The sequence below is a fragment of the Syngnathus typhle genome, linkage group LG4 (assembly GCF_033458585.1).
Source record: "Syngnathus typhle isolate RoL2023-S1 ecotype Sweden linkage group LG4, RoL_Styp_1.0, whole genome shotgun sequence".
Taxonomy (NCBI): domain Eukaryota; kingdom Metazoa; phylum Chordata; class Actinopteri; order Syngnathiformes; family Syngnathidae; genus Syngnathus; species Syngnathus typhle.
In genome coordinates this window covers 2,754,172-2,826,260 of record NC_083741.1, presented here as the reverse complement: position 1 = coordinate 2,826,260, position 72,089 = coordinate 2,754,172, and the positions used below count along the sequence as shown (strand labels likewise).

At 41.0% G+C, this 72,089-nt stretch overlaps 1 protein-coding gene across 2 annotated transcripts; it reads right to left on the bottom strand.

The window, feature by feature from the left end:
* Positions 1-12,088: 12,088 nt before the first annotated feature.
* fah (fumarylacetoacetate hydrolase (fumarylacetoacetase)) lies at positions 12,089-53,372 on the bottom strand. 2 transcript variants are annotated; one of them, XM_061277346.1, is made up of 15 exons: positions 53,215-53,365; positions 52,266-52,409; positions 51,976-52,086; positions 51,184-51,305; positions 48,921-48,970; positions 47,373-47,463; positions 46,469-46,566; positions 46,142-46,194; positions 45,912-46,011; positions 38,804-38,934; positions 30,353-30,428; positions 14,721-14,767; positions 14,239-14,340; positions 12,808-12,925; positions 12,089-12,491 (listed from the first exon to the last, which is right to left on the bottom strand). In XM_061277346.1, exons 2-15 carry the CDS (start codon positions 52,344-52,346, stop codon positions 12,415-12,417), a joined length of 1,257 nt encoding a protein of 418 aa, XP_061133330.1. In that variant the 5' UTR covers positions 52,347-52,409; positions 53,215-53,365; the 3' UTR covers positions 12,089-12,414. The 2 variants fall into 2 exon arrangements, with proteins under 2 accessions (XP_061133330.1, XP_061133331.1); XM_061277347.1 differs by lacking the exon at positions 52,266-52,409 and having other exon boundaries at positions 53,215-53,372.
* Between the last annotated feature and the right edge of the window lie 18,717 nt (positions 53,373-72,089).

Genomic DNA, 72,089 nt, shown 5'->3' with positions numbered 1-72,089 from the left:
TCCCTTCTCAAGGTTTCTCATTTCCCCCCGGTAGTTTTTTTTTTAGTTTTTCCTTGCCCTTTTGGGAGCTTAAGATCAGGGGATGCTTTGAGAATAATTGTTAATTTTTGTCTATGTGAAGCCCTTTGAGACTGCTTGTGATTTAGGGCTATACAAATAAACTTGACTTGACTTGAAAGAAGCTGCAAAGTCTAAAAGAATAAGAATAGCATAATACCCAGTGTCAGTGGCTAAAAAAAAATCTGTTCAAAAAGGGGCAAATTCAATATACACTCAGCATAAGTGTATACGTCATCATGGTTATGAAACCTGGAATTCCAGAAGTACACAACAAAATGGAAATACGATTCCTTGCGTGTGACACAACACTCGAGAAGGTAGACACAAACAGTAGCAGTGTGCAAATGAGCAGTAGATGCACTTGTGTGGCTTTTCTGTGCTCTGTAGGGCTGACCAGAAGGCAACAGTTTAAACAGGTTACTGCTGGGGTGAGAGTTGTCCATGACAATGTTTGTTGCTCTGCTGAGGTAGCAAGGGCTGGCAATAGCCTCTAAATTGGGCAGAGAGCAGCCCATGATCTTCTGGGCTGTCTTTATAACTCTCTGCAGTGTTTTCATGTCAGCAGTCGCGCATCCAGAATACCACAATGACACATTAGGGTTGACTCAGCAGCAACTCTGCTAAAGTCCAAGATGAGCTATTTTTCTCTGTGCTGTTCAGTGTGAGGTTGTTCACTGTATAATATGCCGTCAGAGTCCGTACCTCATTTTGGTCTGCTAACTCATCTCTGTTTGACTTGAGTCAAACTAGCATGGTGCCATTAGTTAATTTTATGTAGGTGTTGGAGGGATAGGGGGAGCAGTCATATGTGTACAGTTTGCAGAGGAGGGACTTATTTTTTTATAGGGGGGCTGTTATGGTGATGGAGAAGTGGGCGGCAGAGCTGGTCACAAAACCTAATGACGCTTTGGGCTTGTATAGGTTAAATGAAACACCAAAATTATTTTTGAAAAAAAAAAATCAATTTATATTCCCAACAGAGTGAAATGAACACTGTCACTGCTACTGACCATGGTTATTTATTTGGGCAAGCTTGAATTCCATCTTGCCGTAGTCATACTCCCTCTCATGAACCTCTCATAAAAAGAAAGATTATTATGTGGCACTTTTTGTAAAATTGTTATTTTGGTGGATAAAGAAAATCTAATGAGGTTCTCTTTTCTGTGTAATGTGAGATTTGTGTGTGTGGGGGGGGGTTATGTCATAATTATAATTATTATTTGCTGTTGCTGTACAATATTTTAATTAGTTTACAATTCAATATACAGTGGAGCCTCGGTTTATGAATGTCCCGGTTCTTTCTTTGCTTCAGATGTCGGACGAAATTTGGTTGTCGAACCTCGCGAGATGAGCCGAGGGGACCCGCATGCCAACTGACTCCATTCGTTATTACGTTCTCGTTACTCTGAGGATTGCATCAACTCTAATCATGCCTCCAAAGAAAGGAAGTGGGAGCAGTAAAGCTACCCTAAAACACAAAGACGCTCCTAAAGCAATACGACAGTGAGCGCCCGGCGCGCTGCGGTTGCGCGATCGGATCAAATTAATCTCCCTGCGCACTGAGGTCCACTTAAATTTTGGAAAGTTGTGGTGAATGGTCTTTGTTGTTTCGCTGGTCTCCAAAAAAACACTCAGTGGACGATGGCTGGTCCGGGTAAGAAAGCACTTCGGTGACACACGGCTGATTGGGAAAAGATTTATTCAACCGATGTTAAAGTGATGTCTCTCCAAAAGTTAGGGTGGCCCAAAGAGCAAAGATGTTTCAGCTCGTGACAGCACAGATGTTCGCCCCAAAAAGGCCCTCACGCGTCTTGCTCTTGCCCCTTGCGCCCCTGCGCCTTGCGCGCCCCTTGCCCTTCGCGCTGTTCCTCCTTTCTATCTGTTCTCCCCCATCATTTGTACCTCGTAAGACAACAGCTGCGGTCCGAGTCTCACTCTACTGGTTACTTCCGATGCCCTTAAAAGTGCATGGACAAAGGTCTTCCTGGTCACGGACGAATGGCCCTTCCATATTCTAAGTACCTACACATTACTGAAACTAGAGCTTCTCTGTACCGCAAAAATAGCTTAGGGTCTTCTCACTGCTGCAAGGTCGCCATTTAAGGTGACATACAGTGACGCATAGAATTCAAAATTTACCTCAAAGTCCATTAGGACTTTAAAAATATTTTCTAAATTTTAGCGATCGCTCTGTCACAATAATGCGACCAGGGCGGTGCAGTTGCACGGTCGGGGGTGCGCTACGATTGCGCGTTCGGCGGTGCACTGCAGTTGCGCGATCGGACAAAAATGCGCCAATAAAAAAATGCTTAGAAAAGGCGGGTTTTGTTTTGTTTGGAATGGATTTTTTTTTTCCATTATTTGTAATGGGAAAACATGATTCAGAATTCGAACGATTCACTTCTCGAACAGCCTTCTGGAACGGATTGTGGTCGAAAACCAAGGCTCCATTGTATTTCAACGTGTTTGTGTGTGCATGTGTTGTGGTCGAGGCACCAAATGGGGATCTCGCACATGGTGCCATTCAAAGTAGGTCCACCAGGCCATTAGCGCGCCGGAGGAATTGACATACCCAGGCGTCCATTTCTGCCACTGGGCCACGTTGCTATTGTCTTCAGTCACAGGCTTTGAGTATGGTTTATTTTGGTGTTAAAACTCAATTGATTTACTGACTCTGCTCAATGTCCAAGATTACTTGAAAAGGAAGATCAACCCTGCAAATCTTTTTTTAAAAGCTTTTAACCATGTTAAAATGCGAATTCCTTACCAAAAACACTCTCAAAGTGGGTGTTTTCCTCCCTTCTCACATCTTGGAGCATTCCTGCTCATTCCTCCGTTGTAAGCATCACCCTTGCCCGATCCAAGGAAACGACTGAATCCTCACTTTGTGCAGCTATCCCTGCAGCTTGAACACTACACGTGCCTGTGACACCTGCCATTCAACCACGCCCTCCTAATCAAGTAATCAGCAATACCTGTCACTGGCTCTTCAGTCTCCCTATTTAAACCCCGCAATCCAGTCACTTCCTTGTCAGCCTGTCCCGTGATTCCAGCCGTTCATTCACTGAACTGAAGTCTGTCTGACTCCTGTTACCGACCCGGCCTGTGTACTGACCTGTCTAGCCCTGCTTGCCGCCCGTCCGGACCACCTGCCTGTTACCGACCACGTCTTGCTCACCGCCTTTCCTGACCGCCCGCTTGCCCCCGACCACGCTTCTCCGCTACGCTCTGCCCTGCTGCCCGCCCGCTCTGCTGACTTTCCCACCAGGTGGTGTCCAGCCCTCCCCAGGCGGTAAAAGACGCGCTCAAACGCTACACCGCCAGTCACGTCCGCCAACCACATCTAGGCGATGCCAGCGCTCGAGCCCGACCACCGCTCTCGTGCTCCACCTTCCCCTTCCCTTTTATCAATAGTCTGTGTCACTCTGCATTTGTTTGTCTAGTCTGAGCCGTCATAGCTTTTGGTGTGTCAAATAAATTATAACTTATTTCCACGTAATCTCAGCGATGTACTCAAGTACCAGTCATTGCTGATTGGTGCATTATATTTTATTGTATGTAATTTCCACTACTTGCGAGTGGTCAAGAACGCACTTTGAGTCTAGCGACAAATGTGTCTGAGTCCAGCGGCGGCGAGGGTTTTAGTGAACAAGGCATCTTTAAAAAATAGCCACCAAAATAATTGTGGAAAGTTTGAAATGGAATGATAAAGTTCCCCTAAGAATAAAAAATGGCGATTCAAAAAAGGATTCATTATAGGGGAATTATGTTATGAATGTAAGATAAAATGCTTATGGAGGTGGAGATGAGGACTAACCTCAATTCTCTTCACCTTCAATATTTGCAAGACTGGAACATGCTTGAAAATGTCTATTTTCTTTTAATATGTAGAGGAAGCAGTCTAATTGACAAAAAGTCCAAAGAAAGCAAGGTGACTCAACCTTGAGTTTAGGAAATCTATCCACATATCCATTCTCTTCTGCTTATCCAAGGCCGGGTAATGGGGGCAGCATCTTAAGTAGGTAATTCCAGACATCAGGAGCCATGTTGTCCAGCTTCTCCTGGAGATCTTTTTCAATTAAGCCAAGAGGCATGATTTCTCTGGTGTGTCCTGGATCGCACCCCGGGTCACCTCCCAGTGGGATGAGAAATGTATAATTAAAACCCATTTTATTGTCATGCCTGTGGTTGTTATACAACTATGTAAAATTGGAAAGTTTATATACTTGAGTCACTCAATAAAAAGTTGACTCCCATTAAAAGTTATGCGATTAGAATGACTCCACAGTCAAGCCCTCATAGGTTGCAAGGGGAAAAGATGCATCTATGCAGCCATCTTCTATACCCCTTGTCCCCACGGGGATCACACTATCCCAGTGTGGTGAATTCTCTTCGATGGTCAGCTGGTCTTCCAAACAAGATGGTGAAGAAGTGGCTGGCTTGGGGAAGGAAAACTTCAGTCACACGTGGCTGATTGGGGAACGATTTTATTCAACCGATGTCAGAGAGAAGTGTCTCGCGCCCTAGCCAAGATGTCGACTTCCCTTGTCTACTCTCGCCCTAAACCTTATACTCTTGCGCTTCCCTCCACGCGGGAGCTCGCACATGGGGCTGTTGGCTGACCTATGACCCCGCAGTCGCCTCCCTATCTCTACATCGTCGTATCTTAGCAATTGTTAATGGAAGCCAGATGTGTCTGGCGCCAATGAGTCTACCTTCCTGGACCAAGCCCCAAACAATCCCACACGAACCTGACCCGAACATGACCCGGTCACACTTAGGCTTACTAGTGAGATAAACATTGCATGATACCAGAATAAAAATACACCACACCAGCAATCATCGGGCAGTAGGCGGGGGACACCCTGAACTGCTTGCCAGCCAATTACAGGGCACACAGAGACGAACAACTATTTGCATTCGCACTCACACCTAGGGGCAATTTTGGAGTGCTCAATCGGCCTACCAAGCATGTTTTTGGGATGTGGGAGGAAACTTGAATGCTCGGAAAAAACCCACACGGGCCTGGGGAGAACATGGAAACTCCACACAGGGAGGGCCGGAGGTGGACTCGAACCCGCACCCTCCTAACTGTGAGGGGGTCGTGCTAACCAGTGCCCCACCAAGCCACCTGGGGAAAACATTGTTTTTATATTTTGACTGCAAATTGTATAAAATTGTGAATAGTTTTGTAGTGAATTTTCTTCGGTGATCAGCTGGTCTTCAAAAGCTAGCGGTGAAAGGTGACTGGTTCTGGGAAGTAAAACTCCAGTGAAACACGGTTGATTGGGAAAAGATTTTATTCAACCGATGTCAGGATAAAGTGTATCACGGCCAGAAAAATTGTCGAGTCCCCCCCGAGTCTTCCAGCTCTCGAGCTTTGTATCCCATGCCTCCTCCTTCTGGGGGTCCGCACGAATGCTGCTGACAGTCTACCTATTGTTCCTTCCTGATTGCCACCAGCTGTATCTGTATCTTCTAGCACCAGTAAATCTGCATTCCTGAAGCCAGAGTCCAATATCCCGCACGAACTTGCCCCGTGCCTGACCTTGATTACAACCTAGGTCTAAAAGGGAAATATTCATGGAATAAGAGCAGAATAAAAATATACTTCAGTTTCATCTGTTATTTTTGTTACCAAGTCACCATGATATAAGTAATGTAAATCCCTCAGAAGTGTACACTAATGGATTTGGGAACTGTCCTCTGATGCACGTTTGTTCTTCCGTCCGCATCTTCCATTAATCCAGTGCTTCTCAATTATTTTCTGTTACGCCCCCCCCTAGCAAGAAGAAAACTATTCGCGCCCCCCCTTCCCCACCGTGACTATCCTAACTTGTCTTGTAAGTCGTAAAATGTTGCACTGTCGCAAACGTCACAGAAGTAACAATGAGAGCGCCACTGCCCCCTGCTGTGAAGATTCGCAATTACACTTTATTCTAGTACTGCCAAAAAAAAGCCTGTTCCCCAGGGTCACACGCGCCCCCCCAGGAATAGCACCGCGACCCCCAAGGGGGGCGCGCCCCACTATTTGAGAAGCACTGCATTAATCCATGATAATTTTACACCTCATCGAGCATTGACCATGAGGTCTAATTTGGCTGGGAAGGGAAAGTTTGGGTCTGGAAAGTATGGAATGTTGAAATTTCAGAAGGAGGGACCCCTGATAGAGTAACTGTGATTTTAGAACCAAATCGTCACATCAATAACATAAGTGCGTAGCAAAATTTGTAGTTACCGTTTCTTTCCGTGTATAGTGCGCAAAATTTAACTAATTTATTGTCCTAAAATCTGGGGTGCGCATTATACATGGGTACAAAATTTTTTTTAATTTTCTTTTTTTTTTTTTTTTTTTTTTTTTAAGTCCCAATGATCGTCACACACGTAGGGAGGCAATGGGTCCCATTTTTATAGTCTTTGGTATGGTCTTAACTAGGCTGGATGTATTTTTTTTTGTTGGCGTTGATTTCTCCGACTGCCCGTAAACGCACCACCGCGCTCCGTGCGCGCACGGGACAGCAAACGAGCAGGTGATCAAGCAAGCGTCTGATACGAGAGCATTGCGGTCGCATGGAGCGTGTTTGAAGTGAACAGCAGAGAAGAAAGGCAAAGTGTTGTGAAATAAAATGCACAGAACGGATGCGCAAGACACGTCAGCTATATAAAGAGCGAGAGTTGTTTTCTTCCTATTACTTTCAATTCACAGTTTAATTAGCAGTTTCAATCAGCAAATAACAAAATGCGTATTACAGGTAATATTTTATTTCACAACACTTTGCCTTGTTCCTTTGGTCTCTGCTGTTCATCCTAAAACACAAAGGCGCTCTTTAAGCAATGCGACAGTGAGCGCCCGGCGCGCTGCGGTTGCGCGACCGCACCAAATTAAGCTCCCTGCGCAGTGCGCACTGAGGTCCACTTAAATTTTAGAAAGTACATCAGGACTTTAAAAATATCTTCTAAATTTCAGCGACGGCTCTGTCACAATAATCAACCAGCGCGGTGCAGTTGGGCGGTCGGCGGCGCGCTACGGTTGAGCGTTCTCTCGCGCGCTCTCTCTCTCGCTCTCTCTCGCTCTCGCACACACGCAAACGGGATATCATACGGAGGCCGCCATTACAGATGCGCAGAACGGATGCGCAAGACACGTCAGCTATATAAAGAGCGAGAGTTCAGTTCTCTACCTAAATCCGTATTACAGGTAATATTTTATTTCACAACACTTTGCCTTGTTCGTATCAGACGCTTGCTCGATCACCTGCTCGTTTGCTGTCCCGTGCGCGCACGGAGCGCGGTGGTGCGTTTACGGGCAGTCGGAGAAATCAACGCCAACAAAAAAAATTACATCCAGCCCAGTTAAGACCATACCAAAGACTATAAAAATGGGACCCATTGCCTCCCTGCGTGTGTGACGATCATTGGGACTTAAAAAAAAAAAAAAAAAAAAAATTTTTTTTTAAAAAAAATTCATAAAAATTGGGTGCGTATTATACATGGGTACAAGCTTTTTTCCAGCATCAACATGCCATTTTTAGGGGTGCGTACTATACATGGGGGCGCACTATACACGGAAAAAAACGGTATATTAATTTTATTAAAATAAAAATTTTGCCAGTCAGGTTTTTGCAGGAAATTACTCTATTTTTATATAAATAATTTAAAATGGTTACATTTACTGTGATGTAATTGAAGAACATTGATTGTGCAGACCTTAAACGACCACAGGTAATAACCAGTCACAGCTCACCAGTTTACTGGGTTTCGTCATGTGACATTCGCAAGCTTAGCACTTGCATCTAATTCACACTGATTGCGGAACGGATGCGTTGTGTTGTGGAAAGGTAAATATGCACTCCGTATGCCCTCCCCTCCGTATGCGTATGATTTCAATTTTGTATTGTAGACAGACTCAGATAAAAGAGAGTGATTCTTTTAGAATTACAGTAATCCCTCGTTTATCGTGGATAATTGGTGCCAAAAAACACCTGCAATAAGTGAAATCCGTGAAGTACGGTCACCCTCTTACCTGTACATTTTCTGTGTGTCAATAAACGTATATGAAACCATTTATGTGTATATTTTATTATTATAACATTAAATATTTTTTTCAAACGTAAATAATACATTAATAATATAAATAACAGAACATTTTGTATAAATATTGAAAATATAAATATTATACGAGCGTGCCTGTAACATGTTAACAAGAAGTACTGGGCAGGCTAACGAGTTAGCGGAAAGATGCTAATTCGCGATCGTGCAAACACGCAAAAACGGACCTCTAAAGTAATGTAAACGAACATTTGGAGCAATACTACATTGTCCTTCTTGGATTTATGTTCTCCTGAGTGAATGTGTTGGTTTATCTTTTGTTGTGGAAAGATGTTCTTCTTAATTGTCGTTTTATTTTGGAGGTGATTTTGTTTTGGTGATCATGCAAGACTTCACTTCCTGTTCCGGGTTGTTATGTAGCGTGAACCGCATGCAAAATGCGATGTGCGTATATGTTTGCCCTCCTGGGTGTGTGCATTATTAAGAGAACATGGCCGAAGAAGAAGAAAACCCTTCGAGCTCAACAGTCCTAAAGGTTAGACACACGTGATTGATCATTTCTCTTGTTAGGAGACCCACTTACATCGTCAATGACTCCTGTACCTCTGTAACATGTACACGAACGTAAAACGGGAAGTGGTATCGCCAGAAAACGGCCTTCAAAATAAATCACCCTACCTCAAATCAAAGCACAGCTGAATAACATAAATAGCATGGAGAATTCTGTTTACATATTGTAAATATGTTTTTAGAACAACTTTTTCTTTTATATAACAAGGTACAAGTGTACATACTGTAAATATCTTTTTAGAACTCTTTTATTATTATAACAATTTTTCTATAACAAGGTACGACAAATATGTTTTTATAACTCTTGTTATAACATTTTTTTTATAAAAAGGTACAAGTGTACCCATTGCAAATGTGTGGGCACTCCTTGACTTCTGCTGGCGTGTGGGCAAGTTTTGTGCCATAATTCCTCAATTTAGAAGTTTTATTCTGACTTTTAAATTTTTCTTTAATTTGGAAAAAAAATCCGCAATGTAGTGAAACCAAGATGTAGCGAGTAGGGGTGTAACGATACATCGATACACATCGATTAATCGATATAATGCTCTACGATTTATTGGCATCGATGCTAAACGTAAACATCGATTTATATCGCCGTGTTTGACCTCGGACATTAGACGCGACTTTATTTTGAAATCCAGTTCATTGTTGCTTGCTTCCTCTTTCCGGTAGCAGTGCGCCCGGCGTTGTTGTGTTGTGAGCAGAGCAGGCACGTGAAAGGGGAGTCGACAACTAGTACGCGGCTCCTGGGCTGGTGCTATGGCTAGTGTCCAAAAAGACGAAGAAATTTGCTCCCCTTTAGGCTTCAAGTCATTCGTTTGGAAGCACTTTGGATTCCAAAGAAAATATGACTCAACGGACAAGACACGTGCAGTTTGTAAATCCTGCCATGCGGTGATCAAATATTCAGGGAGCACAAATCTCGCCGCACATTTAAAGAAAAAACACGACATCAAAGTTCGGTGTTAAAATAAGCACTTTGTATACTGCAATACTCTTGTAATTTCCTAAATAAAGAGTTTGCAGTACCTTGTTGATTTTGCGTATGAATTGTTATAAATCAGGATATTGTTCTATATTTTTTGACAATTCAGCACACTTTGACTTAGACTTAGACTCTCAATGACTTGAAGCCTAAAAGGGAGCAAATTTCTTCGTCTTTTTGGACACTAGCCATAGCACCAGCCCAGGAGCCGCGTACTCGTTGTGGACTCCCCTTTCACATGGCTGCTCTGCTCACAACACAACGCCGCGGCGCGCTCTGCTCCCTGCTCCCGGAAAGAGGAAGCAAGCAACAATGAACTGGATTTCAAAATAAAGTCGCGTCTAATGTCCGAGGTCAAACACGGCGATATAAATCGATGTTTACGTTTAGCATCGATGCCAATAAATCGTAGAGCATTATATCGATTAATCGATGTGTATCGATGTATCGTTACACCCCTAACATTTACGCCTCCCAACTCACCCGCAAGGCGACCACGATTGTGAGTGATATAAGTCACCCCGCTCACTCTTTGTTCGATCTTCTGCCCTCTGAGAAGAGGTACAGGAGCCTGCGCTCCCGCACCACCAGACTCACCAACAGCTTCATACTCCAGGCTGTTAGGATCCTGAACTCTCTCCCCCCTTCTGCGTAGCGTCCTGTACTTTTGCGCTATGTTCCGACTGTCTGCTGTATGCACACTTGCTCCGTTTTGCACCTCTTATTTATTGTGTTATTTGTTTATTTATTATTTATTCATCACTCTTATTATTAATTGTTTGTGCCTTCTTGTTTTTATTTTGTGTTGTTTACTTGTATGTATATCGTGTACTATGTCTCGTCACCGTGGGATAACGTAATTTCGATTTCTTTGTGTCTTGGCATGTGAAGAGATTGACAATTCAGCACACTTTGACTTAGACTCTCATCAGACCCCCATCTAAAACAAGAAGGCTTCTTCACAATACCTTCGTTTGCAGACCAAAGGAAGTGATCCCTTAATTTAGTAAGTATTATTATTATTGTCGGAGTATAGTACACATCTTATGTTTGCTTTTGTTTTTTTCCATTTTCTAAAAGCCTGCTGACATGGACTGCTGGTGAAGGACAATTGAACAACTGATGAGACTGTCTGCTCGGGTGCTGAGAGTTACAACTTCAGAATAAGAATGCACAGGTAATTAGGAATATCTGTCTTGATGCTGTCATTCATAATAAAGTTGCTTGTCCACAATTAATTGTGTTTCATTTGCCATTTTATTTCTGATATTGGGTTGCAAAAAATTCAGTCACGTCTTCTTGGCATCTTCACAAATGTACTGTGTTTAGCCATTGAACTGTAATCTCATCTAACGTCACATGTAATTGCATAACAATAAAAAACAACTATTGCTCTTCATTAGTGCACAACCCCAAGGTTAAGATACACAATCTTGGGTGCCTTGAAAGGCATTTTCCATCCATTATCTGAACGGCTTATTCTCACAAGGATCGTGTGTCACAAAACTGATCTGGTATTAGCAACTAGAGAAAGTTGGAGCAAGGCTGGTGAAGAGTACTGTTTATCACTCATTAAGCCCATTCCTCTAAGAATGTGAGTTGTTATAAAATCCCGAGGAAGTGCTACAAAGTACTAGTGATGTGCTTTTTTGCATTTCCCCCCCATGATTCAATGTTTTTTTTCCCTTAGAATTGAGCGATTCCATCAACCTTTGCTTGTTTGAAAACTGCTCCTGATTACGACTTTTTCTTCTTGGTTTCTTTTTGTTATTACTAAAACCAGAAAGTTCTTATTTGAAATGGTTAACTCAATGTAGGAATCACTACGCTTAAAGGGACGATAAAGCGAGGATGGTTCATTTTTCACTAACAAGTCCAGTTTATGTATCTTTTATCAGGAAAAGTTAGTTTTTATTTGATCAATTTTGGAGAAATAATGAAACAACAATTGCCTTTAAAAACGCCCAATTTTAATGAAGAATAGGGCCACACAATGCTTAATAATGCAGCGATACCATTATAATGCTGCAGTGATACCTCATTATTTATACTCATTTTATAACATAAAACCGATCATTTATCTATGGTCCTCAAAGGTAAACAGAGCAATTTATTCAATATCAGAGAATCAGATTTTATGCATAATTTTCCTTGTGGTAAATATAAAACAAAAAACTTGAAAACCAAGAAAAGCAACCTTGTTGCCAATATCTCTATATTTTCAAATCGATCATGAAGCAAACCTCATGTCAGTTATTAACTGATTCAAAGTAGCCTATAAAAAAAACTATTTATTTATAATCATATAATCATTTCATAAGCAACATAGTTGAAGTGGCCATTTAGAATGTGACAGTGATTTAAGAGAGCTTCAAATCTTATGGAAACATGAAAAAGGTAAAAGGAAGCAAAAAACAATCAATATAAAATGGATGCTTTTATTAGTATTCCAGAAATTCCACGCTGAAAATATCAATAATACTGATTCTGGTACCGTAGTAACACTCGACATGAGGTGAAATAATTCCTCTGTTGAATAAATATTGCAGAGGATTTCAGTAACATTGTCTATGTATGGGTGGATATATCTGTCTATGGATCTCAGAGAAATTAATGAATAATTAACTGAAGGTCTTATCACATCATTTGAGCAGCATGTGAATGTGTCATATTGTAAATGTGTGCATGTGTGTGGTGAATATTTATTCTCCACAAAGGAATGAGTTCTTACACACAACATTCTGTAGGTTTCAGTGTTGCAGGGCAGGTAGGATGACCCCAGTGCAGGACCCAAAGCCCACCCTGTAACCATCTCTTTCACAATGACCTAGACAGAGAAAATACATGTACGGTATGATGAAGCTGCTTCATGTTTCCCTCCAGTCATGTTCAGGTGCAATAAATGTTAAATTATTATGTCCTATACTGTATGCAGTATATGAAATGGAATCTATCCAGTGATCCGAAAATGCACTAGCTGTAATATATACATACGTGGGTGTAATTAAATGTAATTTAAAGGTTTATAGATCTTACTTTGTAGAACAGGATATAGCTGACCACACTCAACGGTGTCTTTATTTTGGCCATCTCATAGTGTATCCATTTGTTGTTTCCTAAACAGTGCGCTGATTTTTACTAACCTGTAATGGTGACTTCATCTCCATCCTGAAGGAAGGTTCTGGTTTCTCCTCCACCAAGATCAATGCTCTTGGATCCCCTCCATGATAGTTCTAGCATGGAGCCAAAACTCTCTCGATTCTTTTGGGATAGATTGCACTGATTAAATTGGTACCACAGATTTACTTCAAGAGCAGTTAATGGTAGTATACAGTACTTATAGGACACTATCTCTTCATCCATATATACCAGTTGTTCTCATTAGGCTCACGGGTGAGCTGAAGCTATTCCAGTTGGGTGAAAGGCGGAGACTACATCCTGGAGGAGTTGCGATACATAAATGATTTCTCCCCCGTTTGGCCGCCAATAGTTGTCTGATGGCAAAGTTTACAAAAGTGATGGACTAAGCACTAACAGAAGTGGATTACCAGTCTGTCACTGATGGAAACATACCCCAAATGTCTTGTGTGTTTGTTATGTAACAGGTTTGCTTGTGTAGACTGCATTGACACTATTTGTACAGGAGGTGACCGCATGCACCAAAGAGAGAATCACCAATTAGGATGGCTAGAACTACACTAACAACTTATTAATGAGCTAACAGGTAAGACAGTAGCTTTGAGCACGAGAGACTAGGGATGTTCCAATAAGTGTTTTAGGATGCTTATAACAATAACGTAGATGCAGTCTAAAATTTTCAAATTTAAAGCTACAACTACTAATTTTTTTTAAATAATCAATGACTCTGTTTGATTAATAATCAGATTTTTTTTTGAAACATTTGTTAAATTTGTATCTCTTATTCAAAAACAGGACTTGGACAAATTCAGCTACTATTTTGGTCTGTAACATGTCTGAAAATGGAGGGAAATGTGGCTCATTATTGTCCCAAAGTAAAAGCCGCTGATTGGTAAATGGAATGAAAATATTCATCACAGGGCAAATCAGAATGGAATTTCATTTGGGTTCAAAGGGGTGGGTAGGTGGGATGTTGGGTGGGAAATAAGAGTTTTTCAAGTTAACACCAGTTAAGTGTAGCTTCTCTACTGAACACTTTGGTGGCACCCACATAAACGTGAAGTCATGTAATGGTGTTCGGTTACACTGTATGCAAATATGTTAATAAATACCATATGAGACTGACTCTTGAGATGACTGCAGCGATCAAATGTGAATGTCAACAAGTCCAGAGAAGTCCAGAGAGAAACCACAGCGCATTCTCAAATTCTTTGCGGACATAGAAGGTTGTGAACTGCTCAGCTGAGACAGGAATTGCTGATGGTGTAGGGGTACACTTGACTGTCTTGTGTGCCGACACCGTTTATAAAACTAAAGACTTAAGGAAGGTTTAGCCTCACGAGGTCACAAACGTTCAAAATACTCCGTTACAAAGTAGACAGCTCCTATATTAAGAAAATACAAGTAAAATTGATACTTTGTTGTCAGACACTCACAGGCCCACTAATGGTACCAGATGCCAGCAGATCTCCAGGTCTGATGTTGCAGCCATTGACTGTATGATGAGCAAGCTGTTGCTTCATTGTCCAGTACATGTACTAAAGACATAGAAGAGATGAGCATTAATGAGCATTGCCCTAGCAGTTTCATCATACTGTAAGAGAAGGGTTTATTGATTGTGGATGCAAAGCATGTATTCAGAACTCTTTTGCCTGTCTTTGATAGGAGACATGGACTACTTGTCAAATAATCAATCAGTCATGCCTTTGTACTTGTTTATCTGACTGGCCTGTAATGCAAAGTGACGAACAGGCCATATTTAAGCAATGAGCATCTGTTACTGTGTTCGCTTTCTCTGTCTCTGTCGCTCTCTCTCACACAAAACTAGTACTGTACTCATTTTATTTTGGGAAAAAACGAACATAGTTTGTCATATGTCATATGTAACTATGTAATAGTTAAAGATGCAGCGTATTACCTTGAAGTTTGAAGTGCAGATGTTAGAAGATTTTTTCATAAGATGCCCTGAAGGAGAAATAAAGAATATGACGAAATTATTAACGGTACCGTTCGTCCCCACGAGGGTCGCGGGCATGCCGGAGCCTATCCCAGCAGTCACCGGGCAGTAGGTGGCGGACACCCTGAACTGGTTGCCAGCCAATTGCAGGGCACACAGAGACGAACAACCATCCGCACTCATACTTATGGGCAATTTGGAGTGCTCAATCGGCAATGTTTGTGGGATGTGGGAGGAAAATGGAGTCCACCGGGAAAACCCACGCAGCCATGGGGACAACATGCAAACTCCACACAGGGAGGGCAGGTGAAATCAACCCCACAACCTTTGTGTAAAATGTAAATGAAATGAACACATTAAAAATGCCCAACCTATATTCAACTGAATACACAAAGATAAGGTATTTTATGTTCAAACTGATGAACGTTATAGTTTTTTTTTTAATATTTTTAAATATGTTGAATTTGATGCCTTTAACATATTCCCAAGAACTGGAAACTGGCAGAACAAAAAACACCAGTTTGGAACATGTTAATTGGAAACAGGTGAGTGTCATGTTGGGGTATGAAAAAAAAAAAAAAGCCCCAACAAGCTCAGTTAGTTGTTCACAACCAAAGATGGACGATTTTGATCACTTTGTAAAAAACTGTGTGCGCAATTAGTCGTGTGCTCGAGGCCTAATGAAAAAGGAGCAGCTAGATTTTTATTCGCACAAAGTTCAAAAGACATTATCTGTGTTGGGTAACGTGCACATCTCTGATGGCACCAGTGATTCTAAAAGGTTCCTCCAGGTTTTGGACTAACATACACTGCCATCCAAGCAATGTCTTTTTCAGACATGTTCTTGTTTTTTTTCCATCAAGACAACACCTAGACACATTCTGCAAGTTACAACAGTACAGCTTTGTAGTAAAAAAGTCTGAAACCTTGACTGGCATGCCAGCAGTCCAGATGAGTGTCCCATTGAAAACCTTTGGTGCATTATTAAACGTAACATGACAATGAAGATCTTGGACTTTTGACCAACTGACAGCAAGCAAGAATTCCTCCAACCAAGTTTTAACAATTGCTGTCCTCATTTCACAACCGCTTATTGGGTGTTATTTAAAAAAAAGAAGATGTAGTAAAATGTAGTGTGTGTTGTGTATTTTGGGGTAACTCAAATTCCGTAGTAGGAAAACCCCGGAAGTGGGATGGGCATTCTGTGTTGTCGTGGTACGCCCTGTGAACGCACTGTGAGTAAGGAATAAAGCAGTTATCCTTCACGTTGTTGTCCAACCTATTCTTGCTATCTAAGAACCTGGAAAATAGTAAGGATATAACAAAATTGGCGACGAGGACGTCTGGACTGACGCGTGTTGTCCGCGCCGTGAAAGTTTCAGTTATTTCTCTTCTCTGCTGATGCCTCGCGCTGCTGCGGGTGGTGGGCAAGTAGTCGCTGTCACCACGTCGGGTGTGCTTGTTCCGGACGGCCAGCTTCGGCTCGAGGGGAGGAGTGGATTGGTGGACTGTCGGCAACGTCGTGAGTAGTGTGGTGAAGAGTGAAAGGGAGTAGCCTACTAGGGGGAGACGTCTGTGAAGGGAAAGCAGCGCCATACACACAGGACCTTAAAACGGCGGGAATAATTGGCTCAATTGGTCCCTTTGACGAAAGTATTGAACAATGGAGCTCATATACTGAGCGTTTTGATTACTTCGCCATGGATAATGATATAGAGGAGGAGAAGTTAGTACCCACTTTTTTGAGTGTAATAGGGCCGAAAACGTTTAACTTGCTACGTGATCTACTTCAACCAGCAAAGCCGGGCAGTAAAACATACCAAGAAATAGTGGATGTACTGGCAAACCATCTTTCACCGAAACCCCTGGTAATCGCAGAAAAATTCAGATTTCACAGACGCAGCCAGGAGGAGGGCGAGTCGGTCACCCAGTTTGTAGCAGCCCTACGCAAGCTGGCTGAACACTGTGAGTTCAAAGGTGTGTTAAATGACACTTTGAGAGACAGGCTGGTATGTGGACTCAGAAACGAAACAGCACAGAAGAGATTACTCACAGAAAGTAACTTGACTTTGGAAAAGGCCATTAACATCAGTGTAACAATGGAAATGGCAAAACGGGAGGCCCAGCAACTAAGTGCCACAGGAAGAGTGCACCAACTCAACAACGATAAACTAAACACGCAAGGGCCATGTTTTCGCTGTGGCAATCCTGGACACCTTGCATCAACATGCTGGTGTAAAGAGATGGACTATCGTAACTGTGGGAAAAGAGGCCACATAGAGCGGGCATGCAGAAGTAAACAAGGCACAGACAAAAGCTCAAGGGCTGGAAACAAATGTGACAATGTGAAATATAAGCAGAAAAGGCATGTTCGCACAATTCGCCATGATAATGAAAGAAATTGTGATTCTTCAGAGGAAGAAGTGCCTGTAAATACGATACGGGTGATGAGTGTAGGTGAGAGCTCAGATGGCTACTGGGCTGAACCCAAGTTGGAAGAACATGTGGTGAAAATGCAGATAGACAAAGGGTCAAAGGCATCACTAGTGTCACACAAGATCTATAGGAAACACATGAGGCACCTCCCACTACGTCCATCAGACACTGTGTTTAAGGCATATATGGGACATCGAGTGCACATGGAAGGGATGATAGATGTGACTGTTCAGTGCCACGGGCAAACCAAAAAGCTTCCCCTTTATGTGACTAAGGGAAATCATCCTGCTATAATGGGGCGTACATGGCTACAAGGAATCCAGCTGGACTGGCAAGCGATAAGGAAGCTGTCACACAGTTCCTCTCCGCTACAGGAAATACTGGAGAAACACAAAGAGGTTTTCCGTGATGAATTAGGCAGCATGAAAGATATAACCATTAAGTTACATGGCAAACCTGATAGCAAGCCTGTGTTCATGAAAGCTAGACCAGTGCCATACGGCATCCGATCCAAGGTGGAAGCTGATTTGGACGCCCTGGTCAAGAATGGGGTTTTGGAACCAGTGGCCACCAGTGAGTGGGCCACGCCCATCGTTCCAGTACCAAAGAAAGATGGGGGAATCCATACCTGTGGAGACTTCAAGGTAACGCTTAACCCTGTGTTAGCAGCAGAGCAATATCCACTTCCCCTAATTGATGACTTATTTGCTGGACTGAGTGGGGGACAAAAATTCAGTAAGATAGATCTCAGTCAGGCTTACCTACAAATGCATGTAGAAAAAGAGTCACGTGAAATGTTGACCATTAACACACACAAGATAATTCTACACGTGTAACAAATATTTACTATCAGATTCCCACGGTCCTATCATCCCACCGCGCTAACAAACATTTGAGAGGTGATGTCAGGCCTAGAGAACACAATCTTACTCGCATTTCGTATAAATATCCTTCGATAAATACGCACCCGGATCGACCAATTACACTTAAACTTGGTTTTATGAATATTAGATCGCTTCATACGAAAGCCATTCTCGTTAATGATCTCATCACAGAACATAATCTAAACGCTTTTGGTCTCTGCGAGACCTGGTTAAAACCTAATGAACTGATGCCGCTTAATGAGGCCTCGCCTCCAAATTTTGTGAGCTCGCATGTGGCGCGTCCTCGAAAAAAGGGTGGGGGTGTCGCCCTCATCTCGAATTCCGAGCTTAGTTTTAGGCCTCGTTCGATCAACGTATTTAAAACATTTGAGGTTCTCATTGTCCGATCCACCACTTTACCGTCATTTTATCTTGTTGTTATTTACCGTCCACCCGGGGCTTACTCTGGCTTCCTGGATGAATTTTCAGAATTTGTGGCTGATCTAGTAACCAATGCGGATAATATAATTATCATGGGCGATTTCAACATCCACATGAATTTACCGTCAGAGCCACTTACTTCGGCGTTTCAGACTTTAACTGATACCTTTGGTTTTACGCAAGCTGTACAGGCAGCAACGCATAAGAATGGAAATACCATAGATCTGGTATTATCCCGAGGACTTGCAACCTCAAATATAGCAGTACTGCCATACACTACTGTTTTGTCTGATCATTACTTAATAAAGTTTGAAATTCTAGTTCCTTGTCAAAGACAAGAGAGCAATCAGCATTATAGGAGCCGTCATTTCAACTCCATGACTGCAACTGCGCTATCTGAAATACTGTCGCCGGCAACCACTAATTTTCTCACATACGCCGGCTCTATTGATAATCTTACAAATGAATTCAATGCGACATTGTTAAATGCCATTGACTCTGTGGCGCCGTTACGTCTGAAAACTCGCCGTAGAGTGCCTACTCCGTGGTTCACAGATGAAACGCGTACGCTTAAGCAATTATGTAGAAAGCATGAGCGCAGATGGCGTCTAACCAAACTTGAGGTTTTCCATCAGGCATGGCAGGATAGCCTCCTGAAATATAAAGATGCGCTTATCTTAGCAAAAACTCGATATTTTTCGCAAGTTATTAATCTCAATAAAAACAATCCGAAACACCTATTTGATACAGTGGCAAAGCTGACTCTGCGCCAGCCGACCCCCGATAGTTCCTTCCACTCAGCTGACGAGTTCATGAAATTTTTTGCTCAAAAGATTGAATCCATTAGGGATGAGATCAAGAATACCATTCCAATCGCTTGGTCGAGCCCGCCGTTTACCAACGCTGATGATCATGCAACAACCCTCTCAACTTTTAAAAGCGTGTCTCTTGAAAGGCTTACACAATTGGTTAGTGCGGCTAAACAAACAACATGTTTACTCGACCCTCTTCCAGCCAAACTACTTAAAGAATTATTTCAAATTTTAGGACCGTCCGTCTTAAATATAATCAATCTGTCTGTCCCCTCTGGGATAGTGCCAACAGCCTTTAAAACCGCTATCATTAAACCGTTACTTAAGCGACCAAATCTTGACCCGGACTGTCTCAGTAATTATAGGCCAGTTTCAAACCTCCCATTCATAGCAAAACTTCTTGAAAAAGTAGTAGCGCAGCAGCTTATTGATTACATGGTCGCCAATAATCGATATGACACTTTTCAGTCTGGTTTTAGAGCTAATCATTCCACTGAGACAGCACTTGCTAAAGTGACTAATGATCTCCTCATAGCTATGGATTCAAACATTTCGTCTGTACTGTTACTACTCGATCTTAGTGCTGCCTTCGACACTGTAGACTTCGATATTTTATTAGGGCGTCTTAAAAGTTGTGTTGGTATTTCAGGGTCAGCACTAGGCTGGTTCCATTCCTATCTATCAAACAGGACGCACCGAGTGGTCCATGGCAATGCGTCCTCGGAGCTCTATAATGTTACATGTGGTGTCCCACAGGGATCGGTTCTCGGACCAATTCTTTTTAATATTTATATGATTCCGCATGGGGACATAATACGTAAATATACCGTATTTTCCGCCCTATAAGGCGCACCTAAAAACCTAAATTTTTATCAAAAGTCAACAGTGCGCCTTATAGCCCGGTGCGCCTTATATATGGATCAAGTGATGAATTTGTTGATCCATACTGGTTGTACACAGTGCTCTGCCAAAATGTTTTAGTACGTTTTAGTACGACTAGTAAATTACAAGGTCGCATCGCTTCCCAGCATTACGGTAACTGTAGTCAGGGGGCGTCACCGAATAGCTGTTGTACCCGCGAGGATATTTCATTTCAAAATAGGCTGCTCCGTTAATGTTTCGAGTAAATCTACGGATCGATATGGAAGGGAAACATAGGTAAGTAGTACCAATGCGTTAGATCGAACTTTAGTCAGTTCTGATCATTTTATAGGAGATCGTTTGAGAGACGCGATTGTTTACACTTTGCTGAGGCTCATGGGAGCTTGCGAGCTGAGGGTCATGTTTTTTTGCGGATGGCTAATGCTACAACGATAGCTGCTATACGCGCGAGGCTATTTCATGTCAAAATAGGCTGCTCTGTTAATGTTTCGAGTAAATCTACGGATCGATATGGAAGGGAAACATAGGTAAGTAGTACCAATGCGTTAGATCGAACTTTAGTCAGTTCTGATCCTTTTATAGGAGCTCGTTTGAGAGACGCGATTGTTTACACTTTGCTGACGCTCATGGGAGATTGCGAGCTGAGGCTCATAGGAAATTGCGGATGGCTAATGCTATAACGATAGCTGCTATACGCGCGAGACTATTTCATGTCAAAATAGGCCGCTCTGTTCATGTTTCGAGTAAATCTACGGATCGATATGGAAGGAAAACATAGGTAAGTAGTACCAATGCGTTAGATCGAACTTTAGTCAGTTCTGATCATCTTATAGCTCGTTTGAGAGACGCGATTGTTTACACTTTGCTGACGCAAATGAGAGATTGCGAGCTGAGGCTCATAGGAAATTGCGGATGGCTAATGCTATAACGATAGCTGCTATACGCGCGAGGCTATTTCATGTCAAAATAGGCCGCTCTGTTCATGTTTCGAGTAAATCTACGGATCGATATGGAAGGGAAACATAGGTAAGTAGTACCAATGCGTTAGATCGAACTTTAGTCAGTTCTGATTATTTTATAGCTCGTTTGAGAGACGCGATTGTTTACACTTTGCTGACGCTCATGGGAGATTGCGAGCTGAGGCTCATAGGAAATTGCTGATGGCTAATGCTATAACGATAGCTGCTATACGCGCGCGGCTATTTCATGTCAAAAGAGGCTGCTCTGTTCATGTTTCGAGTAAATCTACGGATCGATGTGGAAGGGAAACATAGGTAAGTAGTACCAATGCGTTAGATCGAACTTTAGTCAGTTCTGATCATTTTATAGGAGCTCGTTTGAGAGACGCGATTGTTTGTTTACACTTTGCTGAGGCTCATGGGAGACTGCGAGCTCAGGGTCATTGGTTTTTGCGGATGGCTAATGCTATAACGATAGCTGCTTTACGCGCGAGGCTATTTCATGTAGGGGTGTAACGATACATCGATACACATCGATTAATCGATATAATGCTCTACGATTTATTGGTATCGATGCTAAAGGTAAACATCGATTTATATCGCCGTGTTTGACCTCGGACATTAGACGCGACTTTATTTTGAAATCCAGTTCATTGTTGCTTGCTTCCTCTTTCCGGCGTTGTTGTGTTGTGAGCAGAGCACGCACGTGAAAGGGGAGGGGACAACTAGTCCGCGGCTCCTGGGCTGGTGCTATGGCTAGTGTCCAAAAAGACGAGGAAATTTGCTCCCCTTTAGGCTTCAAGTCATTCGTTTGGAAGCACTTTGGATTCCAAAGAAAAGATGGCTCAACGGCCAAGACACGTGCAGTTTGTAAATCCTGCCATGCGGTGATCAAATATTCAGGGAGCACAAATCTCGCCGCACATTTAAAGAAAAAACACGACATCAAAGTTCAGTGTTAAAGTAAGCAATTTGTATACTACAATACTCTTGTAATTTCCTAAATAAAGAGTTTGCAGTGCCTTGTTGATTTCGCGTATGAATTGTTATAAATCAGGATATTGTTATATATTTTTTACTAAAAAAAAAAAAAAAAAAAATCGATCGTAGAGCACTATATCGCGATATATCGTGAATGAATCGCAGCAGGCTTTAAGATATCGGCAAATATCGTATCGTAGTTCTTTATATCGATATTATATCGTATCGTGACAAAACCCGCGATTTACACCCCTAATTTCATGTCATAATAGGCCGCTCTGTTCATGTTTCGAGTAATTCTACGGATCGATATGGAAGGGAAACATAGGTAAGTAGTACCAATGCGTTAGATCAAACTTTGGTCAGTTCTGATCATTTTATAGGAGCTCGTTTGAGAGACGCGATTGTTTACACTTTGCTGAGGCTCATCGGAGATTGCGAGCTGAGGCTCATAGGAAATTGCGGATGGCTAATGCTATAACGATAGCTGCTATACGCGCGAGGCTATTTCATGTCAAAATAGGCCGCTCTGTTAATGTTTCGAGTAATTCTACGGATCGATATGGAAGGGAAACATAGGTAAGTAGTACCAATGCGTTAGATCGAACTTTAGTCAGTTCTGATCATTTTATAGGAGCTCGTTTGAGAGACGCGATTGTTTGTTTACACTTTGCTGAGGCTCATGGGAGATTGCGAGCTCAGGGTCATTGGTTTTTGCGGATGGCTAACGCTATAACGATAGCTGCTATACGCGCGAGGCTATTTCATATCAAAATAGGCTGCTCTGTTAATGTTTCGAGTAATTCTACGGATCGATATGGAAGGGAAACATAGGTAAGTAGTACCAATGCGTTAGATTGAACTTTAGTCAGTTCCAATCATTTTATAGGAGATTGTTTGAGAAACGCGATTCTTTACAGAGGGCTCGTTGGTTATTGGCTAGTGGGTGCATACCGCAACCCTAGTCAACCTCAGTTTGTTGCAGTAAAGCTTCTATTTTATGCGCCTTATAGGCCGGTGCGCCTTATATATGGACAAAGTTTTAAAATGGGCTGTTCATTGAAGGTGCGCCTTATACCCCGGTGCGCCTTATAGGGCGGAAAATACGGTAATATTAGTTTTCAATGCTATGCGGATGACACCCAATTATATATGCCGTTATCGATGACAGATCCGCGGGATTGTTGTAATCTTGAGAAGTGCCTTGCGGAGATCAAGCAATGGATGTCTCTCAACTTCCTTCGTCTTAACCCAGATAAAACTGAGATGTTGATAATTGGTCCAACTCGTTATCAACACTTATTCAAGGAAACCGCTATAACTATAGATAACCGTACTATCACTCAAAGCGATACTGTAACTAATCTCGGGGTAATATTTGACCAAACTCTCTCCTTTCAAAAGCACATTAAGAATATAACCAGAATTGCGTTTTTTCACCTTCGTAATATTGCAAAGATTCGTCCGATCCTCTCGACCGGTGATGCGGAAACTATTATACATGCGTTCGCCACGTCGCGCCTGGACTACTGTAATGTACTATTTTCGGGTCTTCCTAAGTCCCGCATCAAAAGTCTACAGTTAGTACAAAATGCCGCTGCAAGGCTGCTCTCTCGGACAAGAAAATTTGATCACATTACCCCAATACTAGCCAACTTACATTGGCTCCCGGTCCATTTAAGATGTGACTTCAAGGTTCTTCTATTAACCTATAAATCGCTGCATGGCTTAGCGCCTTCATATCTCGTCGACCTAGTTGTTCCTTATGTTCCGTCTCGTAACCTTCGTTCGCAAAACGCTACCCTTTTAGCGACACCGAGGGCCAAGAAAATGTCTGCAGGCTCTAGAGCATTTTCTATTCGGGCTCCAGAGCTTTGGAATGCCCTACCAATGGATATTAGGACTGCTACCTCAGTAGAAACATTTAAGACACGTTTAAAGACACATTTCTATGACATGGCCTTTAACTAACCTGTAGTGGCCGATTCGGCTGGAGTTTGTTTTCTCTCCCTCTCCACCCCCTCCCTCCCCCCTCCCCGGCCGGGGAGGTGGTTAGGTGGCACCCATGCTGACAGCGCCTATCTGGATTCTCGTGGGCCAATTCAGGATGGGGGAACTGCAGCTCAACCTCCTCGAAGACACTGCCAGGACAATTGAGGGCTCCTTCGGCAGCCCTCTGCTATGACATGGACATCCACTTTTTATTTAATTGATTTTCATGTTGTATCATTTGTGCCCTCTCTGCATCCATTTCAACCTGGTGATCCTGAAAGGGGGATCCTTCCATCTGTGGTCCCTTCTCAAGGTTTCTCATTTTCCCCTGCTAGGGGTTTTCAAGTTTTTCCTTGCCCTTTTGGGAGCTTAAGATCAGGGGATGCTTTGAGAATAATTGTCAATTTCTGTCTATGTGAAGCCCTTTGAGACTGCTTGTGATTTAGGGCTATACAAATAAACTTGACTTGACTTGACAAGGGTCTCTTTAGATACTGCAGACTGCCGTTCGGCATCACGTCAGCCCCGGCACTTTTTCAGCGAGCAATAGATCAGATCCTTAGCGGGTTGCCTGGGATACAGTGCTACCTTGACGATATCCTGTGCACTTAAATGCTACCCTTCAAAGGCTGAAGGAGGCTTGAGAGTCTGTAAGGACAATTGTGACTTCTTCCAACCATCTGTGGAATATCTGGGGCATGTCGATGCAGAAGGGCTGCACACTGCACCATCAAATGTGGCAGCTGTCGTGGCCCCCACCACAAGACATCAGCCAGCTACGATCCTTCTTAGGACTGTTGAACTACTACGGACGCTTCATCCCCAATCTGTCATCACTGCTTCAACCGCTGCACGAACTGCTACGCCAAGACAAAACGTGGAAGTGGACAGCTAGCTGTCAGGAGGCTTTTGAAAAGGCTAAAGGAGTGCTGACTACATCCAAGGTCCTCACTCACTTCAACCCATCACTTCCACTTCAGCTCACCTGTGACGCCTGTTAGGGTTTGCAGAATATCTTCATCGTATGATTATGTTGGAATATAACCTGTAATAATTTAACTAGTTTGTCCTGTCTAGACAAAAGTAGTTGACCAAAGTGCTAAGATCTTTTCAACTGATTGACCAGACGCAGAGGAAGCAATCAAAGTTGCTTTGTTTACAGAACGTCGTAAAAGGTCCCCTGCTATGCTTTGATCAGCAGGGGACCGTCTTCACCTTATCCTGTGTGTTCCCATACCCCCACTTTCAACCCCACTCTGTTTCTCTCAATAAATAAGCACCTGACGAGGCCAGAGTCAGACTTCATTCGACCATCGCTGTAAGCACAGCGACGAGTTAACTCTTCGCCTGCAGGTGTCTAAAATGACTTACTTGACTCCAGTGTGGTTCTTGCAAAATAAGTTAGAGTGAGCACCACCCTAACATTTTGGTGCCGAAACCCGGGACCCTCATACCCGCCATCTGGCTGACGGAGGAGGACGTGCTGCATTGTCGAAAAGCCAGCGTCCTTTAGGGGGACCTGGAAAAGAAAGTCCTGGGAAGAGAATTTCTTCGCTGGGCCAGCATCTTAGGTCAGCCTTCGTCTGCCAGAGGTGGATTGACGGGGTTCCGGCAATGCAACGGACCAGGGGTCAGGTAAGTTAAAAATTGTGTGGTTGTGAAACGCGTAAAAGTAAAACTGCACGGGAATAAAAATAGGCAAGACAGAAGATAAGAAGTCTTGTGGAAGGAGGGGGTGTTGTAGAGTCCCCCTCCGGATGAAGTGGCTCTTCTGGAGCAGTGGTCTTCAAACTGTTTTATATATTTTTGTAAAATCTCACGTACCTCCGTGTACCCTCATTTGACAACCACTGTTCTAAGGGGACAACTTCGCGTTGGCAGGGCTGGGTAACAGGACAGTTGTCTTCAGTTCCCAGGGAAGGAAGGGGTGTTGTAGAGTCCCCCATCCGGATGAAGCAGCTCTTTTATTTTTAAAAGAGGACTTTGCGTAGGCAGGGATAAGAAATTTGTGTGGTTGAGTGTGCGACTGGTAGGATAAATTGACTGCAAACAGAATTTGGTGGAAGGTCAATTTAAACCTGCATTGAGGATCCTCAAAGAAAATAAAAAAAAATAAAAAATTGTATACACCTAAAATACCAAATTAAGATGGGAAACAAAACCGGTAAATCCCTAGCTCTTGAAGGAGATGAGAAGTACATGGCGAGTAAATTTCTTAATTGTATGCAATACATGCCAAAGTGGAAGAAAAAGTATGGAGTAGAAGCAAAGTTGAAAGTGGAAGTCTGGAACATAGTGGTTGATGTTTTGGAGGAGAGTGTGAATAGGAAGTCAAAGGGACTGAAAAAGAAAAGTAAAGAGAAAGAACTGATTTGTGCTAGAATGTGGTTGAATGCTTCACAAGAGAGAAGAGAACAAATCCAAAAGACAAGAGATAGAAAGTTGAAAAGTGATGAGGCTGCGTCTATGTTTGTCAGGCCGGAAGACAATGAGGCCACAGTGCGCAGGCGCACTGTCCCGGCCACTGCTCCAGCCGCGGCTGGAAATGCTCCTGTGGTGATTGATATTGTACTTTGAGTGTGGGGGAGACTGATGTAGGTGTGGGGCTCTGGACTCTGCGGGTAGCTGTTTGCTGGGTTGGCGAGGGATGGGGGACGACGGCATTGGTTGTCCCAGTACTGGCCAGGCTGGGACAAATCAGTATGAAAATGCCGGGCCCCCCCCTCTTGCTTCCCTTGCTGTGGCTGCGCGCGGAGTGGGGTCGTACCCACTCCAGGGGGTGTGCTGAGTGCGTGGTGGCAAGTGATATTGATGCAGGGTGATGCCTAGGGAAGGTGTGACAATAGTTGCACGAAGGATAAAAGGCACTGAGGAAAGAAAAAAAAAAAGAAAAAGTACAACCAAAACGTCAAAAAAGAGGATGGCGTTTGCGCAGCGTTCTTTGTTGGTATTGTTTGTGAGCTGTGTCTCTGCTGTTTTTGTGTTGTCTGTGTGTTGGATTATGTGTTAAAAGAATGAAATTTGCTAATATAGGTTCACTAAAGAATTTTTGTATCTGTAGTCTATCTGATTTGCACCGCAAAACAAAACCGATTTTGTTAAGATAGGAAGGAAAAATAAAAAAGCGAGCAATTTGTTTAAGGGCAGAAACTGGTCCACACTCCTTTGATGCCTTGCCTTGATTAAACAAAATTTGAGAGATGGAAAGGACTTGCTTTCTGGAATTGGATGATGAACAATTATGAAATAACGACATTTCAAAGCTAAATTTAAAATTTGAGAATAAGAGAGCGATTGAGTTAGTTAAAGTTAAGAAACTACAACAGTTAACTATTATATTACTTTACCAGCAGTTATTTTGTTGATTTTTAAATTTTTTTTATCCGATTGGTGGATTGGGTTGTTACGTTGAGAAAGGAAAAGTAACGATACAAATGGGCAGCTGTATTGAGCCATGGTGTTGTCACGTGCCGTTTTGTAGAGCTTGTTTAACATGTGCTTACCACAATCCACAGGGTCATAATGCCTGGTCATAATAGATGCATTCTCAAAATTGATTGAATTGGCTTCAAAATATACACTGAATGCCTTAACAGTGGCAAAAACGTTATGTAAAGAAATAATAGTTTGTCAACAACTGGTGTAGATGTTAAAGAATGGAATCAATATCTCGAAAATGAATGTGGATAGTTTGTTTACTGATTGTGAAATGTGCGACAGAGTGTTCTATATAATATCCGTTGAATGGAAGAAAAAGAAAAGAAACCATTGCTTTTAGAGAATGTAGTCAACCAAAATTGTATATGTATCGACATGCCAAGATCTGGGAAAAAGCCGGAAAAAACAAAAACATAATATCTTTAAATTTGAGAGGCGGCGATGATCTGACTGAAATTGATGCAATTAGAGTCCCCAGAGGAGTTCCTGATTAATAAGAATTAATTGACCAAATTGAAGCGGGATGGGAGTCCTCCATTTGCTGCTGGTGGACGATGAACAAGGACGTTGACAGGATAAATTACATCCATTGCAACATGCAGAAATTGGGCAAACGGACACAAGCGGGACTTGAGGCAGTGCACGAACAGCTAGCCACGCCTTCCCTAATGTCAATCCAGAACCGCAATGCTCTTGTTATGTTGTTGTCTGTGAAAGGAAGGGTTTGCGCAATGTTCAGGGAACGATGCTGAACCTTCATCCAGAATGACACCGCCCCTGATGGGAGCCTGACGAAGGTGATTGCAAGCTTGCAATCCCTCAACACGAGGATGAAAGAGCACAACAAGTGGATGACTGCTTTTGGGAAGTATAAAGCCCTTGTGTCCTCAATTACTGCTATACTCACCTTGTGTGGATGTTGTTGTATTCCATGTCTCCGTGCTCTGTTTAATCGTCTTATCACTACAGCAATCTCGCCCATGGACGACGAGATGGCCCGGGTATGCCTAATGTCTGAACGGCAGCATGTTGATGATAACGATGATGATGATGCAATTTTTGCACTTGAGTTTACAGACTTTTTCCCAGATCTGTGTGTTTCCGAATAATGATGTCGCAACATTTATCCTCTTTGGTGGAAATATTTGTGCGCATACTTGTGATCCGATAACTGAAAATCAAGAGAAGTGGTTGTTTTTGGTAATGTAAAAATTTATTTGAACAGTGTTCAACACATTAAGTGAGCTCCCTACCACCCCGCAACAAATGGGCTTGCTGAGAGGTTTGTTCAAACAATGAGACATGCCTTGAAAACATCACAAGGACAAGGAACACTACATCAGAGACTGCACAACTTTCTACTAAATTACCGCAACAGTCCACATGCAACCACCAAGACATCTCCTGCTGCTAGCCTGATGCTAAACAGAGACCTGCGCACCACGTTTGACCTTTTGAAGCCCTCAGCAGTGAAGGACATTGTCCAATGTCAACAGGGAAAACAGGTTAGGTGCAGAGAACAGAAGGGCAAAGAAAGAGTTTTCAAACCAGGAGAATCTGTGCTGGCAAGAAACTACCGTGGCGAACCAAAGTGGATTCCTGCCACTGTTATTGCGCAAACTGGACCAGTATCCTATACTGTCCAAACGTCTGATAGTGTATGGAGGAGACATGTTGATCAACTCCTACAGACTCCGTTAGTGCCAGCGGAGCTGTCCCTCAAAGATTTCCCTGATAGCCCTGCCAATGTCAAAACACCAGTTCACATACCCTCACAAGTGCAGGACTCAACCGCACCAGCGCCAACAGTCCCAGCTGAGAATGTGACCAAAACAGAGACTGAGACATCATCCTTTGCAGAAGCCCCTGCAACGAGTTCACCGTTGGACGACCATAGGGCTAATACCGTGCCTCCGGATAGGAAATATACTACCAGAGAGCGGCGAGCTCCTGCACGCCTGGACTTATAGGTTAGTGGATGACCCGAGTTATGGGGATGCAGAATATTCCCATGGGTATAATTCGAGGTAGTCCACCCTCACCCAAAGTTAAGGTTTCATGGGAACATTATTGTCATAATTGTCTAGACCATATATGATAATTGTTTAATGGTAGTTATTGATAGATCTTGAAGATGTCAAGTTATAGGTGCATAAGACTATGTTGTTCATGCATATAGCACGTTCTTTGTAAGAGGGGAGGAGATGTTGTGTATTTTGGGCTAACTCAAATTCCGTAGTAGAAAAACCCCGGAAGTGGGATGGGCATTCTGTGTTGTCGTGGTACGCCCTATGAACGCACTGTGAGTAAGGAATAAAGCAGTTATCCTTCACGTCGTCCGACCTATTCTTGCTATCTAAGAACCTGGAAAATAGTAAGGCTATAACAGTGTGCCTATCCCAGCTATTTTTGAATGTGCTTCAGGCTTCAAATTTAAAATGAGTGAATATTAAACATTAAACATCTTGTCTTCAAATCACTGTACATATTTTGGTTTTATTTACATTTAGACAACATAGCTGACAACTGAGAATTGTGTTTGTTTTCTATGTAAAAGTGCTTTTCAATTCAGAGCATGTGCACCTGTGATAGAGAATTATGTGAGCAGGAAGGGTTACATAATGTTCGGTTAAGAATAGGTGGAAGCTCATGTTATAATGGGAAACCAAGTGGGTGAGAGACAGGAAGAATTGTGTAACCCATGGCGTACACACACAGCACTTGAGTTAGTGTGTGTGGGGGTGGTTAGACAATTTCACATAGTTAGAAAAAGTTTGTTTCCTCCATACCTTTTAGTGATACAAATAGATTGATGTTGAATGTGTATGCATCTTCATGTTGGAGGTAGGGGAGTGGCTGTGGATCCTGTAAGAAGAGGTCGGGGACGGGGGTGGGGCAAAGAAACTACATTTTATACACTCATAGAAGTAGTCTATTAAATAATAAAACAAATATATAATGATGAAAACACACAATCTTCCCCAATATTAAAATTATGGCCTATGTTATATTGACCTCATCATTCTGTGCAAAGGAGCCTGAAATATGCAAAAACTGAATGACATGAAGTATATTCTAGAGCAGTGTTTCCCAACCTTTTTTGAGCAATGGCACATATTTTATGTTACAAAAATCACACGGCACACCACCAAACAAAAATGTCACAAAACGTATATATAATGAAATATAATGAACATTTATTGTCAATTCACTTACTCAGTGTGAAATTTGGCCCTGTTTGGTTGAACACAACGCTGATATTCTTGCAGGAATTGAAGAAAGACAAACACGAAGATCTTCCTCAACAGCTCTGAGTCTCACTCTTTTCTTAGTCTTTAAAGTAGTCATGCTTGAAAAGCCCAGCTCACATAGATAGGTTGTGGAGAAAGGGAGAAGAGCTGAAATGGCTTTGTTTCCCAGAATAGGGAACTCCTTGGCAGCAGTCAGCCAAAAACTGTCCAAAGGTACATACGAAAAGCGCAGCTTAAGACCACGATCTTGTCTCAGTTCAGTTATTTCTTCCTGCTCCTGCAAAGTTATGTCCCTTCCAACTGCAGTTGAGCTATATGGGTTCCTCACCCAGTCAAGGCAATCAGTGGAAAGTGAAGGGAAATAACATGACAACTTCTGCTCCAAACTTTGCAGATGTTTACCTATTGTCTCACACAGTGCAGCTCTGTTGACACTCTGACATTTCTGGGTGTTTGGGAACATTTATAGGTTGGTACTTTCCACGTGTTGTTCCCAGAGCAGCACCTTTGAACGAAACCCCTGTATTTTATCTGTACTTGTGAGCAGGTTTTCGTTTCGACCTTGCATTCGCGTGTTCAAGTCATTCAGATGTTTAAATGTATCTGCCAGATATGCCAGTCTTGCACACCACTCTTCATTTGAGAGCAAGTTAGCGTCATCATGCTTCTCATTTGTCAAAAACACTTTGAGTTCCTCCCTCAGCTCATAAACACGACTTAAAACTTTGCCACGGGAAAGCCACCGGACCTCCGTGTGGAGCAATAACACTTTATGCTCCTGCACCATTTCCTCACACAATGATGTAAACATGCGGCTTTTTACTGGTCTCGTCTTCACAAAGTTTATCATGCGCACGACATCTTCCATTACAGGAGCTAGGTCTGCTGGTAATGTTTTGGCATCAAGTGCTTCCCGGTGCAGAAAACAATGCGTCGCGATGACTTTTGGATTTTGCTCTTTCACTCTGTTTACAAATCCTTTGGTGCGCCCGAGCATGGCAGCTGCTCCATCGGTGCAAACACTTACGTCTTGCCACTTTAGTCGTCCTTGTTCAATGTACTCTGATACAACTCGAAAAATTTCTTCTCCTGTTGTTCTTCCTGGCAATTCCTTGCAAAACAGAAAGTTTTCTCTGATGGTATCTCCGTCTACAAAGCGCACATTTGCCAGAAGCTGCGCGTGTCCACTGATATCCGTAGATTCATCAATTTGCAAAGCGAATTTCCCACTAATGTGCAACTTTTCCAAAACTGTCTTCTCAATGTCTGCAGACATGTCTTGAATACACCAGGCATAGCGGAGTTGCCACACTTTTTCCTCCGGTAAAAGTAAATCCAAAAGCAAGATAGCCTTCATTGTATTGTCTTAAGCTCACCTTTTTTGCTTTCTTCTGACCAGTGCTCATGCTAGGGCCTTCATCTGGGTCAGAATTCTCTGCAGGACCCAGGTCAGATTGAGTACTTTTTCTTTTCAAATATTTATCCATTGCTATTACCTGCACTGTCTCACTCGAGGATAACTATGAACTTCCTACTCCTAGAGTAGACATATCGCGCTGATACACTGCCCTCTATTGGAAGAGCATTTAATTGCCCTGTCTATCACTACATGCTTCTCACTTTGAACCAATTAGACGAAACTGGGCGGCACACCTGATGATTCGTCACAGCACACTTGTGTGCCGCGGCACAGCGGTTGGGAAACACTGTTCTAGAGCAGTGGTCCCCAACCACCGGGCCGCGACCGGTACCGGTCCGTGGGTCACTTGGTACCGGGCCGCCAAGCCGCACAGAAACAAATTTCTTATCGACGATCAATTAATTCAGGTCAAGACACTCGTCCCGGTCACATGACATGTTTCCCCTGTCGAGCCCGCAAAGCTAATATGTGGCGACAGGCTAACTAACCAGGCAATGAAGCATTCAAAACTGCTTCAACACATGGAGACCAAGCATCCTGCAATAAAAGACAAACCTTAATCACTTCGGGTGTCATTGTCTCCGATTACATCTAGATGGGACCGGCTCGTTTCTGAGAAACAAACAGTGCTCCCACTAATTAAACCTAATGATGAGTTTTATTTTAGTAATTTCTACTTGTTTTTATGTCAGTCGTATCATTTTATTTCATCGTATTTATATATTTATTATAAATGTATTATTTATTTATCTATATAAATGTATTATTCATTTATATAAATGCCGGTCCGCGAAAATATTTCTGACATGTAACCGGTCCGTGGCGCAAAAAAGGTTGGGTGGGGACCACTGTTCTAAAGGTAATTAAGAAACAAAAACTGAATGACATGAAGTATATTCTAGAGGTAATCAAGAGACTTAGAAGTTAATACATGTTGCCATAGGCTGAAATAAGGAATAAAGTACAATTCTAAATGGCGAAATGACTGATTCATTCATTCTTGAGGCTAGATTTACAATGCAGGTCCAAGTGCCTAATTGTAATTACCGTAATTTTCGGACTATAAATAGCGCTTTTTTTTTTTTCATACTTTGGCTGAGGGGGCGACTTATACAGAGGAGCGACTTATATGTGAATTTTTTCACAAATTTTCAAAATTAAAAGGAAAAAACCTGAAGCCGCGATAAACGAACCGTGATGTAGCAAGGAATTACTGTAATTTGAATATCAAGTGACCTCAGCGCGCGGCGGTTGTTTACATAAAGGACAAAGATTCCATCACGGGATGACGAAGATGACGAAGGGCCCCATGCACTACCTGGATCATTAGCGGCTTTGTTTGTAAGTGACACGGAGGACAAAGAGTTTGAAGGATTTAATGATTTGGAGTGACACAGAAGGTTTGAAAAACTACCGTTTTTTTCCGTGTATAGTGCGCAAAATTTAACTAATTTATTGTCCTAAAATCTGGGGTGCGCATTATACATGGGTACAAATTTTTTTTTAATTTTTTATTTTTTAATTTTTTTTTTTTTTTTTTTAAGTCCCAATGATCGTCTCACACGCAGGGAGGCAATGGGTCCCATTTTTATAGTCTTTGGTATGGTCTTAACTAGGCTGGATGTAATTTTTTATGTTGGCGTTGATTTCTCCGACTGCCCGTAAATGCACCACCGCGCTCCGAGTTCAGTTCTCTACCTAAATCCGTATTACAGGTAATATTTTATTTCACAACACTTTGCCTTGTTCCTTTCTTCTCTGCTGTTCACTTCAAACACGCTCCATGCGACCGCAATGCTCTCGTATCAGACGCTTGCTCGATCACCTGCTCGTTTGCTGTCTGTCACAATGTACCCTACACAAATCCGAAACATTTGTTGCGGCTCTGAGTCACGACGAGGGGCAAGTTTTGGTTTCCAAGGGTGTTTTTATTCCTCTTCAACGTCTCTCCCATACAGAGCCGCCTTTTTCACGTCCGCACGCGTCTTTCCCGTGCGCGCACGGAGCGCGGTGGTGCGTTTACGGGCAGTCGGAGAAATCAACGCCAACAAAAAAAATTACATCCAGCCTAGTTAAGACCATACCAAAGACTATAAAAATGGGACCCACTGCCTCCCTGCGTGTGTGACGATCATTGGGACTTAAAAAAAAAAAAAAAAAAGAATTAAAAAAAAAATTCATAAAAATTGGGTGCGTATTATACATGGGTACAGGCTTTTTTCCAGCATCAGCATGCCATTTTTAGGGTGCGTATTATACATGGGGGCGCACTATACACGGAAAAAAACGGTATTATGGCTTTTACGCACGCCCAGTCCTACTCGGACCAGCTCAGTGGCCGAGTGGTAGAGTGTCCGCCCTGAGACTGGAAGGTTGTGGGTTCAGATCCCGGCCGGGTCATACCAAAGACTATAAGAATGGGACCCATTGCCTCCCTGCTTGGCACTCAGCATTAAGGGTTGGAATTGGGGGGTTAGATCACCAAATGATTTCCGAGCATGGCACCGTTGCTGCTCACTGCTACCGTCTCCCCCAGGGATGGATCAAAATCACATGGGGATGGGTTAAATGCAGAGGACAAATTTCACCACACCCATTTGCTCGTGTGACAATCATTGGGACTTTAACTTTTAACTTTAACTTACTCTACGGGGCTCTCTTTCACCTCCGTGGATGGAAGTCGGGGGCCGGCGCTCGGCCGGGTGGCTGTCCGTGGCTGGAAGTGCCACCTCCGGAGATGGAAGTCCACCTGCCTGGAAGTCAACGCCGGTGCTTGGGGCCGTGTGACGTTGAACTATTTATAATTATTTGATATATTTTATTTCTTGTAGCAACTTGTAGTATATGTTATATACCAAACCCACGTCTTTCCTTGTACTTTGTTAACGCTACAATATAGTTATATACTAGATCTGTGGTATAACGACGAGGCTGACGTCAGGGCGCACGCGGCGTTGTTGACAAAGAACGAAGAATTTGATAGATGGATTTAATGTGTGGAGTTTGCATGTTCTCCCCCTGTCCGCGTGGGTTTTCTCCGGGCACTCCGGTTTCCTCCCACATCCCCAAAAACATGCTTGGTAGGCCGAATGAGCGCTCCAAATTGCCCCTAGGTGTGAGTGTGTGTGCGGATGGTTGTTCGTCTCTGTGTGCCCTGCGATTGGCTGGCAACCAGTTCAGGGTGTCCCCGCCTACTGCCCGATGACAGCTGGGATAGGCTCCGGCAAGCCCGCGACCCCCGTGGGGATAAAGCGGCACAGAAAATGGATGGATGGATTTAATGATTTGGAGTGACACAAATGGTTTGATAATATTATTGCTTATATAATAGTTATTTGATATATAATTTATATATCGTCATATGGGCCTGTGGAATATTTTGAAGTGCAAGCGCCGTCAGCAGCCCGCGGCCGGCATTGTTAACATAAAGGGCGATCGATAGATTTAATGAATTGGAGTGACACAGATGATTTTATAAACGTGTTATTTATGTAATAGTTATTTGAATAAATCTGAATGTTACGTTAGGCCCGTTCTCAAATCTTCGTTTGTGTTTATGTCACGTTAGCATACCTATCGTTTAGCCTGTTGTTGCTCGTTCATGTCTGTTCTTGGTGTTGTATTTTGTCGAATAAATTGCCCCCAAAATGCAACTTGTACTCCGGAGCGAGGTATATATGTTATTTTTCACGTTATTGTGCATTTTATGGCTAATACGACCTATATTCCGGAGCGACTTTTAGTCAGAAAAATACGGTACAGTCTTCATTAGATTTTTTGTTACTGTTATCAGATATTTCTTACTTTTAGTACTGAGCAATATAATTGGAAATTCAGATCACTGCACAATAACAGTATAGCCCACAATATCAGATTTATCCATCCATCCATCCATTTTCTGTACCGCTTAGTCCCCACGGGGGTCGCGGGCTTGCTGGAGCCTATCCCAGCTGTCATCGGGCAGTAGGCGGGGGACACCCTGAACCGGTTGCCAGCCAATCGCAGGGCACACAGAGACAAACAACCATTTGCACTCGCACTCACACCTAGGGACAATTTTAACGAATAAATCGTACCTGAATATGTGAATTATATGCAGTGGTGCCTCTACTTATGAACGTACTTATGAACGTTTCTCTCAATTTTTTGCATCCCCTTATGAACCAAATTTCGACTTCCGTGAAGGCAATGATTAGTGAGTTCGGCTGTGTGTCACGAATCGTCCCCGGTTGTTTTATTATGTGTATATGTTACCATGGTTTCTGTTTGCGTCGCCCCCTCGCCTCATGTCGGTTTGTCTGGTCTTTCGGTTCGGTTAGTTTCTTTCCAGGTTGGTCTGTCGGTTTCCTGTCACTCTGTCTCTGTTAAGTTATTTTAGTTTACTGGTTCTGTTGGTTTGTTCCCCTCATCCTCCCTTCCAACTATCTTTTGCCTCAATAAACCCTGGTCCAAGCTGCATTTGGTCGCCCAGCTCCACCCATTCCGTGACAGTGTATACACATAATGCAATTTTGAAGGTATTAGAGAGGTACGTACTTATTTAGAATTTATTTTGTAATATTTCTCAAATTTCTCCCCACTTACGGACTGTTAAATAGCCCGTCTTAAAATATGTATATTAATATCTATAAATCGTGCGCTCTGTGAGGAACAACCTCAACCAATCATTGTGCAGGTGTGAATGATGGCAAAATTGATCAGTTAACTTGTCAATCAATCTGGTTTTTGTGTTTTATTTCCTTGTTGATATTCATGCTCGCTCACGTCTCTGCGCCAAGTACTGTACCTGTAATGTGATTAAAACTCTGCGACACTCTGGCTTCATTGTAGCGTTCCCTGCTTGACTTCTGAGTGAAAATGGCTGATGAACGTCGTGATGATGTGAGGTTCTCGCAAAAAAAAGCCTGTTTTTGACGTCTTTGAGAATACAACTTCAAATGGCGCCAGTGCATGAGAGTGTGGAGGCGTTTCCTAAAAACAACAGGGAAGGGTGGTGAAGAGGGACCTGCGCATACGCAATACTCAAAAACGGACAAATAGGCTCTGGTTTCTGAGCTGTCGGAAAGATCGTCTGTAATGCCTTTACATCAGGGGTCCCCAAACTTTTTGCTGTGAGGGCCACATAACCTTTCCCTTCTCTGATGGCGGGCCGGTGTCAGTTTGTAACAGAAAAAATGTGACGATCGTAGGCGAGCTTAAAAAAGTTATTGTTTTCCAGAAAGCCACACATAACCAAATAACGGTTATTTAATCACCCTTTCCAGGTTCTTTACACAAAAAAAGTCAGGAAACTAATAACACTATTAATGAAATAAATAATAACTAAATAACCCTCTCCGAGTTCTTCACAGAAAAATCAGGAAATAAATAATAACTAAACAACTCTCTCTGGGTTCTTCATAGAAAAAAAACCATGGAACATTAACTTTCTGTTGTGCCATGCACAATCTTAACAGATAAAAGTTCAGCTCAGTTGTCAGAGCAGAACCTCTCTGACACATGAGCAGTCTCTTAAAGTTCTTGTGTTCCTTCCTTATAATCCTTTTGTAGGTTCCAGTAGGCTTGTAGACACCGCTGTCTTTTTTGTTAAAGTTTGATAGTGCGTCATAGTCTGGAGTAAAATTTGTTGTGGCAATTCTTAGGCGAGATCCGAGGTGTTGGTCCGTTTACCTCGATCTGTGACGGGTAGATGTTGACGTTCATGTGGCTGAACGTCACGTCGCGTACGTCGAGCCAAATTGGCCACTCTCTTTTAAACGCTCGGCACTGTGTTCACCGTGCTTTTCCTTGGGCGACATTTTAACGGAAGGATTCCAGGGGAAGGTTTGTGGGTGGCTTAAGCGCAAAACTGCATCTGAAAGCTCAGCGCGCAAATTACAAGAATGCTGTCGTCACAGCCCACGCTCTAAATTCGGGACTGATACAAATAGAGCGCGAGTGCGCCATGTCCGTACACGCACTTGTGAGTGTGCGCCGAGCTTTCTGACACGGCTTCCGGTAGTAAATGCGCAGGCGAGCGCTTCCCCATCTACTGGGGAAACGCAGTCATTGCAGGCAAAATGACAAAAAAAAAAAGTTTAATACAATTTGTTCAGGGTTGGCGGGCCGGATTGAACGGTCCCATGGGCCGTATCCGGCCCGCGGGCCGTAGTTTGGTGACCGCTGCTTTACATCATGTCACAAACGAACACGTACTGTCAGGGTGGAAGTCAGTCGGCAAGTTCCAACTTCACAGCAGTTATCTGTGATTGCCTATACAGGTCTGACCGCAGTTCCATATTAACATACTTTGTAAACCTCAAGCTCCTGCATGTACTCCAGCAAATGAGTTTCTGCTTCTGTCATGCCAAGGACTGTGTGCCTCTCACACACACGGAATTTAAAGACAATTATAAGAGACGCTTCAAGTGGCTGCAAGGGAAGTCAGATGTTCACACTCACAATGGCGCAAACGGCTTGTTTCTAAATATGCCAAGTGTGCATCTATGAAAATACCAACACTTGATGTTGCCAGCTCATTCACAGTTTGATAGCACACGAATTTATAGTGTTTGCATCTATGGTCAAACCTGAATGGGATTAGGCTCTGCAAAAGGTAACAAGGCCTCCATGGGGACCACCCAGGGTGAGATTGTTGTTCCGAAGTTCTTCCCCAAGAATGGACCCAGAGGGACATACTCCCAAGCTTGAATGTCCCGAGCTGAAAGAGATTATATGTTCATGAACATGAGGTCTTTTGTCGCTGTACACAGACAGGCACAGGTTACTTAGTCTTTATATTCTAACCCAGGGGTGGGCAAACTTTTTGACTCGCGGGCTGAACTGGGTTCTAAATTTGGACCGGAGGGCCGAACCAGGAGCAGATGGACGTAGTGTTTGTGTGTAGTAATATAAGCGACCTGTAAAGGTCATTGCATAAAAGATTTTGGCCTTTAGTATGTAGTAAAGCATGGATATTCCAAACAAGTTTTTTGAAAACAAATGCATTTATTAACAGCATTAAAAAACACACACTAAAAAACTGCTATCAGTGATTCTCATAAAATACGACACTGTTATTATGAATAACAGTCTCCATCACTTCAGTGCCTGTAGGTCAGATTAATGAAATATGTTAATCTTATGAGATCACATCAAACGGCAAACATTCTGACCAAATATATCATCTTGAAGAATCGGTGAAAGCATACATCCAAATAAAGTAATCAAAACGGCAACACGGTGAGGGGTATCTGAAAATCAGAGCAGAGTTTTAACTCACAAACACCTGGTAACAGAGGTGAGGAAATGGGAAACACTTCCTTAAAGTAAGCCTTAAGAACTTTACCGGTTAAGATTAGTCGCAAACAGGTAGTGCATCAATGTCCTTGAGCATCCTGCATTGTTTGAAAATGAGAATGGTCGCTAGTTTCAATCCCTGCTATGTGTACAAATCATATTCAAAATGCATTTTTTTACAACAAACTTGAGAGCCTCCCCTTCATTTTCAGTGGGAACAGTGTTGTTGGTCTCCCTTTTTTGCTAGTGCGTCATAGTCTGGAGTAAAAATTGTTGCGGGAATTTTTAGGAGAGATCCATGGTGTTGGTCCGTTTACCTCTGTTAGAAAAATGTATATATATGTTATCATGCGTTCTTTAATCAATACTTTACCGCAATAGTACTGCAATATATGCTTGCTGTTTGGCCTTGCTGTTTTTATGATGTACCACAGAAGAGAAAAGTTACGGCTTGGTCAGACAAGACGCAGCTGACGACGCAGCAAAAAGAAGACATCTACCGAGACAGTTCCTCTCTAACAAAGACCACTTTGTTAGACAACATGCCTCATTGCTGTCTTGCACCCCAGATGAACCTACAAGTGACCATCATTGTCAGGGTTTTCCTAACTATCTTGATCGTAGGATTAGGTTGGAATGCATATAACCAGTAATAAATAACCTAGCTTGTCCCATCCTACACAATGTCGTAAAACATCCCTTGCTATGTTTTGACTAGAGGTCAAAGGTTTTCTTTTCTATCTAGTCCACTCAAACTCCTCTTCCCAGATGTTCTTATCAGTATGTAAACACCTAGTGATTTTTCCTTACGAGGCAAAGCCCACGTGCTTTACACCTTCCTTTAGGGCAGTGCTTCTCAATTATTTTCTGTTACGCCCCCCCTAGCAAGAAGAAAACTATTCGCGCCCCCCCCTCCCCACCGTGACTATCCTAACTTGTCTTGTAAGTCGTAAAATGTTGCACTGTCGCAAACGTGACAGAAGTAACAATGAGAGCGCCACTGCCCCCTGCTGTAGTAGATGCGCAATTACACTTTATTCTAGTACTGCCAAAAAAAAAGCCTGTTCCCCAGGGTCACACGCGCCCCCCCAGGGGTGTAAATTGCGGGTTTTGTCACGATACGATATAATATCGATACAAAGAACTACAATACGATATTTGTCGATATCTTAAAGCCTGCTGCGATTCATTCACGATATATCGCGATATAGTGCTCTACGATCGATTTTTTTTTTTTTTTAATAAAAAAAAATATAGAACAATATCCTGATTTATAACAATTCATACGCAAAATCAACAAGGTACTGCAAACTCTTTATTTAGGAAATTACAAGAGTATTGCAGTATACAAAGTGCTTATTTTAACACTGAACTTTGATGTCGTGTTTTTTCTTTAACTGTGCGGCGAGATTTGTGCTCCCTGAATATTTGATCACCGCATGGCAGGATTTACAAACTGCACGTGTCTTGTCCGTTGAGTCATATTTTCTTTGGAATCCAAAGCGCTTCCAAACGAATGACTTGAAGCCTAAAGGGGAGCAAATTTCTTCGTCTTTTTGGACACTACCCATAGCACCAGCCCAGGAGCCGCGTACTAGTTGTCGACTCCCCTTTCACGTGCCTGCTCTGCTCACAACACAACAACGCCGGGCGCACTGCTACCGGAAAGAGGAAGCAAGCAACAATGAACTGGATTTCAAAATAAAGTCGCGTCTAATGTCCGAGGTCAAACACGGCGATATAAATCGATGTTTACGTTTAGCATCGATGCCAATAAATCGTAGAGCATTACCGTTTTTTTCCGTGTATAGTGCGCAAAATTTAACTACCGTTTTTTTCCGTGTATAGTGCGCAAAATTTAACTAATTTATTGTCCTAAAATCTGGGGTGCGCATTATACATGGGTACAAAAAAAAAAAAAAAAAATTTTTTTTTTTTTAATTTTTTTTTTTTTTTTTTTTTAAGTCCCAATGATCGTCACACACGCAGGGAGGCAATGGGTCCCATTTTTATAGTCTTTGGTATGGTCTTAACTAGGCTGGATGTAATTTTTTTTGTTGGCGTTGATTTCTCCGACTGCCCATAAACGCACCACCGCGCTTCGTGCGCGCACGGGACAGCAAACGAGCAGGTGATCGAGCAAGCGTCTGATACGAGAGCATTGCGGTCGCATGGAGCGTGTTTGAAGTGAACAGCAGAGAAGAAAGGCAAAGTGTTGTGAAATAAAATGCACAGAACGGATGCGCAAGACACGTCAGCTATATAAAGAGCGAGAGTTTTTTTCTTCCTATTAGTTTCAATTCACAGTTTAATTACCAGTTTCAATCAGCAAATAACAAAATGCGTATTACAGGTAATATTTTATTTCACAACACTTTGCCTTGTTCCTTTGGTCTCTGCTGTTCATCCTAAAACACAAAGGCGCTCTTTAAGCAATGCGACAGTGAGCGCCCGGCGCGCTGCGGTTGCGCGACCGCACCAAATTAAGCTCCCTGCGCAGTGCGCACTGAGGTCCACTTAAATTTTAGAAAGTACATCAGGACTTTAAAAATATCTTCTAAATTTCAGCGACAGCTCTGTCACAATAATCGACCAGCCCGGTGCAGTTGGGCGGTCGGCGGCGCGCTACGGTTGAGCGTTCTCTCGCGCGCTCTCTCTCTCTCGCTCTCTCTCGCTCTCGCACACACGCAAACCGGATATCATACAGAGGCCGCCATTACAGATGCGCAGAACGGATGAGCAAGACACGTCAGCTATATAAAGAGCGAGAGTTCAGTTCTCTACCTAAATCCGTATTACAGGTAATATTTTATTTCACAACACTTTGCCTTGTTCCTTTCTTCTCTGCTGTTCACTTCAAACACGCTCCATGCGCACGGAGCGCGGTGGTGCGTTTACGGGCAGTCGGAGAAATCAACGCCAACAAAAATATTTACATCCAGCCTAGTTAAGACCATACCAAAGACTATAAAAATGGGACCCATTGCCTCCCTGCGTGTGTGACGATCATTGGGACTTAAAAAAAAAAAAAAAAAAAAAAATTAAATTTTTTTTTTTAAAAAATTCATAAAAATTGGGTGCGTATTATACATGGGTACAAGCTTTTTTCCAGCATCAGCATGCCATTTTTAGGGGTGCGTACTATACATGGGGGCGCACTATACACGGAAAAAAACGGTAATTTATTGTCCTAAAATCTGGGGTGCGCATTATACATGGGTACAAAAAAAGTTTAATTTTTTTTTTAAATTTTTTTTTTTTTTTTTTTTAAGTCCCAATGATCGTCACACACGCAGGGAGGCAATGGGTCCCATTTTTATAGTCTTTGGTATGGTCCTAACTAGGCTGGATGTAATTTTTTTTGTTGGCGTTGATTTCTCCGACTGCCCGTAAACGCACCACCGCGCTCCGTGCGCGCACGCGAAAGAGGCGGCTCTGTATGGGAGAGACGTTGAAGAGGAATAAAAACACCCTTGGAAACCAAAACTTGCCCCTCGTCGTGACTCGGAGCCGCAACAAATGTTTCGGATTTGTGTAGGGTACATTGTGACAGACAGCAAACGAGCAGGTGATCGAGCAAGCCTTGTCTGATACGAGAGCATTGCGGTCGCATGGAGCGTGTTTGAAGTGAACAGCAGAGAAGAAAGGAACAAGGCAAAGTGTTGTGAAATAAAATATTACCTGTAATACGGATTTAGGTAGAGAACTGAACTCTCGCTCTTTATATAGCTGACGTGTCTTGCGCATCCGTTCTGCGCATCTATAATGGCGGCCTCCGTATGATATCCGGTTTGCGTGTCTTTGCGAGAGAGAACTCTCAACCGTAGCGCGCCGCCGACCGCCCAACTGCACCGCGCTGGTCGATTATTGTGGCAAATTTAGAAGATATTTTTAAAGTCCTGATGTACTTTCTAAAATTTAAGTGGACCTCAGTGCGCACTGCGCAGGGAGCTTAATTTGGTGCGGTCGCGCAACCGCAGCGCGCCGGGCGCTCACTGTCGCATTGCTTAAAGAGCGCCTTTGTGTTTTAGGATGAACAGCAGAGACCAAAGGAACAAGGCAAAGTGTTGTGAAATAAAATATTACCTGTAATACGCATTTTGTTATTTGCTGATTGAAACTGCTAATTAAACTGTGAATTGAAACTAATAGGAAGAAAACAACTCTCGCTCTTTATATAGCTGACGTGTCTTGCGCATCCGTTCTGTGCATTTTATTTCACAACACTTTGCCTTGTTCCTTTCTTCTCTGCTGTTCACTTCAAACACGCTCCATGCGACCGCAATGCTCTCGTATCAGACGCTTGCTCGATCACCTGCTCGTTTGCTGTCTGTCACAATGTACCCTACACAAATCCGAAACATTTGTTGCGGCTCCGAGTCACGACGAGGGGCGAGTTTTGGTTTCCAAGGGTGTTTTTATTCCTCTTCGTCTCTCCCATACGTACAGAGCCGCCTCTTTCCCGTGCGCGCACGGAGCGCGGTGGTGCGTTTACGGGCAGTCGGAGAAATCAACGCCAACAAAAAAAATTACATCCAGCCTAGTTAAGACCATACCAAAGACTATAAAAATGGGACCCATTGCCTCCCTGCGTGTGTGACGATCATTGGGACTTAAAAAAAAAAAAAAAAGATTTTTTTAAAAATTCATAAAAATTGGGTGCGTACCGTTTTTTTCCGTGTATAGTGCGCCCCCATGTATAGTACGCACCCCTAAAAATGGCATGCTGATGCTGGAAAAAAGCTTGTACCCATGTATAATACGCACCCAATTTTTATGAATTTTTTTTAAAAAAAAATTTAATTTTTTTTTTTTTTTTTTTTTTTTTTTTAAGTCCCAATGATCGTCACACACGCAGGGAGGCAATGGGTCCCATTTTTATAGTCTTTGGTATGGTCTTAACTAGGCTGGATGTAATTTTTTTTGTTGGCGTTGATTTCTCCGACTGCCCTTAAACGCACCACCGCGCTCCGTGCGCATGGAGCGTGTTTGAAGTGAACAGCAGAGAAGAAAGGAACAAGGCAAAGTGTTGTGAAATAAAATATTACCTGTAATACGGATTTAGGTAGAGAACTGAACTCTCGCTCTTTATATAGCTGACGTGTCTTGCTCATCCGTTCTGCGCATCTGTAATGGCGGCCTCCGTATGATATCCGGTTTGCGTGTGTGCGAGAGCGAGAGAGAGCGAGAGCGAGAGAGAAAGCGTGCGAGAGAACGCTCAACCGTAGCGCGCCGCCGACCGCCCAACTGCACCGGGCTGGTCGATTAGTGTGACAGAGCCGTCGCTGAAATTTAGAAGATATTTTTAAAGTCCTGATGTACTTTCTAAAATTTAAGTGGACCTCAGTGCGCACTGCGCAGGGAGCTTAATTTGGTGCGGTCGCGCAACCGCAGCGCGCCGGGCGCTCACTGTCGCATTGCTTAAAGAGCGCCTTTGTGTTTTAGGATGAACAGCAGAGACCAAAGGAACAAGGCAAAGTGTTGTGAAATAAAATATTACCTGTAATACGCATTTTGTTATTTGCTGATTGAAACTGCTAATTAAACTGTGAATTGAAACTAATAGGAAGAAAACAACTCTCGCTCTTTATATAGCTGACGTGTCTTGCGCATCCGTTCTGTGCATTTTATTTCACAACACTTTGCCTTTCTTCTCTGCTGTTCACTTCAAACACGCTCCATGCGACCGCAATGCTCTCGTATCAGACGCTTGCTCGATCACCTGCTCGTTTGCTGTCCCGTGCGCGCACGAAGCGCGGTGGTGCGTTTACGGGCAGTCGGAGAAATCAACGCCAACAAAAAAAATTACATCCAGCCTAGTTAAGACCATACCAAAGACTATAAAAATGGGACCCATTGCCTCCCTGCGTGTGTGACGATCATTGGGACTTAAAAAAAAAAAACAAAAAAAAAATTAAAAAAAAAAAATTTTTTTTTTTTTTTTTTTTGTACCCATGTATAATGCGCACCCCAGATTTTAGGACAATAAATTAGTAAAATTTTGCGCACTATACACGGAAAAAAACGGTATTATACATGGGTACAAGCTTTTTTCCAGCATCAGCATGCCGTTTTTAGGGTGCGTATTATACATGGGGGCGCACTATACACGGAAAAAAACGGTATTATTTATTTGATTTTTTTACGCGACAAGGCCTGAACATTTACAGTACTTCACATCTTGATGTAAAAATGTCATATGCATAGACACACAAGGTGCATGGTATTGATCCATCCATCTTTCTCCCATGCTGATCCTATTGCGGGTAATGGGGTGGAATGTTTTCACTGTTAGTGAGTGTTTATTAAATCCAACACAATTCACTTACTGCACTGGCCTCACCAATTTATTTTTGTGAATTTAATGTAGGGCAAGTGATGATGTGCAGATGTTCTTACCACTCCAATCGTTCATAAGTACCATGCCAAAGATATGTTCATGGGCTTTCTCAATGGGGATTGGCTCCCCTAGCAAATTCCCCCCGCCAACAAAGAAAGCCTAAACAGAGAATAAAACATATGTATATTTTTAGATATTAAAAAATATATATATTTCAATTAAATAGCTTTTTTTATAGAGTTACATTTACAAATATGCATGTGATAAAATGAGAGAAAAATATAATCACCATTTCCAATTCAATGTCCAATTGCTTTGACGGACCAAACACAGGAGGTTTTGCTGCAACAAAGGAAAGTAACATTGCTGTAACTTTCATCATTTATGATCACTTGTACTGTTCTCTGTTCTGAAATATTCATAATGTGTAGAATGTACTGTGTAACAATTTAGCATTTAATTATATAGTAAGACATAAAAGCTTTTTCTTTAGCTAAAATATAACATTTATACTCATATTGTTGAAAATTTGTATGCATGCGCTTCATTTACTGGTACGTTTGGTCAACAATAATCAGCATAGTCCAAACATAGAGTTGTGCCATTGTGAACTTACTCTGATCGGGTCTCATCTGGCCCAACGGCCGACGAATGGGCGTACCAGAAACAACCACAGATGATGCTCTACCATGATATCCCACAGGAAGTCTTAACCTGCACAAGATAAGGTGCCAATTAATAAAGACAATAAAAAATACTAATCAAATTGTTTTAACTGTTTTTTAGGTACCATAATTATCTGAGGGACATTGCTTCTGAAATACAGAATATGAAGAACGCAATAGTACAGGTTTTATTTTTATTTGGTGGAAAATTGAAGCAAGACAAAAGTAATTATAATGCGAAACTCCAATTTATCAAAATTGTTTAGTTGGGCTACAACTTTTCCTCTCTAAAATAATCTGGATGATTTGAGGCTTCCAGTTTTTTGGAAAGAGAGACTCAAGCCAGCGTCTTTTGTGAAGCAACAATGTCTGGCCTCTCAGGCTTGGGCTGTTTATAAAAGGAGAACTCAGCCTTGTCATACACATAGTGTACAATAGTACTCTTGAATAACTACATAATCTCCAGCCCAAATTCAACTGAAAGAGGGGACAAAATCACCATGAGGATATTAGCGGATGAGAATACTATTTATCATATCATCTTCGAATCTAGGCAGTGCGGTGTCAAACCCAAGAAAGCAAGATGACTTAGCATTCCTACAACAAAGACCTGGAAATAAATTATGTTTGTGCTTCGAGGCAGAGGTGGCCAGAGGTCACGCTTATGCTGCTGTGCTGGAATGCCCTTGTGCTAATATAATATGAGCATCACCTTCATCAATAAAATGAACGTTGAACTGTGACTGTTCACATCATAACGCCAAGACCGCTGGGCAGTTGGTCTCACACAGTTCTCTCTCTCTAAGAGCACTTGCCTGCAGATGGTGTACCATTCAAGTATTAATGTTAGTTTACCAGTTTGGCATTAGGGCGTTTTCCTTCCCTCGAAACATAGTGCCAACATTAGTTGAATGATCCCTGGATGAATAAAAGTCAGTGTAATCACCTGTAAATAAACAAATACATTTCAAACAATGACCCAAAGCGAAATAAATCACCTGTAAAATGTACCGTTTTTTTCCATGTATAATGCGCCCCCATGTATGATACGCACCCTAAAAATGGCATGTTGATGCTGGAAAAAAGCCTGTACCCATGTATAATACGCACCCAAATTGTGACTCCTACTTAAGTCCGTGAACGTAAAATTACTTCAGAAAAAAGATCATCTTTGGGAACAACCGGATGTTATTTTGCCGGTCAGTATCACTGCGCATGCGCTAGCATACTCAATAGCGAAGAAATGTTTCGGATTTGTGTAGGGTACATTGTGACAGCAAACGAGCAGGTGATCTAGCAAGCGTCTGATACGAGAGCATTGTGTTCTTATGGAGCGTGTTTGAAGTGAACAGCAGAGAAGAAAGCACATCTGTAATGGCGGCCTCCGTATAATATCCGGATTTAAAAAAAAAAAAAAAAATTTTTTTTTTTTTGTACCCATGTATAATTCGCACCCCAGATTTTAGGACAATAAATTAGTTACATTTTGCGCATTATACATGGGAAAAACGGTACTTGGTGAGTAAGATGCAATGAAATGTAATATTTAAAAGCAAGCAAGAACTATTTTTTTGAATTCAACTAGCATAACCCTGAATTGATTAGTACAGTACATACTGTATTTTCCTGGTACATTATAGGGACACACTTCCACCTAGAGCTAAGAAGTGTCACTGCATGAGCCTTTCAGAAAACCCTTGATCAGCCAACAGCCCTGCCCTGTTACTTTGGCATCTCTGTCATTATACTGCATTTGTCACGTTTGACTCAGGGTCTGATCCTTTGGCTCATAAGATCTTAGATTTCTACGCTTAATAACCTTTTGCTATCTATTTTATAATATTCTCCTTCAATCTCATCAACAGCTATTTGGATTATAAATTTACATAGAAACAATCAAATTCAAATTTATGTTTGGAATTCTTTATTCTTTGTGTAAATTGACCAAATAAAATCTGATACACTGCATCAGGAGACTTGGGAATTGTTTATCAGCTCAGTGGCCTAGTGGTAGTGTCCGCCCTGAGACTGGAAGGTTGTGGGATAACCCATTGCCTCCCTGCTTGGCACTCAGCATTAAGGGTTGGAATTGGGGGATTAGATCACCAAAGGATTCCCAAGCGTGGCACCGCTGCTGCTCACTGCTCCCCTCCCCCCCAGGGGATGGATCAAAATCACACGGGGATGGGTTAAATGCAGAGGACAAGTTTCACCACACCCAGATGTGTGTGTGACAATCATTGGGACTTTAACTTTAAATTATGAGAATGTCTCATTTTATCTTTTCCTTGTTTAATTTCAAAACGATCTGTATTGGAGTAATTTACACAGATAAATTTGTATTTGTCCAAATAGAATATTTTTATGTCTGTGATGATGTTGTGCATTTGTGTGTCAACCTACCGATATCTGCGGGAAGATGCATTATGGCTGCGCTCTGTGGGACAAAAGCTCTGCAACACCAAAAGAAAAACACGTTAGATGAAAACGAGAGTGCAATACATTAAGCTACAACAAAGTCATTACACATTTGAAGACAAAAAACAAACAAATAAATTAATGTGAAGAGATAATACTTGAAGCTTCTCTTTGTATAAACTACTGTGCCAGAGGAGGAAAGAAAGAATGGGAGGGGACCCAAATGTGGTCAGGAAAACTCCCAAACATAAAACCCAGTGGAAATTGTTGCTAATTAGAGTATTAAAAGACCAAACACATTAAATAATAAAAGGAATTAAAACAGGGAAGCCAAACACAGGAAACCTAAAGTATGATACAGACCTGACAAGGACAGTAAAACAGGTGGTTAAATGCAAAAAATGCAGAAGACGAGGTGAAGGGAAAAGCTGATGTTGAAGAAAAGCAAAGACAAGCATAAGACAGTCGTAAATATAAACTAAACAAGTAGTTCCCTGAATCTAAATCAAGTCAACCTTAAAATCAGCATGATCCAAGACACATTGATGCTTTTTCCCATTTGATAACAGTTTATTAAAATAAAGCTAAAGAAACTACTAACTGGTCATATGAGAACATGAGTGACTCACAGTGAGTTACGGTAAGAAGAGAAGTCCAGGTAATAAAACTTGCTGGTGCTCATCATCGAACCTACCTTGCTCATCATCAAACCTACCTTTACTCAACATCAGCTCCAAAAGAGGACTACAGTTAATGTTATACGTAGCTAATCAATGTATTGTGATTCTGGCATCTGTGATTTCATAAGATGTCTGGCTTCATATTAATCATAATACACATTTTGAAGGTATGTGACACTTTTCTTAAATTGTCCATACGGTACTTGCTTGATGGACATGCTAACTTGTTTAGGCACTGTCAAGCATGGTGCTGATTTTACTCCTCTTAATGCCTTGAAGAATAATCGTGCTATCATGTGATCATGTTAAAAAAGAACTTGTGTGACTTCACTCACAACATGACCAGAATACAAACATACAAAACAGTAACTTGGTGAAAATGATGAACTATACTTTAGAGCAGGGGTGTCCAAACTACGACCCGCTGGTCAACTGCGGCCCGCGGTCCAGTTTTTATTGGCCCGCAGCAAATTCTGAAAACATAATTGAATATGGCCCGCACAAGAACCTTGAGCTCAACTCTGTTGCACTTCTCAGTTTCAACACTAGATGGAGCCCGCCACACAAATGAAATCAAGCGAAGAAAAACTTTTACCCGCGAGTCCCCAGAAATGGCTGCACCAAAGAAACGCAAAATAGCAAGTGAGTGTAGAATATTTCAAACACGAAGAAATCAACAGAAAGTGTGTCTGTTTGATTTGTAATGAAGATGTTGCTGTGATGAAAGAGTATAATGTCCGCGCATTTACTCCCGGGAGCCGTGTCAGAAAGCTCGGTGCACACTCACAAGACATATTCTCGTAATTCGCGCGCTGAGTTTTCAGATACAGTTTTACGCTAATGCCACCCACAAACCTTCCCTAGGAATCCTTCCATTAAAATGAGAAGCCTGAAGAAAAGAAAGGTGGACACTGAGTGCCGAATGTTAAAAAAGAGTGGACAATTTGGCTCGACCTACTACGTGTGTGAGAAGACGTTCAGCCACATGAACGTCAACAAAGCCCGTCACAGATCTAGGTTAACGGACCGACACCTCGGCTCTATCCTAAGAATTACCACAACAAATTTTACTCCAGACTATGATGCACTAGCAAAATAGGGAAACCAACAATACTATTGATTTTATTTCTTACTTTATTTAGATGTATTCTTTCACTGATTCTTCAAGATGATGAATTTGGTCAGAATGTTTGCCGTTGGATGTGATTTCGCCTCATTAGATAAACATATTTCATAAATCTGACCTGCAGGCGCTGAAGTGATGGAAAATGTTATTCATCATAACAGTGTCGTATTTAATAAGAATCACTGATAGTAGTTTTTTGGTGAAACATTTTTTTAATGCTGTTAATAAATGCATTTGTTTTCAAAAAGCTTATTTTTAATATCCATGCTTTAGTATCTACTAAAAGTAAAAACCTTTTATGCAATGACCTTTACATGTCATTTATATTACTTCACACAAACACTACATCCATCTGCTCCTGGTTCGGCCCCCCGGTCAAAATTTAGAACCCAATTCGGCCCGCAAGTCAAAAAGTTTGCCCACCCCTGCTTTAGAGACTCACCTACTACGTAGAGTCCAGTCGTCTCTGAGAGTACTCTCATTGGGTGAGAGCAAAAACTGCAAAGTACTTCTGGTCTCCTTCCATGCTTCATATCCCAGACCCATTAAAGCATTTAGTGTAGGCTGGAATATAGGACACAAGATCATATGCATAGAAAAACCCAACATTGCGGATAAGCATGTAACGATTTGACAAGCAGTATGTGTAAAATGGATTGCTGTAACAGTGTATAGTAAATATTTGCTAAAATATGGCTAGCACCAATTATGTGATGGAACCCATTCCAGGGTTTTAGAATGTCTGAAAGACGTCAGTGGTAATAATATTGTTTCCAATATTGTTTTTGAAAAAAAAGTCTGTCATACCACTGTTAAATTAGCAAAAGTAAAATAGTAATACTGTTTAATTTTGGGGCAGCACAGTGGTGAACTGGTTAGCACGTCCGCCTCACAATGCAGAGGTGGTGGGTTTGATTCCGGCTCCGGCCTTCCTGTGTTGTTTGCCTGCGTGGGTTTTCTCAGGGTACTCCAGTTTCCTCCCACACCCCAAAAACATGGTTGGCCGATTGACAACTCCAAATCGTCCGTAGGTGTGAGTGTGAATGGTTGTTCGTCTTTGCGTGCCCTGCAATTGGCTGGCAACCTGTTCAAGATGTCCCCCACCTATTGCCTGAAGTCAACTGGGATAGGCTCCAGCACGCCTGCGACCCTCGTGATGGATGTTTAATTTTGTCAATCCTAGAGCCTTATTGAGGAAAATACTGTACAATGCTTCACTGTGTAAAGAAAATACCTGTTGGAAGACATCCTGATGTTTGGCCATCACAGGTCCTTGAAACAGTGAGAGTATCACACTCAGGTCCAGTATCTGGTCTCCAATGGCGACCCCAATGCGACGTTTGGGCTGAGGAAATACAACTTTTCAAATGATCTCTGTGATTCCTTCAGGGTTCATCATTCTTACATTTACTTTAGCATGCTTCTGTAACAAAAAGTACTCAGGCAAAAAATAAATTATTGCGTTAAAAGCTACACTTTTCTTGTTCTATGCAAATTCATAGAACAAAAACCAAAATTACTTACATGATCTAATGTGGAGAATACACCATATGGTAGGTTGTGGAAAGAGAAATCACATGCCGGATCTACTTTTATATAAGACATTTTCTCTCCAGAGGTAGTGTTCCAAGTTCAACCTCGTTGAGTTACTGACTGCGCAGGCAGCATCTGTGAACGTTTATAAGTGTTGCAGCCTTTGTATGGGTTCGCCTGCTGTAGCACATCCAATCACAACAAGCCGGTCGGATCCACCCTAACTTTGGCCCTCAGAAGTTAATTTAAACCAGTTTGGGGAATGACTAAGCAGTTTTACCTCCTTCACGTGAAAATTGTTATATATGTAGTTATATTTTTTTTTCTTGCATATATTTTACATTATATCTTATATATCTTATATATATATATATATATATATATATATATATATATATATATATATATATATATATATATATATATATATATATATATATATATATATATATATATATATATATATATTATATATATATATACTATGTAAACATATAATGTAAAACATACGCAAGAACAATTTGACATTATTTGCTCGACAGTGAAAAATGTATTATTTGGGCTGAAAAAGATACAAGCTTTCATATTTAGTTCTGAGTTTCCAAACGCGTTTGATTTTAATGATGGAGGCAGATGAGGAAAAAAAAGAAAGCTAAAGAAAAATTGCAATAATCCTGAATTGTAATAGTCACTTTACGAAAAAGAAAAAAACAAAAAAAAAAGCTTAAATGTAACTTCCGCGTTGTTGCGTGCATCATAGGGCGTTCGGACGCTTTAACTCTGAAAGTAGATATGATCGGATAGGACTCGACTCCCATATATTTCTGAACACTGCCTGCACTGGGGCACATTGTTGGACCGCCTTGTGCGCTCACCGGCACTTCAGTTTTGTTTTTGTCACACACACGCACACACAGTCATACGTGAAAATCGAACTCACAGTGTCGGCACACAAGACAAGCAAGACCATCAGCGACTACCACACCGCAGTTTTTGAGTACCATGAATATCCAAACTGCTAATTTGAGCAAAAATGTATGTGCGAGCACTGGTTCACGGGTACGCACATGTCCTCTTCCTTGTGTTGTGCGTATTTTTGAACACACCCGCATAGTGCAGAATCGTACGGCAATGTCACCGCCATATTTGATGTGGCAAACTGCAGTATTTGGTAAGCAGTGTTCAGAAAGTTCATTTTCACATGAACTAGTTCAAAGTTCAGTTCACAACTTTTAAAATGCACTCGTTCCGTTCATAGTTCATAATTGAAAATTTATTCACTAAGTTCATTGTTTTCTTCCCCTGAATAAAAAAAAGGTTGCTGTTACCCTCCAGCGTATTGGCATTTTCTCATTGTTTATTCTCATTCCATTCACACTAGTATCCAGGTGCTTCTATCATCCCACAGTCTGAAATACAGGATAAAAATGCTCGAATTGTCTTTTTCTTTAATGAATTGAAACAAAAACATGACTGTGGTCCAGAATGTGCAAACACAAACAATTTGCTATAGGTGCCAGACTGAGGTAGGAAACAAAGGATGTACAAATGAAGTCCAAGATATTTAAAGTAACATTATATTTGCTTCAACAAAATTTTTAGTGACTGTATTATTTCTTAATCTGTTCTCCCAAAGAACAAGAAAACAGTCATAATTTGTGTTCTGCCCTCAGAATTTTTTTCATGATGTTAGAATTGTACTTAAAACAGATGTATTTAATCTACCGTAAATTTCGTACTATAAACCGCAACTTTTTTCTCAAATTTTGAACCCTGCGGTTTATAGTCCGGTGCGGTTTATATATGATTATTTCCGTGATTTTTGTGATGACTTGATCACTTTTACACACTCGTAAAAAGGCTGTGGACCGCTGTTGTACGGCACCGCTTTGCTGGGCGGAGGGATATATGGACACGGTCACTGGGGAGAAAAGTGGTGGGTTGATCGCATGTCCATCCGCCAGGCAAATAGCGCCGTATAATTCACACAAAGAAGAGACAGAACGAGATCAAGACGGACATTACTGAAAGGAAGCTTTTATACACAAACCGTCATTATGGGGGACAAAAGAAATGCATATGATGCCGCTTTTAAGCTAAAGGCAGTGGATGTTGATGACATTGTGTTGCGTCACCCTTTTCTTTATTTCGTGGTCCCGTCTACTCTGGAGCTATACGTGTCGCTCGCTTTTTTTTTACTTTGACTTGTATGCTTTTTTAATCAGCCCTGTTAGTGCTGTGCTACCGTGTTGCTGCTGTGTTACTGCCGCGTCTCAGTGACTTTGATATCTTTATTTCGAAGATCCAAAAGAAAAAAGAAAAAAACAAAACAAATAACACTCTAAAGTGCCACATAAGTCCATACAACAAACAGAAAATAAATCAACAAATAGAAATAAATACATTAAATAGATTAATTAATTAATAATAATAATAGTAATACACAAGTAAGTAAATCAATAAAGAATGCTCGAAAAGGAGTAGGAGGAAGCATAGCTTTTTAGATTCCTACCCCTTTCTCAGTTTATCCATTAAACTAACTATTCAACATATACTGTAATTCTACAATAGAACACAAGTAGACACACTTTCAAAGTCAAGTCAAAGTCTGCTTTATTGTCAACGTCTTCACATGCCGAGACACACAAAGAGATCGAAATTACGTTTTCCCTATCCCACGGTGACAAGACATATTACACGATAGACATACAAGTAAACGACGCAATATAAAAAACAAGAAGGCACAAACAATAAATAATAAGAGTAATAATAAATAACTAGAATTTTGCAATTTCTGGAGAAATTGCGTGTGAAGGCGAAATGTATGAATGACTTCTTCGGGGAATGCTGCCGAACGATGTTGAAACGTGTTGAATTACTTGAGAAATGTAGAATATTTGGAGAATTTGTGGCGAATTTCAAAATAAAAGATGTGAAGTTTTTGGTAAGTGGGAAGTTGTGGAATAGGTCGAAAAATGATGAACAGTTGAAAGTTGGAATGGGTTGAATCGGTTGAAAAATGTAGAAATGAGAAGGGAAAAGGGAATTGGGTGTGAATTTCAAAATAAAAGATGTGAAGTTTTTGAGGAGTGGGAAGTTGTGGAATAGGTAGAAAAATGATGAACAGTTGAAAGTTGGAATGGGTTGAATCGGTTGAAAAATGTAGAAATGAGAAGGGAAAAGGGAATTGGGTGTGAATTTCAAAATAAAAGATGTAAAGTTTTTGGTAAGTGGGAAGTTGTGGAATAGGTAGAAAAATGATGAACAGTTGAAAGTTGGAATGGGTTGAATCGGTTGAAAAATGTAGAAATGAGAAGGGAAAAGGGAATTGAGTGTGAATTTCAAAATAAAAGATGTGAAGTTTTTGGTAAGTGGGAAGTTGTGGAATAGGTAGAAAAATGATGAACAGTTGAAAGTTGGAATGAGTTGAATCGGTTGAAAAATGTAGAAATGAGAAGGGAAAAGGGAATTGGGTGTGAATTTCAAAATAAAAGATGTGAAGTTTTTGGTAAGTGGGAAGTTGTGGAATAGGTAGAAAAATGATGAACAGTTGAAAGTTGGAATGGGTTGAATCGGTTGAAAAATGTAGAAATGAGAAGGGAAAAAGGAATTGGGTGTGAATTTCAAAATAAAAGATGTGAAGTATTTGGGAAGTTGTGGAATAGGTAGAAAAATGATGAACAGTTGAAAGTTGGAATGGGTTGAATCGGTTGAAAAATGTAGAAATTAGAGTACAAAAAATGAATTTGAGAGAATTTTGGTTGAATTTCAAAATAAAAGATGTGAAGTTTTTGGTAAGTGGGAAGTTGTGGAATAGGTAGAAAAATGATGAACAGTTGAAAGTTGGAATGGGTTTAATCGGTTGAAAAATGTAGAAATGAGAAGGGAAAAGGAAATTGGGTGTGAATTTCAAAATAAAAGATGTGAAGTTTTTGGTAAGTGGGAAGTTGTGGAATAGGTAGAAAAATGATGAACAGTTGAAAGTTGGAATGGGTTGAATCGGTTGAAAAATGTAGAAATGAGTAGGGAAAAGGAATTGGGTGTGAATTTCAAAATAAAAGATATGAAGCTTTTGGTAAGTGGGAAGTTGTGGAATCGGTAGAAAAATAATGAACAGTTGAAAGTTGGAATGGGTTGAATCGGTTGAAAAATGTAGAAATTAGAGTAGAAAAACGAAATTTTAGAGAATTTTGGTTGAATTTCAAAATAAAAGATGTGAAGTTTTTGGTAAGTGGGACGTTGTGGAATAGGTAGGCAAAAGATGAACAGTTGAAAGTTGGAACGAGTTGAATCGGTTGAAAAATGTAGAAGTTAGAGGTGAAAAACGAAATTTTGTGAATATTTGTCGGAATTTTTAACGTGAAAACGTGAAATTTTCGAATTTGGGAATTTTGGGAATGTCGAGAATCCTTCCGAATGTGATTAGAATGTGCTGAATGATGTGAATTTCAAATTGGAACGACGTAAATGTGAAATGTCGAATGTGCCATTAAGAATGAATGGGGAAAAATTTGTCGGAATTTGGGGAATTTTGCGGAATCGGAAAATTTTCGGAATGAGAAAAATACAAGCGCTCATCGCGTGAATATTTGGAATACGTGAAAAGTGGAATGGAGTGAATCGGATGAATTATGCGGAAGATGAAACTGGACAAAAAAGTGTGGAGAATAAAAGAGAATAATAATAATAACTAGAATTTTGCAATTTCTGGAGAAATTGCGTGTGAAGGCGAAATGTATGAATAACTTTTTCGGGGAATGCTGCCGAACGATGTTGAAACGTGTTGAATTACTTGAGAAATGTAGAATATTTGGAGAATTTGTGGTGAATTTCAAAATTGAAAGTTTGGAATATTTGGTAAGTGGGAAGTTGTGGAATAGGTAGGCAAAAGATGAACAGTTGAAAGTTGGAATGGGTTGAATCGGTTGAAAAATGTAGAATTTAGAGTAGAAAAACGAAATTTTGGAGAATTTGGTTGAATTTCGAATTTGGAATTTTTGGTAAGTGGGAAGTTGTGGAATAGGTAGGCAAAAGATGTACAGTTGAAAGTTGGAACGGGTTGAATCAGTTAAAAAATGTAGAAGTTAGAGCAAATGTTGAATCCCCATAGAGAATGAATGGGAAAATAAAAAAAGCAATTGCGCCAAAATCTTTCTAAATTTGGAACAAAACAAAAAAAACGGCCTCAGGAGATTCACTTTTGGGGTAAAAATGTTGAAAGGGGTTAAATCAGACAAAAAACGAAAAAGTTAGCGCAAATGTAGCTATTTGGGCCACTCAGTGTTGAAATAAGGTCACTTCCGGTTTGATTCGGGTCACTTCCGGTCTAGTTTGGGTCACTTCCGGTTTATTTGGGTCACTTCCGGTTTAAAACAGGTCACTTCCGGTTTAGCTGAGGTCACTTCCGGTTTATTTGGGGTCACTTCCGGTCTAAAAAGGGCACTTCCGGTTCATTTGGGGTCACTTCCGGTTTGATTTAGGGTCACTTCCGGTTTACCAGAGGTCACTTCCGGTCTATTTGGGGTCACTTCCGGTTTATTTGGGTCACTTCCGGTTTAATTTGGGTCACTTCCGGTTCGTCTGAGGTCACTTCCTGTTTATTAGGGGTCATTTCCGGTCTAAAAAGGTCACTTCCGGTACGTTTGGGGTCACTTCCGGTTTGATTTGGGGTCACTTCCGGTTTACCTGAGGTCACTTCCGGTCTATTTGGGGTCACTTTCGGTTTGATTTGGGGCACTTCCGGTTCATTTTGGGTTCATTGGGGGCACTTGAGGGTCAATCCAAGATGGCCGCCACACTGGAATTGGGGGTCAAGGGTTGAATGTGTAAGCGTAGTGGAAGTGGGGGTGAATGGGAGTGAATGTGGTAAGCATAAGATGAATAAAGGGAATAAATGTGGAATGGGTTGAATCGGTCGAAAAATGTAGAAATTAGAGTGGAAAAACGAAATTTTGGAGAATTTGGTTGAATTTCAAATGTGAAAGTTCGGAATTTTTGGTAAGTGGGAAGTTGTGGAATAGGTAGGCAAAAGATGAACAGTTGAAAGTTGGAATGGGTTGAATCGGTTGAAAAATGTAGAAATTAGAGTGGAAAAACTGAATTTTGGAGAATTTTGGTTGAATTTCAAATTTGAAAATTTGGAATTTTTGGTAAGTGGGAAGTTGTGGAATAGGTAGGCAAAAGATGAACAGTTGAAAGTTGGAATGGGTTGAATCGGTTGAAAAATGTAGAAATTAGATTAGAAAAACGGAATTTGAGAGAATTTTGGTTGAATTTCAAATTTGAAAATTTGGAATTTTTGGTAAGTGGGAAGTTGTGGAATAGGTAGGCAAAAGATGAACAGTTGAAAGTTGGAATGGGTTGAATCGGTTGAAAAATGTAGAAATTAGATTAGAAAAACGGAATTTGAGAGAATTTTGGTTGAATTTCAAATTTGAAAATTTGGAATTTTTGGTAAGTGGGAAGTTGTGGAATAGGTAGGCAAAAGATGAACAGTTGAAAGTTGGAATGGGTTGAATCGGTTGAAAAATGTAGAAGTTAGAGGTGAAAAACGAAATTTTGTGAAATGTCGAATGTGCCATTAAGAATGGATGGGGAAAAATTTGTCGGAATTTTGGGAATTTTGCGGAATCGGAAAATTTTCGGAACGAGAAAAATGGAAGCGCTCATCGCGTGAATATTTGGAATACGTGGAAAGTGGAATGGAGTGAATCGGATGAATTATGTGGAAGATGAAAGTGGACAAAAAAGTGTGGAGAATAAAAGAGAATAATAATAATAACTAGAATTTTGCAATTTCTGGAGAAATTGCGTGTGAAGGCGAAATGTATGAATAACTTTTTCGGGGAATGCTGCCGAACGATGTTGAAACGTGTTGAATTACTTGAGAAATGTAGAATATTTGGAGAATTTGTGGTGAATTTCAAAATTGAAAGTTTGGAATATTTGGTAAGTGGGAAGTTGTGGAATAGGTAGGCAAAAGATGAACAGTTGAAAGTTGGAATGGGTTGAATCGGTAGAAAAATTTAGAAGTTAGAGTAGAAAAACGAAATTTTGGAGAATTTGGTTGAATTTTAAATTTGGAATTGTTGGTAAGTGGGAAGTTGTGGAATAGGTAGGCAAAAGATGAACAGTTGAAAGTTGGAACGGGTTGAATCAGTTAAAAAATGTAGAAGTTAGAGCAAATGTTGAATCCCCATAGAGAATGAATGGGAAAATAAAAAAAAGCAATTGCGCCAAAATCTTTCTAGATTTGGAACAAAACCAAAAAAAACGGCCTCAGGAGGTTCACTTTTGGGGTAAAAATGTTGAAACGGGTTATATCGGACAAAAAACGAAGACGTAAGCGCAAATGTAGCTATTTGGGGCACTTAGTGTTGAAATAAGGTCACTTCCGGCTTGATTCGGGTCATTTCCGGTCTAATTTGGGTCACTTCCGGTTTATTTGGGTCACTTCCGGTTTAAAACAGGTCACTTCCGGTTTAGCTGAGGTCACTTCCGGTTTATTTGGGGTCATTTCCGGTCTAAAAAGGTCACTTCCGGTTCATTTTGGGTCACTTCCGGTTTGATTTGGGGTCACTTCCGGTTTACCAGAGGTCACTTCCGGTCTATTTGGGGTCACTTCCGGTTTATTTGGGTCACTTCCGGTTTAATTTGGGTCACTTCCGGTTCGTCTGAGGTCACTTCCGGTTTATAAGGGGTCATTTCCGGTCTAAAAAGGTCACTTCCGGTACATTTGGGGTCACTTCCGGTTTGATTTGGGGTCACTTCCGGTTTACCTGAGGTCACTTCCGGTCTATTTGGGGTCACTTCCGGTTTAATTTGGGTCACTTCCGGTTCGTCTGAGGTCACTTCCGGTTTATTAGGGGTCATTTCCGGTCTAAAAAGGTCACTTCCGGTACATTTGGGGTCACTTCCGGTTTGATTTGGGGTCACTTCCGGTTTACCTGAGGTCACTTCCGGTCTATTTGGGGTCACTTTCGGTTTGATTTGGGCCACTTCCGGTTCATTCTGGGTTCATTGGTGGCACTTCAGGGTCATCCAAGATGGCCGCCACACTGGAATTGGGGGTCAAGGGTTGAATTGTGTAAGCATAGTGGAAGTGGGGGTGAATGGGAGTGAATGTGGGAAGAATAAGGTGAATTAAGTGAATAAATTTGGAATGGGTTGAATCTGTTGAAAAATGTAGAAATGAGAAGGGAAAAAGGAATTGGGTGTGAATTTCAAAATAAAAGATGTGAAGTTTTTGGTAAGTGGGAAGTTGTGGAATAGGTAGAAAAATGATGAACAGTTGAAAGTTGGAATGGGTTGAATCGGTTGAAAAATGTAGAAATGAGAAGGAGAAACGGAAATATTGGAGAATTGGGTGTGAATTTCAAAATAAAAGATGTGAAGTTTTTGGTAAGTGGGAAGTTGTGGAATAGGTAGAAAAATGATGAACAGTTGAAAGTTGGAATGGGTTGAATCGGTTGAAAAATGTAGAAATGAGAAGGGAAAAGGAATTGGGTGTGAATTTCAAAATAAAAGATGTGAAGCTTTTGGTAAGTGGGAAGTTGTGGAATCAGTAGAAAAATAATGAACAGTTGAAAGTTGGAATGGGTTGAATCGGTTGAAAAATGTAGAAATTAGAGTAGAAAAACGAAATTTTAGAGAATTTTGGTTGAATTTCAAAATAAAAGATGTGAAGTTTTTGGTAAGTGGGACGTTGTGGAATAGGTAGGCAAAAGATGAACAGTTGAAAGTTGGAACGAGTTGAATCGGTTGAAAAATGTAGAAGTTAGAGGTGAAAAACGAAATTTTGTGAAAATTTGTCGGAATTTTTAACGTGAAAACGTGAAATTTTCGAATTTGGGAATTTTGGGAATGTCGAGAATCCTTCCGAATGTGATTAGAATGTGCTGAATGATGTGAATTTCAAATTGGAACGACGTAAATGTGAAATGTCGAATGTGCCATTAAGAATGAATGGGGAAAAATTTGTCGGAATTTTGGGAATTTTGCGGAATCGGAAAATTTTCGGAACGAGCAAAATACAAGCGCTCGTCGCGTGAATATTTGGAATACGTGAAAAGTGGAATGGAGTGAATCGGATGAATTATGTGGAAGATGAAACGTGTCAAAAAAGTGTGGAGAAACGTAGAGAATAATAATAATAACTAGAATTTTGCAATTTCTGGAGAAATTGCGTGTGAAGGCGAAATGTATGAATAACTTTTTCGGGGAATGCTGCCGAACGATGTTGAAACGTGTTGAATTACTTGAGAAATGTAGAATATTTGGAGAATTTGTGGTGAATTTCAAAATTGAAAGTTTGGAATATTTGGTAAGTGGGAAGTTGTGGAATAGGTAGGCAAAAGATGAACAGTTGAAAGTTGGAATGGGTTGAATCGGTTGAAAAATGTAGAAATTAGAGTAGAAAAACGAAATTTTGGAGAATTTGGTTGAATTTCGAATTTGGAATTTTTGGTAAGTGGGAAGTTGTGGAATAGGTAGGCAAAAGATGTACAGTTGAAAGTTGGAACGGGTTGAATCAGTTAAAAAATGTAGAAGTTAGAGCAAATGTTGAATCCCCATAGAGAATGAATGGGAAAATAAAAAAAAGCAATTGCGCCAAAATCTTTCTAAATTTGGAACAAAACAAAAAAAACGGCCTCAGGAGATTCACTTTTGGGGTAAAAATGTTGAAACGGGTTAAATCAGACAAAAAACGAAAAAGTTAGCGCAAATGTAGCTATTTGGGCCACTCAGTGTTGAAATAAGGTCACTTCCGGTTTGATTCGGGTCACTTCCGGTCTAGTTTGGGTCACTTCCGGTTTATTTGGGTCACTTCCGGTTTAAAACAGGTCACTTCCGGTTTAGCTGAGGTCACTTCCGGTTTATTTGGGGTCACTTCCGGTCTAAAAAGGTCACTTCCGGTTCATTTGGGGTCACTTCCGGTTTGATTTAGGGTCACTTCCGGTTTACCAGAGGTCACTTCCGGTCTATTTGGGGTCACTTCCGGTTTATTTGGGTCACTTCCGGTTTAATTTGGGTCACTTCCGGTTCGTCTGAGGTCACTTCCTGTTTATTAGGGGTCATTTCCGGTCTAAAAAGGTCACTTCCGGTACGTTTGGGGTCACTTCCGGTTTGATTTGGGGTCACTTCCGGTTTACCTGAGGTCACTTCCGGTCTATTTGGGGTCACTTTCGGTTTGATTTGGGTCACTTCCGGTTCGTCTGAGGTCACTTCCGGTTTATTAGGGGTCATTTCCGGTCTAAAAAGGTCACTTCCGGTACATTTGGGGTCACTTCCGGTTTGATTTGGGGTCACTTCCGGTTTACCTGAGGTCACTTCCGGTCTATTTGGGGTCACTTTCGGTTTGATTTGGGCCACTTCCGGTTCATTCTGGGTTCATTGGTGGCACTTCAGGGTCATCCAAGATGGCCGCCACACTGGAATTGGGGGTCAAGGGTTGAATTGTGTAAGCATAGTGGAAGTGGGGGTGAATGGGAGTGAATGTGGGAAGAATAAGGTGAATTAAGTGAATAAATTTGGAATGGGTTGAATCTGTTGAAAAATGTAGAAATGAGAAGGGAAAAAGGAATTGGGTGTGAATTTCAAAATAAAAGATGTGAAGTTTTTGGTAAGTGGGAAGTTGTGGAATAGGTAGAAAAATGATGAACAGTTGAAAGTTGGAATGGGTTGAATCGGTTGAAAAATGTAGAAATGAGAAGGAGAAACGGAAATATTGGAGAATTGGGTGTGAATTTCAAAATAAAAGATGTGAAGTTTTTGGTAAGTGGGAAGTTGTGGAATAGGTAGAAAAATGATGAACAGTTGAAAGTTGGAATGGGTTGAATCGGTTGAAAAATGTAGAAATGAGAAGGGAAAAGGAATTGGGTGTGAATTTCAAAATAAAAGATGTGAAGCTTTTGGTAAGTGGGAAGTTGTGGAATCAGTAGAAAAATAATGAACAGTTGAAAGTTGGAATGGGTTGAATCGGTTGAAAAATGTAGAAATTAGAGTAGAAAAACGAAATTTTAGAGAATTTTGGTTGAATTTCAAAATAAAAGATGTGAAGTTTTTGGTAAGTGGGACGTTGTGGAATAGGTAGGCAAAAGATGAACAGTTGAAAGTTGGAACGAGTTGAATCGGTTGAAAAATGTAGAAGTTAGAGGTGAAAAACGAAATTTTGTGAAAATTTGTCGGAATTTTTAACGTGAAAACGTGAAATTTTCGAATTTGGGAATTTTGGGAATGTCGAGAATCCTTCCGAATGTGATTAGAATGTGCTGAATGATGTGAATTTCAAATTGGAACGACGTAAATGTGAAATGTCGAATGTGCCATTAAGAATGAATGGGGAAAAATTTGTCGGAATTTTGGGAATTTTGCGGAATCGGAAAATTTTCGGAACGAGCAAAATACAAGCGCTCGTCGCGTGAATATTTGGAATACGTGAAAAGTGGAATGGAGTGAATCGGATGAATTATGTGGAAGATGAAACGTGTCAAAAAAGTGTGGAGAAACGTAGAGAATAATAATAATAATAATAATAGAGAATGGTGTAGAATAACATATGTGTGAAGGCCTTCGCCTTCACACAACTAGAATTTTGCAATTTCTGGAGAAATTGCGTGTGAAGGCGAAATGTATGAATAACTTTTTCGGGGAATGCTGCCGAATGATGTTGAAACGTGTTGAATTACTTGAGAAATGTAGAATATTTGGAGAATTTGTGGTGAATTTCAAAATTGAAAGTTTGGAATATTTGGTAAGTGGGAAGTTGTGGAATAGGTAGGCAAAAGATGAACAGTTGAAAGTTGGAATGGGTTGAATCGGTTGAAAAATGTAGAAATTAGAGTAGAAAAACGAAATTTTGGAGAATTTGGTTGAATTTCGAATTTGGAATTTTTGGTAAGTGGGAAGTTGTGGAATAGGTAGGCAAAAGATGTACAGTTGAAAGTTGGAACGGGTTGAATCAGTTAAAAAATGTAGAAGTTAGAGCAAATGTTGAATCCCCATAGAGAATGAATGGGAAAATAAAAAAAAGCAATTGCGCCAAAATCTTTCTAAATTTGGAACAAAACAAAAAAAACGGCCTCAGGAGATTCACTTTTGGGGTAAAAATGTTGAAACGGGTTAAATCAGACAAAAAACGAAAAAGTTAGCGCAAATGTAGCTATTTGGGCCACTCAGTGTTGAAATAAGGTCACTTCCGGTTTGATTCGGGTCACTTCCGGTCTATTTGGGGTCACTTCCGGTTTATTTGGGTCACTTCCGGTTTAATTTGGGTCACTTCCGGTTCGTCTGAGGTCACTTCCGGTTTATTAGGGGTCACTTCCGGTCTAAAAAGGTCACTTCCGGTTCATTTGGGGTCACTTCCGGTTTGATTTAGGGTCACTTCCGGTTTACCAGAGGTCACTTCCGGTCTATTTGGGGTCACTTCCGGTTTATTTGGGTCACTTCCGGTTTAATTTGGGTCACTTCCGGTTCGTCTGAGGTCACTTCCTGTTTATTAGGGGTCATTTCCGGTCTAAAAAGGTCACTTCCGGTACGTTTGGGGTCACTTCCGGTTTGATTTGGGGTCACTTCCGGTTTACCTGAGGTCACTTCCGGTCTATTTGGGGTCACTTTCGGTTTGATTTGGGGCACTTCCGGTTCATTTTGGGTTCATTGGGGGCACTTGAGGGTCAATCCAAGATGGCCGCCACACTGGAATTGGGGGTCAAGGGTTGAATGTGTAAGCGTAGTGGAAGTGGGGGTGAATGGGAGTGAATGTGGGAAGCATAAGGTGAATGCATTTGGAATGGGTTGAATCGGTCGAAAAATGTAGAAATTAGAGTAGAAAAACGAAATTTTAGAGAATTTTGGTTGAATTTCAAATTTGAGAATTTGGAATTTTTGGTAAGTGGGAAGTTGTGGAATAGGTAGGCAAAAGATGAACAGTTGAAAGTTGGAATGGGTTGAATCGGTTGAAAAATGTAGAAATTAGAGTGGAATAACGGAATTAGAGAGAATTTTGGTTGAATTTCAAATTTGAAAATTTGGAATTTTTAGTAAATGGGAAGTTGTGGAATAGGTAGGCAAAAGATGAACAGTTGGAATGGGTTGAATCGGTTGAAAAATGTAGAAGTTAGAGGTGAAAAACGAAATTTTGTGAAATGTCGAATGTGCCATTAAGAATGGATGGGGAAAAATTTGTCGGAATTTTGGGAATTTTGCGGAATCGGAAAATTTTCGGAATGAGAAAAATACAAGCGCTCATGTCGTGAATATTTGGAATACGTGAAAAGTGGAATGGAGTGAATCGGATGAATTATGTGAAAGATGAAACGGGACAAAAAAGTGGCGGGAATAAAATAGAATAATAACTAGAATTTTGCAATTTCTGGAGAAATTGCGTGTGAAGGCGAAATGTATGAATAACTTTTTCGGGGAATGCTGCCGAACGATGTTGAAACGTGTTGAATTACTTGAGAAATGTAGAATATTTGGAGAATTTGTGGTGAATTTCAAAATTGGAAGTTTGGAATATTTGGTAAGTGGGAAGTTGTGGAATAGGTAGGCAAAATATGAACAGTTGAAAGTTGAAATGGGTTGAATCTGTTGAAAAATGCAGAAATTAGAGTAGAAAAACGAAATTTTGGAGAATTTGGTTGAATTTCGAATTTGGAATTTTTGGTAAGTGGGAAGTTGTGGAATAGGTAGGCAAAAGATGTACAGTTGAAAGTTGGAACGGGTTGAATCAGTTAAAAAATGTAGAAGTTAGAGCAAATGTTGAATCACCATAGAGAGAATGAATGGGAAAATAAAAAAAAGCAATTGCGCCAAAATCTTTCTAAATTTGGAACAAAACAAAAAAAACGGCCTCAGGAGGTTCACTTTTGGGGTAAAAATGTTGAAACGGGTTAAATCGGACAAAAAACGAAGACGTTAGCGCAAATGTAGCTATTTGGGGAACTTAGTGTTGAAATAAGGTCACTTCCGGCTTGATTCGGGTCATTTCCGGTCTAATTTGGGTCACTTCCGGTTTATTTGGGACACTTCCGGTTTAATACAGGTCACTTCCGGTTTAGCGGAGGTCACTTCCGGTTTATTTTGGGTCACTTCCGGTCTAAAAAGGTCACTTCCGGTTCATTTGGGGTCACTTCCGGTTTGATTTGGGGTCACTTCCGGTTTACCAGAGGTCACTTACGGTCTATTTGGGGTCACTTCCGGTTTATTTGGGTCACTTCCGGTTTAATTTGGGTCACTTCCGGTTCGTCTGAGGTCACTTCCGGTTTATAAGGGGTCATTTCCGGTCTAAAAAGGTCACTTCCGGTACATTTGGGGTCACTTCCGGTTTGATTTGGGGTCACTTCCGGTTTACCTGAGGTCACTTCCGGTCTATTTGGGGTCACTTTCGGTTTGATTTGGGCCACTTCCGGTTCATTCTGGGTTCATTGGTGGCACTTCAGGGTCATCCAAGATGGCCGCCACACTGGAATTGGGGGTCAAGGGTTGAATTGTGTAAGCGTAGTGGAAGTGGGGGTGAATGGGAGTGAATGTGGGAAGAATAAGGTGAATTAAGTGAATAAATTTGGAATGGGTTGAATCGGTTGAAAAATGTAGAAATGAGAAGGGAAAAAGGAATTGGGTGTGAATTTCAAAATAAAAGATGTGAAGTTTTTGGTAAGTGGGAAGTTGTGGAATAGGTAGAAAAATGATGAACAGTTGAAAGTTGGAATGGGTTGAATCGGTTGAAAAATGTAGAAATGAGAAGGGAAAAAGGAATTGGGTGGGAATTTCAAAATAAAAGATGTGAAGTTTTTGGGACGTGGGAAGTTGTGGAATAGGTAGAAAAATGATGAACAGTTGAAAGTTGGAATGGGTTGAATCGGTTGAAAAATGTAGAAATGAGAAGAATCGGTTGAAAAATGTAGAAATGAGAAGGGAAAAAGGAATTGGGTGTGAATTTCAAAATAAAAGATGTGAAGTTTTTGGTAAGTGGGAAGTTGTGGAATAGGTAGAAAAATGATGAACAGTTGAAAGTTGGAATGGGTTGAATCGGTTGAAAAATGTAGAAATGAGAAGGGAAAAAGGAATTGGGTGGGAATTTCAAAATAAAAGATGTGAAGTTTTTGGGACGTGGGAAGTTGTGGAATAGGTAGAAAAATGATGAACAGTTGAAAGTTGGAATGGGTTGAATCGGTTGAAAAATGTAGAAATGACAAGGAGAAAAGGAAATATTGGAGAATTGGGTGTGAATTTCAAAATAAAAGATGTGAAGTTTTTGGTAAGTGGGAAGTTGTGGAATAGGTAGAAAAATGATGAACAGTTGAAAGTTGGAATGGGTTGAATCGGTTGAAAAATGTAGAAATGAGAAGGGAAAAGGAATTGGGTGTGAATTTCAAAATAAAAGATGTGAAGCTTTTGGTAAGTGGGAAGTTGTGGAATCAGTAGAAAAATAATGAACAGTTGAAAGTTGGAATGGGTTGAATCGGTTGAAAAATGTAGAAATTAGAGTAGAAAAACGAAATTTTAGAGAATTTTGGTTGAATTTCAAAATAAAAGATGTGAAGTTTTTGGTAAGTGGGACGTTGTGGAATAGGTAGGCAAAAGATGAACAGTTGAAAGTTGGAACGAGTTGAATCGGTTGAAAAATGTAGAAGTTAGAGGTGAAAAACGAAATTTTGTGAAAATTTGTCGGAATTTTTAACGTGAAAACGAGAAATTTTCGAATTTGGGAATTTTGGGAATGTCGAGAATCCTTCCGAATGTGATTAGAATGTGCTGAATGATGTGAATTTCAAATTGGAACGACGTAAATGTGAAATGTCGAATGTGCCATTAAGAATGAATGGGGAAAAATTTGTCGGAATTTTGGGAATTTTGCGGAATCGGAAAATTTTCGGAACGAGAAAAATATAAGCGCTCATGTCGTGAATATTTGGAATACGTGAAAAGTGGAATGGAGTGAATCGGATGAATTATGTGGAAGATGAAACGTGTCAAAAAAGTGTGGAGAATAAAAGAGAATAATAATAATAATAATAATAATAATAGAGAATGGTGTAGAATAACATATGTGTGAAGGCCTTCGCCTTCACACAATAATAATAATAGAGAATGGTGTAGAATAACATATGTGTGAAGGCCTTCGCCTTCACACAACTAGAATTGCAATTTCGGAAGAAATTGCGTGTGAAGGCGAAGGCAGATGTTAAGTTACAAACGTTAAGCGTTAAAAATGATGAGCGGGAAGAATACAAAGGGAAAATAGATAATTGTGAAATAAATGGGAAAATGTTACAAATACATGTTACAAAAAGGTACAAATGATAAGCGTTAAAAATGAAACGTTACAAATGTTACAAAAAAGGTACAAATGATAAGCGTTGAAAATGATAAGGGGGAAGAATAAAGAGTAAAATAATTTATGACTCCCAATGTGGGAATCGAACCCACTACAGGAAACTGGCTCGGGTTGACATTTCCATTGTGTTTCCGACTGAGCTAACGAGGATCCTTCCTTCTTGCTGGTTGAATTTGGTTAATGTAATGAATGTGTTTGTTGAATGCGAATGCGTAATCAAACTGGTGGAAATTGCTTAATGTAATGAATGTTGAATGCGAATGACAAAAGTTACAAATGATAACCGTTGAAAATGATAACCGGGAAGGATAAAGAGTAAAATAAATAATGACGCCCAATGTGGGAATCGAACTGACGCGGGTTTTGATACCACTCGGGAAAGATGCTCGTGTACTGGAATCACTTGTGTTTCCCACGAGCTAATTGTGTCCCTGTCTACATACCGGTTGAATTTGGTTAATGTAATGAATGTGTTTGTTGAATGCGAATACGTAATCAAAGTGGTGGAAATTGCTTAATGTAATGAATGTTGAATGTGAATGTTAGTTACAAATGATAAGCGTTGAAAATGATAAGCGGGAAGAATAAAGAGTAAAATAATTAATGACGCCCAATGTGGGAATCGAACCCACTACAGGAAACTGGCTCGGGTTGACATTTCTATTAAGAATGAATGGGGAAATAAAAGGCACAAATTTGCTAATTACTTAAAAACGGTAAATGTTATGAACGCGAAAAATACTGGCAAGCGTGCCATGAATTTTTGGAACGTGTGAAAGTTTGAACGAGGTGAATCGGTTGAAGCATGTGGGAGTAGTTGGATGTCAAAAAAGTGGGAGGAATAAGTTGTTTAATAATAAAGTACAATATCAATGTGTGAAGGCCTTCGCCTTCACACAACTAGAATTGCAATTTCGGAAGAAATTGCGTGTGAAGGCGAAGGCAGATGTTAATTTAGAAACGTTAAGCGTTAAAAATGATGAGCGGGAAGAATGAAAAGGGAAAGAAATAGTTGTGAAATAAATGGGAAAATGTTACAAATACATGTTACAAAAAGGTACAAATGATAAGCGTTAAAAATGAAATGTTACAAATGTTACAAAAAAGGTACAAATGATAAGCGTTGAAAATGATAACCGGGAAGGATAAAGAGTAAAATAATTTATGACGCCCAATGTGGGATTTGAACCCACTACAGGACACTGGCTCGGGTTGACATTGCCATGGTGTTTCCGATTGAGCTAATGAGGCTTCTTCCTTCATGCTGGTTGAATCTGGTTAATGTAATGAATGTGTTTGTTGAATGCGAATGCGTAATCAAAGTGGTGGAAATTGCTTAATGTAATGAATGTTGAATGCGAATGACAAAAGTTACAAATGATAACCGTTGAAAATGATAACCGGGAAGGATAAAGAGTAAAATAAATAATGACGCCCAATGTGGGAATCGAACTGACGCGGGTTTTGATACCACTCGGGAAAGATGCTCGTGTACTGGAATCACTTGTATTTCCCACGAGCTAATTGTGTCCCTGTCTACATACTGGTTGAAATTGGTTAATGTAATGAATGTGTTTGTTGAATGCGAATACGTAATCAAAGTGGTGGAAATTGCTTAATGTAATGAATGTTGAATGCGAATGTTAGTTACAAATGATAAGCGTTGAAAATGATAAGCGGGAAGAATAAAGAGTAAAATAATTAATGACGCCCAATGTGGGAATCGAACCCACTACAGGAAACTGGCTCGGGTTGACATTGCCATTAAGAATGAATGGGGAAATAAAAGGCACAAATTTGCTAATTACTTAAAAACGGTAAATGTTATGAACGCGAAAAATACTGGCAAGCGTGCCATGAATTTTTGGAACGTGTGAAAGGTTGAACGAGGTGAATCGGTTGAAGCATGTGGGAGTAGTTAGATGTCAAAAAAGTGGGAGGAATAAGTTGTTTAATAATAAAGTACAATATCAATGTGTGAAGGCCTTCGCCTTCACACAACTAGAATTTTGCAATTTCTGGAGAAATTGCGTGTGAAGGCGAAATGTATGAATAACTTTTTCGGGGAATGCTGCCGAACGATGTTGAAACGTGTTGAATTACTTGAGAAATGTAGAATATTTGGAGAATTTGTGGTGAATTTCAAAATTGAAAGTTTGGAATATTTGGTAAGTGGGAAGTTGTGGAATAGGTAGGCAAAAGATGAACAGCTGAAAGTTGGAATGGGTTGAAAAATGTAGAAATTAGAGTAAAAAACGAAATTTGGGAGAATTTGGTTGAATTTCAAATTTCGAATTTTTGGTAAGTGGGAAATTGTGGAATAGGTAGGCAAAAGATGTACAGTTGAAAGTTGGAACGGGTTGAATCAGTTAAAAAATGTAGAAGTTAGAGCAAATGTTGAATCCCCATAGAGAATGAATGGGAAAATAAGAAAAAGCAATTGCGCCAAAATCTTTCTAAATTTGGAACAAAACAAAAAAAACGGCCTCAGGAGGTTCACTTTTGGGGTAAAAATGTTGAAACGAGTTAAATCGGACAATAAATGAAGACGTTAGCGCAAATGTAGCTATTTGGGGCACTTAGTGTTGAAATAAGGTCACTTCCGGCTTGATTCGGGTCATTTCCGGTCTAATTTGGGTCACTTCCGGTTTATTTGGGTCACTTCCGGTTTAAAACAGGCCACTTCCGGTTTAGCTGAGGTCACTTCCGGTTTATTTGGGGTCACTTCCGGTCTAAAAAGGTCACTTCCGGTTCATTTGTGGTCACTTCCGGTTTGATTTGGGGTCACTTCCGGTTTACCAGAGGTCACTTCCGGTCTATTTGGGGTCACTTCCGGTCTATTTGGGGTCACTTCCGGTTTATTTGGGTCACTTCCGGTTTAATTTGGGTCACTTCCGGTTCGTCTGAGGTCACTTCCGGTTTATTAGGGGTCATTTCCGGTCTAAAAAGGTCACTTCCGGTACATTTGGGGTCACTTCCGGTTTGATTTGGGGTCACTTCCGGTTTACCTGAGGTCACTTCCGGTCTATTTGGGGTCACTTTCGGTTTGATTTTGGGCACTTCCGGTTCATTCTGGGTTCATTGGTGGCACTTCAGGGTCATCCAAGATGGCCGCCACACTGGAATTGGGGGTCAAGGGTTGAATTGTGTAAGCATAGTGGAAGTGGGGGTGAATGGGAGTGAATGTGGGAAGAATAAGGTGAATTAAGTGAATAAATTTGGAATGGGTTGAATCGGTTGAAAAATGTAGAAATGAGAAGGGAAAAAGGAATTGGGTGTGAATTTCAAAATAAAAGATGTGAAGTTTTTGGTAAGTGGGAAGTTGTGGAATAGGTAGAAAAATGATGAACAGTTGAAAGTTGGAATGGGTTGAATCGGTTGAAAAATGTAGAAATGAGAAGGGAAAAAGGAATTGGGTGGGAATTTCAAAATAAAAGATGTGAAGTTTTTGGGACGTGGGAAGTTGTGGAATAGGTAGA

Bases quoted from the DNA above. Each gene is read 5' to 3' on its own strand.
- fah (XM_061277346.1), bottom strand. From the start codon at position 52,346: ATGTCTTATATAAAAGTAGATCCGGCATGTGATTTCTCTTTCCACAAC. The intron at 47,464-48,920 runs GTAGGTTGACAC...GTTTATTTACAG, and splicing joins GCATCTTCCCGCAGATATCG to GTGATTACACTGACTTTTAT. The intron at 46,567-47,372 runs GTAAACTAACAT...TATCTTGTGCAG, and splicing joins AACGCCCTAATGCCAAACTG to GTTAAGACTTCCTGTGGGAT.